The sequence below is a fragment of the Phasianus colchicus genome, chromosome 14 (assembly GCF_987193195.1).
Source record: "Phasianus colchicus chromosome 14, bPhaCol1.hap1.1, whole genome shotgun sequence".
NCBI classification, from domain to species: domain Eukaryota; kingdom Metazoa; phylum Chordata; class Aves; order Galliformes; family Phasianidae; genus Phasianus; species Phasianus colchicus.
This window is the reverse complement of record NC_143449.1, coordinates 14708528-14780616: the sequence shown is the minus strand read 5'-3', so window position 1 is coordinate 14780616 and position 72089 is coordinate 14708528. Positions and strand designations below refer to the sequence as shown.

Sequence of the window (72089 nt, the reverse complement as noted above, 5' to 3'; positions counted from 1 at the left end):
ACCATATAGCTCTTTCTTCTCTAATATACAAATCTGCATTTGTTTGACGCATGAAGATAGATGCATTGTTATAGGAGAGATGTACTGGAGAGTGCTGTTGATCAAACTAAGGCTAACCTGTTGAAAATTGTATTTCTGCTTTGTTAGCTCCAATCATTCATCAAGTTGCACAGAAATCCAATGAACATCTTTCTCAGAGGGTTGTTCAGGGAACAGAATACATAGCGTGTTTTAAAAACTGATATATTTTGTTTTAATAAAATGTTTTCCTTTGCATACATAGACTGATACATTCTGTCAAAATGTGTTAGATCCCTAGATAACTGCATAACACCAGAGTATTATTTGACACATTTTTGAAGTCTATTTTTACTTATTTTTGTCTATTATTTTATTTATGTTTGGCGCTAGGCTTTATTTTATTTATTCACATTTGTTACTTTCAAAGCTTAGTCCTTGCATTTCATCTGTACATACTGTCTGCTTTTGGCATGCTCAGAGGGAAACTGTTGGGACTGGTACATGTAAAACTTGTGCTAGCCTCAGCATCCCGCAGGACACAGATCTGAAGCAGTATAATAGAGTTAGGTTGAGACAGGGCCGGATTCAGCTGTGTGCTGACTTCCAAAGGATGGTAATTTTCCACTTTCGAGGAATGTCTTTATATTGTAGATGCAAAGTACTCATTTCCATTTCTTCTAGATCTGACTCAAACTCTAATTTAATTGTAAGGCCTGTTTTAAATCCTGCTTATGTCTAGTTTGTCGTGTGATACAACATCTAAATACTCTAATATGCAAAATAAGTATGAGCATCTCAGAAATGAGCTACAGAATGTCGAAACTAGAAGTGAAACAATGCAGAAAATAATATATCCAATAGTTCAAGTTATAAAAATTTAAAAAATTCTAATAAATTACTGATTAGTTACCATTCTTCGCATCTCTGTATTCAGTATAATGTTCTGTCAGACTGTTTGCCAAGGTAAAAATGCAGTTCAACTCTATTAATTATTTCCCAATTGATCTGAATCTACAGGAGCGCCTATATAAAGGCTGCAGGCAGCAAATCACAGAAGCATGGAACATCCCTCCCTTTTACCACCAGAGTAATTTTGTTTTGGTCTGTTTTGGCAGACAGATTCTGATTGTGACCACCATTTTCTAAATATCTTGCTTAATCCTCATTACAGTTCATATTTATATGTATCTTTTTCCCCTTTCATTTTTCTTTACTTTTTCTTTTTTTCCCTTCCCTTCCCTCTTCCCTCTTCCCTCTTTTCCTTTTTTAGAAAGATTTCTTACCCCAGCAGCGACACTTTACAAAGTTCAATAGGCACAATTTTGTATCATTTGGATACTGCTATGTCAGCTTAATGGACTACCAATGACCTGCCTGAAAACAGCAGCACAATGAGACTGTTACACGAAGTCCAAGTCAAGTGTAACAAACTCAGATGAGTCTCTAGGAGTGTTCAGATGCGTATACTAGTTATGCTAGTTTAGATGTCCAGCTAAATCCAAACAGGATACCATTTGCACATTTCTGTAGATCTCTTCAAAGAATATTCCAGTAATTTGCAGTGAGAAAAACCTATTTTTAACATCTAAACAAACAGAAGAATCTGAAGAAATTTTTTTCTAATATTCAGCTGCTGCTTCTTACTCGGAATTCATCCTCAATTCTTCAAAATCCTTTTGTTATAGGTGAACAATGATAGCTTGACAATGCAGTTATTTCTGTAATATATTACAATAACATCACATTTTCCTCATGAATGCATGTATATCCAAAAAGTCCTAAATGAAGTTTCTCTATGTGATGAAGGTGCACAGATTGAACTATACATCAGCTGCAAGTCTGCTCCTGACAAACACAAGACAAATGTTCTGGCTTCATAACATACAATAGCTGTCATAGATGTAATGTCTGCACGGAGTACTTGAGACATTTACACTACTATTCACTACTTGAGATGTGCTGTTTGTTTATTGTCACGTTTATGTGAAATAGAAGCTTTTGTAGGTAAAGAACTTCCTGCCATTTGGAAACCGTACGCTAGAGAACAGATGCGCAAGCCCATTCCCTGTGTGGATGCTTTTAAGTCTATCAAAAACTGTCTGCAAATTCAATTTTCTGAAAGATGGTGAAAGTATAATAGCACCAAAATATGATGAGGTCTCTGAAAACAATGACAATTTAATGGATTAAAATAAAGAGAAAGGAGCAAGGATGATATTTTCCTGTGATCTTTGTTTTCTTCCCTTGTTTTCCCATTCTGCTGTGCAGTCACAAGCACAAGTACATACAGTTCTAATTAGAGTTGGAAACCTTCATGGGGAAGAAAAGCTGTGCCAAATGACACCACAGAGCTCCAGATCTGTAAGGCTAAATGCCCCCATACAGTCATAGTTAGATATGTCTGCAGAGCCTTTGGAGAGGGATGCGAGCTCACTGCTTGTGAGCAGAGAAAAGCCACATAGCAGTGACATTAAGCTCAAGTTAATAAGACCTGCTGGGAGGTATTTGCTGCAAAGTAAAAGGCAGACAGGCTCGCTCTTCCTGGTTCCAGTCTGTTCTGTGTTGACTTTATGAGCATTTTCAAAGAAGCATAGAAATCTTGGTGGGCCACAAAAGGAAATCATACAGTAACCGAACACTGAGAGGCTGTAAGGAGCAGGACCAAAGTCCTAAATGAGTGACAAATAAGCACTGAGAATGAGTGGAAGGTTCTAAAATGTCAGGATGTTGAAAACTAAGTGGGTTACAGAACCCATCAGTTTTGATAAATAGCTCTGTTGAAATAAAGCAGTAATACCCTACTGGATAAAGCACCAGTTGCTCTTCAGCTGAACAAACAGGTCAAGCACATGTCCAGGCAAATATCTGCTCTTCAGCATTAAAGAGAGCATTGCAACTCCATTTCTCCTCTCTGTCAGTTTGCTTTTGGATCCACTCTGACTTGTGTTGTACTTATGAGGATTTAAATAGGATGTATCAGAGCTGGAAGGGCTGTTCACATTACTTTATCTCAGTAATGTGGGTATACCTCATTCACAGCTAGGCTGGGTAGGAGTCACTCCTGAAGGATATTTATCCCTTGCACAAGGAACACACAATCCTGATGCCATTAATAAAGCAATTATACCAGTTCATTAAATAATATAAATCCAGAGGAGGACTCACCACTTCTGTAAGTTAGCACTCGTGACCTATTTACCCTGCCAACATTTCTAATCCTTTTATGGCTGGCTAATGATCTTTGCTATTTGTCTGTGGTTTCTGCAAATAACACAGCTACAGTAAGTAAGATTTATAGGAGCACATAATATTTTGTATTTATAGCATAACTTCCATCCTGAGATATCTCAGAGTCTTGAAGTAAATTATAGACTGGAGAAAGATTATTCATTCTACCCCCATAGTCAACACTGTTCTATGTTGGGATGAACTAACCGTTATTTCAAAGATCACAGCACACCTGGTTTGCAGAAAAAGCTTCCTGATGTGACTGCTAACCTAACTGCAGGCTGATAGCAACACTCATGGTTTGGGCAGAGAGCTTTCTGGCAGGTCTAACTAAAAAAGTCCAAAATCATCTCTCACAGGCTGCTAAATGCCAGTTGGTAGGGGGCTTTTTGTTTATTTGTTTGCCTTTTGGGTGAGGAAAGACTTTCGCCTACTTGAGCTAGACGCAGAACTGTCAACAGCTCCACAATCCTGTGAAAACCACAGAGATGTCCAGATCCTGGGAAGTATTTAAAATTAATATTTGAAACCATCTGGTCAAGCAAAATATATTGAAAATTGACAAAACACAACAGGCAGGAGACAGAGGTGTAACTAATTTAATTTTAATGCGCACACAGAGGCATGGCTAGGAAAACCAGGAACTTAATTCCTTGGTTTCAAACTTTCCACCGCTCCGTGAGAATAACTACAAACACTGCTGTCTAAAAATGCTTTGAGCAAAAGCCTTAATGTTCCAAATGATCCTGCAAATCTCATTTCTGTATGCTTTTTAAGTTGTTTAGTTCTGAATCAGCAGTCTAAAAGTGTGTTTAAACTCTGCAGGTAACCATTTCCCATGGAACAAATAGGAAGGAAATCAGGTTATAGTGAGGGCACCCAGCAGGACTCTTCTACTGTCTACTCAGTGTCAATGTAAACTGATTCCTTTAAGAAAGACACTCAGGGAGAAGTGAACAGATTGTGGGAAACATGTTCTGCATGCAAGAAAGAGCAAAGAGAGAGAACAGGATACTATGAGATAATTATGCGCAGGAAGAAAAAGAAGAATCAGTCAGGATAGTAACAGAATAACAATATTTCAGGAGGTGAGAGCTGCACAAACTAGGTTGACTTGCAACAGCACAAAGCAGGTATTAGAAGACCTTGCTTCTGTTTCCACTAGTTCCTTCATACAAAATAACTGTCACACTTTAAGCTTCTGATGGTTTCTTTATCACTGTTCAGGTCAATAAGACCATGTTTCCCAACCATTCAGTTACGAACTTAATAAGAAACATATTATAGAGAATTATAAATGTTTATGTATTAAAATATATATATGCAAAAATCACAAAAAACACTTTTAGACTGACCAACAAATTGACTATGATAGCTGAAAAAATGAGAAAACTTGCAGCAATAAGCACAGAAAAACACCTAGAAAGAAGCTAAGTAGGCACAAATGCTAAATGTAGGCAGCCTAATAGTTTTCTGCATGTAACCTTTCCCGACTATCTGCTGGCCATCAAGAACAGCATCTCCCCAGGTACAGTGTTAATAACATATCATGTCACACACTATAAAAAGCGTGAGTGTAATCAAAGGAGAATGCTATTGGAGATGCTTCACTGATGCAATATCCAGCTGTTTAAATCAGATTCAAATAGTTCTAACAGTGATCTAGCTAAACAGAACACATTTTGGTTAACAAAAAAAAGTAGAGTCTACATTAGTGAGTTTCTTTTGACACCAAGTCTTATTATTTTGCATCCCTGTACTATAGACTTGTTAAAGAAACTTCCAAAGTGATGCACAGCTGAAAGACATAACCCATCAGAAATGCTCCTGCAGCAAACCAGCTTCCTTGAATGCTGCAGCAGCACCTGGAAGAGAGGGTTCTGCACTCATGAGGACCAAGATTTGAACCACCATCATCTCACCTGTACCAGTGAACTGAGATCAGCCTAAGGGTAAAGGAAAATTAATCTACACTTCTCTATTTTCAAATCTACTTGATTATTGTGGGTTTGAAATTTGAACTCCTGATATGTTTTACTTTTAGTAAAGACAATATAACTAAAGAAAAGAGGCTGAAAAGTATCTGAGGGAAAAACATGGTAAAAAATGGAGCAGAGAAACAAAAAATACTGATAAATAGAACAGGCATTACATATAGGTGTGTGTATATATAAAAATCACAGAACATTGCATTTATGAGGTGAATGACCTGGGCCAGTCGAGGATTCTGAATTTCATTTTTTCTTTCCTGCATCTGCATCTTTAAACTGATATATCCTTGAAACAAAAACAAGATTTCCATAATAGGCAAACATCTAGTTGGAGTAGCTCTTGAACCTTAAAACACATGACCTCTCCTTGTCCAGTTTAAATAATCAGTACTTCTGTGGCAAGGTCTGAGCTTTTGTTTATCTTCTGAATCTGCTACCTCCCTTCTAAAATGCCTATGAACACAGCAACAGCATAAAGCCAAATAATGGTTGGAGCTCTGTGCTGTGATACATATCAAGAAAACAAAACCTAATTTTAGACTGTGACAGAGTGAAAGCTGTGATTTTGCTAGTTTGAAGTTTTTGCTTTAGGAAAAGAGGACTGTGGCACAAAGTCTTCCTTGGACACAATTCTGAGATTCTGCCACCTAACTCATGAAGTCAAATACCTCAAGGTATTGTGAGGACAACATGAAATAGAAAAAGAATGTACTAAAAAAGTCAGTAAGGAGTGATGGCTGCACTGACTACAGACTCCCGTTAAGTCACACAAATTACAGAGGGTATGCAGGCTGCTGAAAAGCTGAGAGTGGATACAGTAAGCACGAATAGCCTTGATATAATATGAATTGGAGATTTCTAAATTGGAAAGTTGAGGAGCTAGTGAAGTCAGAGTAAACACGAGCACTCTGCATTGCTGAAAAAATGGTTGACAAAATTAGGGAGCAAATGAAACACTCTGAAGTAGCTAGTGATTACAGAAGTTTACAGGTGATAAGTATGAAGCTCAGTCATAAAAAGCCAGCAACAGAAGGATCTCCAGTACTGCAACTACAGGAAAATGTAATTGTGGAAGTGGTATGTATAACAAAGAAACAAAAAAACTGATAACTGTGACATGCAGAAAGGTTCTGTAATAGTAATACAGAAGAGGGAGTAATACAGAATAATTTCAAACAGCAATTTGCAGAAGCTCTGATGTGGGTGTGGGAAGGATTTTATAACATCTCTGATAGAGGTACATATTTTTGGTTTTAAAGACCAAGCTAATTAGACATTGAACTGTCATCTAGAAAAAAGGTTAAGTGTCAGCTGTTAAGAAAGAACAGGGCACTCAAGGTGAACATATCACAGGTCTGTGAGTTGCAATAAAAGATAAAAGGTAGATGATGGAAGACTGGCTTAAAATTTTAGGGACAGAAAGAGCATATGAAAATTTCTCCAATGTTCTTGTTCTTGCTGGAAACACGTGGTACTCATATCACTCACTGAGTGAATCTTATTGATGCACTTTTAAAAACAACATGGTACAATAGCTGACTTTTGATGGAAATATTTTCAAATGTATTCTATCATTGGAAAACATCCACATAAGTCAGAAGGATTTTATCTTGTAAAATGCAGTTGGTTTGCTTTCCTGCTTATTATGACATGATTCCCTGGAATAATGATTTCAATAAAATATTCATAAAGACCTTTGGAGCCTCAGTTCCAAAACAGAAAGGGATATGAATCCTACATAGAAGAGAATTATTCTGGGTAACACTCCATTCCACACATAATAATCACTTCTTTCTAAATAATTTTCACCAGCAAATTACTACTCTTATGGAAATGGAATTGGACATCTTTTTCTTTACAGTAAAAAAGAAGCATAAAGGCATATTAGTGGGGAGAGCCTCAGTGGAAACTCAGCACTGTACAAACATCAGAAATAAACACAGACATGAAACAGTTCTCTGCCTTGTGTTATCACTCAATTTACCCCAGCTACTGATCATGCTTCTGGGCAGCATCATTTTGTGAAGTGTCTTCATCATCTCCTACAAGCATGTTGCACTAGCTGCTGTAGGGTATACTTCAGCTCTTTGCTCGAGTCCAGAGGAGGGCTCTATTATTGCTGCTTTTACATCTTTCACTCAGATACTATGGTATTTCATACTAAGTGTATTTATTAGAAATATTGGCACTTCTAAAACCCTATAAAGATTTTCAAAATATCATAGTAAAATAAATAAATGTTTCAACAAGCTCAGTGAGATTGCCTGTATATGTAAAAAAAATGTTTCAACATCCTTTTCTAAAGCATCATTTTACTAAGTGTATGTATACATAACTCATTTCATCTAAACACATATTGGTCACTGAAATGCAATTTGACTTTATTTTGAGAGCTTAAGTGGACTTAGAAGTTCTCTTCTTATTATGTTGCTGCCAAAATTACAGACACTAAATTTCACTAAATATAAATACTTCTGTATTTTTTTTTTCCTAGGAATATTTAAATACTATTAACAATTTATTTTTAAGTGACAAATCCATTCTGTAGTGGAATATGAAAATCCAGGCTGTAAGGGAACTCAGGGTGTCCCCTAGCCCAAACTCCTGTCCAAAGGAGGGGCAGCTAATGAGATCATTCTAGATTGCTCAGCATCTAGATTACTCAGCCTCTCCAGGTGGAGCTCACACAATACCTCTGAATGTCCAGCTGTACTGACTGTCCCAGTGGTAAAAAAGATTTTCCTTACATCCAATCAGAGCCATTGTTCATTGTCTCCATATTCCAACCAGGCACCACCATGAAGAAATTCAAAGTGTTGGAAGGCTGCTTAGGTCCCATCTAGATCTTCCCTTCTGCAGGATCAACAAGCCAACTGCTCTTTGTCTCTGCACAGACATATGCTCCTGCCCCTGTACCAATGTGGCAGCCCTCTGATGAGTTCAATCAAGGTAATCAATGCTTTTTTTTGAACTGGCATGGGGAGCAAAACTGGACACATAATCTATATGTGGTCTACCAACTGCTGAATAAGAGGTGGATCAGTATTTTCCTCAGGGAATAATAGAATCATAGAATTATTAACGCTGGAAAAAATCCCCAAACCCTCTATGATCAGCTTGTCCAGCCATAAACCTACTCCCACCATGCCCACTAACCATGACCCTCAGTGCCACATTTCTATGTTTCTTGAACACCTCCAGGGATGGTGAATTTACCACTTCCTTGGGCAGTCTTTTTTGAATATTTGACCATTGTTTCAGAGAATAAATTTTTCCTAATATCCAACCCAAACCCCTTCAGGCACAACTTGAGTCCATTAGCTCTTCTCACATTGCTTGTTACCTGGGAAAAGATACTGTCCTCCACCTTGTGACAACCTCCATTCAGATAGAGAGAGACATGGTCTTCACTGAACCTGAAATTGTATTTTCAGTAAATGTCTGGTAACTTGAATTTCCCTATGAGAACATGGGCTAGCAATTGCGTGACTTCTGCCATCTGCTTATCTAATGCTTCATCTACCTCTTCATCCCTGTTGGGTGATCTATAACAGACTCCCACAAGGATGTCAGCCTTGTTGGCCTTTCCCCTAATCCTTACCCATAAGGAATCAACCTTATCGCTACCAGCATTGAGCTCTACAACACTGATGCACTCCCTGACACACAGTCTCATCTCATTGCCTCTCCTTCCTTGCCTATCCCTTCTGAAAAGCTTATAGCCATCAGTTGCAGCACTTCAGCTGTGAGGGTGAATCTACTATGTTTCATTTATGGCAATTATTTCATAGCTTTTCTGCTGCACAACAGCTTCTAGAGCCTCCTGTTTGTTGCCCATGCTGTACACACTGGTGTAGATGCACTTCAGCTGAGATATTGGTCTCACCCCCAAACCCAGCATACTGCCTCTAGGCTCATCTCTAGCAAGCATGGGAACTGGCCGTGCCCCTGTTCCCACAGCCCAGGTTGCTGCTGGCCATCTTTACAAATAGGATATGCTACTGGTTCATTTTCAACTTGCTGCCAGAAACAACTTCTCTTTCTTCTCAGCAGAGCTGTTTAACTACCATACACAAAGCTTTGCATCAGTCCTTCGTGGATTTTGTAAGGTTCCTGTCAGCCCATTCCTCAGTCTGTCAGGTATGCCTGAATAGCATTGTGTATTGACCAGTCCCTCAAAACTGGTGTCACTGAAAAGTTAATGAGAGGGAGGGCTCATAACATACAGATGGTTAAATTGCATATTAGACCCACGCAGAGCTCAAGTAAGAGTCTCACAGTATCTGAAGCAATGTGCAAAATCTTTCTAAATAGGGTAAAAGCAAGTGAAAATAGAAACCTAAAGACAAGTTAAATATTTTCCTATGAAAGTGTTAGAAATTACAATATGATTATAAAATGCAAAGTATACACATTTGGGGTGTGATATTCCTATGCAGTATTTCTAGAGCAACAAACTCGATGAAACCTGGAAAATGACTAGATGCATAAAATATCAAGCTGCAAAGTCAGTTAAGTGACAGGTAAATTAAAGCACAACAAAACAAGGACACTGATTTAGTTCAAAATTCTATGTCTACAGCAAGAATTATATAAATAAATTGGCAGGCAGGCACAGAGAATTCACAGAAAATAGCAAAAACAGCAAAGAATTATGAGATTGTGAGTTGTTATTACAATTCTCTGAGACATTTTTTGATCTTCCTCAGACTATTTATATTAGCAAAATCTCTGATATAAGCACCAGAACTCTGACCACGCGTAACTATTAACTATTTGGTTGTGCAATCTTTGGAAACAGAAGTCTGTAATGCAATGAACAGCAGACATTCTGACTTTGAAATGTGTTATCCAGTTTATGGCTCCATGGGTTATGCCTGACTTTCCAGGGCAGGTCTCTGACCCTGTGACATCCCTTTTCCTGAAGACTTCACAAACAGAGGCAGACAGCAAGGTGGTGATATGACTGATTTATTTTCATGGGTCAGAAGTTGCTCCCAACAACCTTCCTTCCTCCAGAACAGGCAGACATGATAGAAACTCTTGTATGAACCAAGCTGTGGGTAAAGCCACTGCAGTGCTATTACACTTGGGGAAAGGAACGTCATAGAAGACCCTTGGGGTGACTCCATACTAGGCTATTGCTCCTGCTTTAGTAAGAGAGACTGAAAGAACTAGCAGGACTCTTGGCTTAATAGCTAATGCCATGTTAGCTGACACCTGAACATAAATTAAAAAATAAAGGGGGAAAATGAAGAGGAAAAAAAGAAAAAAGGCCAAGCACCTGCAAGATCAAAATTATGATGAATGTAATATTGTTCCTAAAATTATAGAATTAAAGCTTTTTCTACAGAAGTAACCAGGTACACAAAAACACCAAGTCAGAGAATTAAAGAACATCTTGGCCGAAATTAATCCCATTCTCAGTGGAGGCAAAATAACATTGTGTTTATTCTCAGACCCAGGTGTGTAATGTTCATTACAAGTGGCTTAACCTACAAGGTATAATCTTACACTTCAATAAACTAGGAATTTCCTCACAATTGTCCCATAGCAGTCAAAGAGGGGAGAGTGAAATTCCTAGCTGAGCATCAGCAATTTCTTAAACAGTGAAAACTATGTTCCTTGTTATAGTCCAAACATCATTTAACTACCATAGCAGCACAGAACACGTGGCAGTTACTGACCAAAATCTCCAATTCAATTCCCTGCGGTGCTAAAATGCCAGGTAGAAACCCAGGGAGAATCTGACTTCTGACAGTACTAAATATGCAGCACTCCGCCCAGGATCCTAACGATTTTTGAGAGCTTCTGTGAGGAATGACTTGAATAAGAGTATGAGGAATTTGGTACCTTGAAGAAACAAGCCTACTTTAAAAGGTAAATTCTGTGCACTTTGCATACGCAGAACTCCCTCAGACAGGTTTCAAACAAGCCTTGCTGTTACTGCATTCACACTGCTCTATTCACAGTAAGAAAAAAAAGAAATGTAAACATGAAAGATCTTTAGAAAGTGTACTTCCTTAGAGATTTTTCCTCTTTATGTTTCAGCCTCTTGTTCCATTTCCACTAAGCTTGTTTTTTGTTTTCTTTGCTGGAAGAAGTTTAAGGCTGATTGCTTCAAAGAATGCCAATAATCACATATCACTATCCACAATATCTCACAGGAAGCCCCAATGTCTATGACTGCATTGCCTTTGTCAACATTTTAGATCAGAATAGCATGAAACTGCTGCTTCACAAGTTCACAGAGGTTAGTTCTCTTGTGAGTTTGTATGAAACAGCTAGTAAAAAGTAACTATTATCTGAATCCAAATACACAAAATAACCTTAAGTGGCTACCATTTTACTGGTAGTCTGCAAGCCTTGATTGTGTAATTTACTGAATCCAGCCACTAATGACAACATGAGCTGGAACTGTGAGAGTAGTCCTTTTCAGATCTGTGTGTCTACAAATTGTCTGAAAATTGCAAGCACAGTAGAGGGAGGAAAAATAAACAACCCCCCCCTTCCCAAAATAAACAGGCTGTAGTTCTAAGAAACCCGTTCAGAACAATGCTGTTCCACCCAACTGAATAGACTTCCATTCTTGTGTGTGAATCTACCAGGCAATGTTCCAGAGAAATTACAGATGTAGCCCCAGATAAAACAGAGAAAATAACAAAAAGTGGTGATATTTCTTTTGTGTGCTGTACATCACCGTTAATACGTATCAAAACTACAGGAAATGCTGTATATAAGTTACGGCACCAGCATACATGGAGAGGCCCAATCCTTCCATACCTGAAATATTCCAGAATACAGATATTATTTATATCAATTTGCAACATGAAATAAGTTGTTGTTTGCTGGTAGTGGGGATGGTTCTGTAGCTAGCAAAGCTGAATAAAAATGACCTAACAATTAGAGTTAATAATGCCTTGTGAGAACCAAACAAATGTAAGTCAAGCAAGTGCAACCAACATGAAGGATCATGCTGAATTTCTTATCAGGAAGTTGTACCTCAAAGTTATGCAGAAGGTGAACTACTGCAAAATTTGTGCATAGGGCTTCATTCACTCTTGCCACGAGATACCCCGATTTCAATGAAAAGTTGCCATGAAACAACAGAATTATGCTGGTTTTACTTGGATCTATGTAAACAAAAATAGTGACAACAACACAGGCAGACCTGACCTTTCACCAATGTAAAGCCGAAAACAAGATGAAAAGCTGCACATGCCATAACTGTCTTTCAAAGTCCTGCCAGATGACATTGAATCCAAAGACTTTAGTCTTAGAAGCTTGGCTGCTTTCTCTGGTTATTTCACCTGGCCTAATAGAATACACTACGTTTTTAAGATTGTGCTTTTCTCGTGTCCTTACACATCAATCATGCCAGTACTGCTATGGTCAAGCAACAATCAAAGCACACAATAAATCCCAATTTAACTTTTCTTGCCCTCAACTGCGCATCTGAAAAAAAAAAAAAACCAGCTATCTGGGCCTGGAGAAGAACTCTTCTTCCACCTAAAGAATCCTCTCAGCAAATTACATGGCTACAACTGTCACAGCAGAAAGAGCTGTTACCAACTGAAATCAGGTTGCAAGAGGTTGCAAGATCCTCCTACCTAATGTCAGCCACACATCATTTACAACTCTACTGCAACATAGAAAATCAAAACAAGATTTGGGATATGCTTTACAAGTCTCTACAGCAGGCAGGTAGTCATCAATTACACTAAACCATCATTTATATCATATCCTTTCTGTCAGTTAGGTTTATATTGCTGTTGATTCTGATCCACAGCAGTTACTCTTAGCTACGTACTTGCCTCACAACTCATTACTTCAAATTGTTAGATCACACTACGGCCAAAAGTAGGAAGAGAGCTTCATGCTGCTGAGTAATGAGGTCTGCATAGTCCAGGAACCCTTCTTGGGGCAAAGCCAGCAGAGCCCTGCTGGATCCTTCCCTACAGAGCATTGTTGGCTGCCTGATCCCCTCAGGTCACACACAGCCCAAAGCACTACAGCTCTGTCACCACTCAGCACTACTTCCTTTGGTGCTTTTAGATCTCAAATTTTCTTTGACTTACAACAAAGTTAAAGAACAACAAAAATGGTGCCACAGCTGTTTAAAATCTTACCCTCAACTTTTCCAAGTACAAAACATTCAGAGCTAGGGCTGTCTGTATGTGCTTTCAGTACATGCCAATTCCACTTTAAAACAATTCCACAATAAAACATTATATCAACTACTGTTTGGGACCACTAGTCTTTCAAACTGATCTCAGAACACTCCCACAGCATGGAACAGGGTCTTGGTTTACCTCATTCCAGTGTAAAAATCTGATAACAAAAATCACAGCATTGATTACCTGCCTCTTATTAGAGGGAGATTTTAAATAAGGTACTTAATTTATGACATTTCTTGATGGAAAGAAAACAATGGCAAACATCGAGCATGATTATTAGTTTGCACTGCATATACAATTATCCCTCCATGTTAACACAATCGTGACTATTTGAGAAAATGTATTGTTAAAATTCTACAGATGACGATACACAGGAAATATTTTAAATTCACTTTCCATGAGCTAATTTGAATTGAGTTGTTCAAATATTATTCATTTTAGACTCATCTTATTGGCAACAGAAACAATGCTATGTGACTTATTATTTTAGATTTCTGCATCTAATCAGTGCAGCTGGAAAAGTGAATATTGAACTAACAATTGATCATTAATTCATGACAAATGGTGCTGGATGAATCCACAGAGAAAAGGAATGTAATCACTCACTCTTCTGGCAAGTGAACATTCAGTCTTCCAACCAACAGCTGAGAGGGCCAAAATCTGCCTAATAAATTTCAGACTACATTCATCTCTAAATTTCAGATTAGTGCTGCCAAAGCAGACTTTCAATTTCAGCAAGATGGTCTGAAAAACCGTCTTATAGGTTCCAACACACAGTTCTGAAGAGTTCTTTGAAACATGAAGTACCTGATGCTACACAAGGGAGCAAAATTTCTTTCTGGTTCCTGTAATCCGTTGGCTTTGATCAACATTTCAGGATATTGCTCCTTCCTGTCTGAACACAACTTAGTACTACTGAGCTTGTGCAAAGCTGTCGTGCTGGAACCCGCTCCTTCTACCTGCCACTACAGTGCTGGAGATGGCAGCCACCTCTAAATACTCAGCCCTGCCCCTGTGAGTTAGTATTTTGCTTTCCATTCATAAGTTTTAGTTAAATTTTAAGTGCTTGTGTTAATCTCAGTTATTTTACTACACTACAGCTGCTTGCAAAACCATGTCACAAGCAGTACAGAAGATGCATCGGGGAGGTGAGGGTGTTATCTTCTTCAGCTAAAAAAGCTGCAACTGGGAGAAAACACTGAAGTGGACCCTTAATGTTATAGCTATAACACTTATTTTTGGTAAAAGATGGCCCTTTTCTATGTGCGTCACATTTATTCCTCATTAAGAGCATCCACATGGGAAATTACACATAGGATCACAGCAATGAAGGTGCACTGATACAACTATATCAGTAAATTGCTTCATTTAGACAAACTGTACATTTTTTTTCCTTAGTATATAATTCCCCTAAAATCACTGTATTATCAATTTTACTTCAGGGGAGAGGTAGCTAGAACAATTTGCAACTGAAGAGACTGTCTCAGCTAAAACACTGCAAGCATGGCACACTTTGCCAAAAAGGAGGTGTCTAGGGAACTTTTCCTCCAAAGTAGTTCTGAAACTGCACATCTTATTGCTATAGCGCAGAGAGAATTTCAGGAATGAAAAAAGAAGCGAACTCACAGTTGTACACACAGACACAAAAAGATATCTGGAATCCATCATTCTCCTCCTAATTGACAGCTAGTTAAAGCCAAATGCTCTCTGATCTAGTTACATTTGTAGTTTTTGGATGTCTTTATTGGCATAAGACCTACAAACACCAGCCGGTCATAATTAGAAGCACGTGAACTGGATGAGATTCAGTTTACCATTAACTTTCCGACACTTGTATTCAGCTGGCATAATAGCTTAGTGACTTAATCATGTATACCACAGCATGAAGCCATGGAATTACAACCCTTCTTAAACCAGCAAGGCATTCTGCACTAAAGGAGATGCAAGTGTCTGGGCTTTATTCTGGCCTCAAGGAAAGAAGCAAATGAAAGACACTGGAACTTTCTCATAGCTATACTAGGAAACCATAGAATCCTTAATGTGAGGAAAGTTGTTTTGTGTGGAATCTGTAACTCAGATGTCCAATAAACATTAGCCCAGAGCTAATATGACTTAGGTTATACAATGGCAGCAGTGACACCAAGCCAGTAGATCATGGGAGAGAACTGAGGGGTTGCAAGTGTCCCACTCAGTTTGTTCAGTATGGTTCTGCCTTAAGGTGCTCAGCATCACAGAAACCACTGCTCCTCTACCAACGTACTGCAACAAAGTGCAGTGATGCCCACACTTACTTTCCTGGTGCATTGCCCATGGGGACAAAAGCTATTTACCCATCTTCTGCCTCTCCCCGTTCAGACATTCTATAGCTCCTCCTGCACCTTGGGGAAATTGAGCTTCTCAGTTAGGAGGCTAAAGGAGAAAATCTTCAGCGTATAAAAGTTTTGCACTGTTACAAATTACAGCAGCTAACCTTGCTGGGCTTTTTTTTTTTTTTTTAAATGAGCAAAAAATTCCAAACTTAATCCATTGTTCATTAAAAAAACACAAGTTTCTAGACAAGCTGTACTTCAAGGGTCCTGGGCATAGGCTGCATCCCGTTGTTGTGGCATTGTCACCTCTCCCCTGGCAATGGCACGTCTGTTCTGTTGACCACAGCGTTCAAACAACTGATGCAAAGCTGACCCTTGCAGATTCTATCCTTGAGTTTATACATGAGCTGCTGGGAGCATTTTAATTCAAATAGTCTTATTTCCTTTCAGAAATGAAAAAGTGAAACATAATACAACTGCAGCTAAGCTGGCTGCACTCATCAAAGCCACCTACTATTTATTCTGAACAGAAAGGTATTCAGACCAAATCTTGCTCTCCTGTACACATTCTGAAAAAGCTTTACTGAAATGGTAAATGGGGGCACTGGTGCAAAACTCAGAAGGAAGTTCAAAACCATTGCTCATTTAGGCTAGAACTGCATAAGCAGATCTGGAAGGAACAGTCTAACCCTTAAGAAAACATTACAGTCCCTTAAAAAAGACATTGCATTTATTGGCAACCACTGTTTCCCTCACTGCTAAAAATCAGGACATCACATTGCCTTTGTGCATTCTCACTAACACATGCAAGCACACAAGCAGACTTAACGTGTCACTCACTTGCTAAGTAAAACATAAATTATTACTCATTATTTGTTTAATGTGGTTTTATGTTAATTGTTACTGCTGAGTAACAAATATTATTCTTATTACTCCATCTTGATAAAGCTGAAAACAAACCATGCAGACTTCAAAACTGGAATTTTACAACTTTAACTCAGTTAAAATACTTCAAAAAGAAAAAAAAAAAAAAAGAGAGACATTCCAGAATATGACTGTATTTCTCCAAGTAGGATTACCATTGTGCTCAGTCTATGGTAACAGTCTTACCGACTTCAGCTGGAAGATAACTGCACAAACATTGACTGCTTCTGAAAAGTCAATACTATTTATTTACAGGGTTTACTGCACTGGGTACCTGGGAGATTTGCACATGAAGGGAAGCAGCATCTGCCTACTTTTCTGTACTGTACTGGAAGAAAATATCTGAGTTCCCTCCTGTAAAATATGAAATAAGTGGGAAGAAATCAAATGAGACACAAAGCAAAATCAGTGACCTGGAAAAGCAGAGCCTGGTGAAGGGGTTAATGCATAGTACTGCTCTCACTACACGAGGTATGGCTGCGTGCAGCTGCTGGTGCCCTTGAAGCCAGTCTTGCACAATAGCAGTGGATCTGTAGAGTGAGGCAGCCAGTACTGAGCTGTTTCATCCCTTGGCCATATGCTAGTGGCTTATCTGCCCCCAGGTTCCAGAAAGCTGCCCAGAGGAACAGGGGTAGTTACCAATAACTGTGCTTAGATTTGTAGAAATATATAAATAGCATGTGTCTGCTTCCAGATAAACAACTCAAGTACCTTAAAAGAAGAACATTATTCATTAATCTTTTCAGGTAAAAGTTTATACTCCATTCAGTTTAGTGTACATGTTACAGAGAGGCTCAGATGAGTGAATGCTGTAAGGAGCCAGATAAATACCAGCAGCACTCTAATGAAGTTACCATTTCCTGACCTCAGGAACCAACCATATTTGCTTGTAGCAGCGCTAGGTAATAATCCTCCATAACTGGTGGAGAGGGACACATTTGATACTCTGCCTGTCTGATCCACAATGATATAGTTTGCTTTCAGTGAGAAGAGAGAGCCCATTATGATGAAAGTGAACTGATCCCACCACTGTATTTAGGAAAAAAAAAAATACTTTAAAGTAGCACGAAGCAACCGAGACAAATCACACGCGATCTAATGAGAAGGGCACTGGCATGTTCCCAGAGATCTGAATTCTTTTCTTGATTAAACAGTAGGAGTGGACTGTTTTGCAAATATTTAATTTCCAAGCTTCTAATTACAGTGGCTGAGTTTTCTCTCCTGAGAAAACAGGTGTTGACACAAGATCTGACAGATTCTAGCAACTGGCATTTGCTGGTCTCTATCTCAGCTTTACCGACACACCAAGAAAAAGGCATGATCCAACCTAAGAGACAAATATTTGGACTGCGCATCAGAAATTTTTCTGATCTGTGTTTACACGGCCAACTATTCACAATCTGCTCAGTTCTTGCAAGGATGGAAGTTTCAGCATTGAAATAGCATTCTTCTGTCAGAGAACAACTTCACACTCAGGTCAGTTAATAGGAAGTAATTAAACACATCCACAATTAAATCCATTCAGTGAGAGGGATTTCATCTTCTCACCTTCCCTGGGCACATCAAAAGGGGAAAATAAAATGCACAGAAGAAAAAATACATTAAAAAATATGCTGTATTAAGAAAAAATACAACAAAAGTCATCCGCCACAACATCTCTGAATTTATGATGTTTCCATTTCAGATGTAACCTACATATTTGAGTAAAGAAAAAAATATACAGTTAAGAGTATATCTCCATTCAATTGCATGCCCTAATACTGATAACATTCTCATGCATTTGATGGAAACAAGATGGAAAAACAAGGAAAAATGCTACCTATCAAATGTTTTGCTGCACTGCCTACACGTAGCTAATTACAGATTCCCTGCCTTCATTCTAAAATCTCCTACTTTGTGGGTTTTATTCATTGTCCTTAATGCTATTTAAATATAGAGCTTTGTCTGAATTACCATTTTATTGTAGTGTTAAACTTGTGTTGAGACACATTAATAGCACTGTGTTATCACATGTCAGTCAGTTCAGTCATTAATATATTTATCAACTATATTTAGTTTATTTCTATGTTATCTCTTTCCCTTTGTCTGCCCCCCCCTCCCCCCCTCCAACTACTCACTTATGCACTGGAGCTGTTGTAGTCTATCAGCAAAATACGTGCATTTTTGGTTTGAGTACTAATTTGGAAATGCACAGTATGTACCCATGTAATAGCCTATTGTTTATATCCCTACTGAGATGCTTCAGAAGTGCATTTTTGGTACAAAGCTCTGTTGGCTGGCCACTGTATATAAACAGTAAATCCATCCTTTGTTTATGCTTCTGCTGCAATGAAATACAAATCAGCTAAGTGTGCTTTACACTGCTAAAACACTCAATGTCTGGAGAACCTGCCTTCCCTCAATTTTCCTCTGATCTTGAAATGTTATTATGTATTGCCCCTCCACCCCCCTCATTAGATCAAGACAACTCTATTAATATAATCTAGAGCCTTTGATATCCTCAAATGAAAGATGATAGTTTTTGACATCAAAGCATTACATGTCTGCATCACACAACTCAATTCTAAACAGCAGCACCCCATCCAGCAAGTGCAGGCTGGAACTGAAAGTTGACCAGCTCAAACAGAGGCTGTGCTGTCCCAGCAATACAGCTTGAGGGGTCTGAGCTCACGTCCCTGTCGATATTTCTTGAAACCAGCTATTGCAGAGCTACCAGAAGGTATTTGAAATGGCACTGGGCCACATGGCAAGCATATTAAAGATTTCATCTTTTTCAAACTATTCACTTTTATATTTAATTCCGTGCTATGTAAATAAGAAATCAGTTCAATGTTTGTTGGTTTATTTGTTACTTCTACATCATTCAAAGGCATGCCAAATTCAGAAATGAATCCAGCCAGAAAGGACTTCTGAAAATATCTGGTGTGACCTTTCACGTAACATGGAATCCAAATACAAGGGCATAGGAGTTAATATATTTGCAACAGGGATGGATCCAGATGATTCAGTCTGAGCTGCACAGAACACATCCATTTTTAGTACTGTCAAGCAGTGTAAGTGGCACACAGCTATTCAGGTCCCTGTGGCGATTACCAGTGCTGATCTTTCTGGGTTTTACAAAATCTAAGCCTTTATGGCACCGTTCGTGTTATCTTTACTCTTCTGTGCATTTCAGGTTGTTAAATTCTGTTGATCCCATCACCTTCAGTAATGCAGAATACTTTGGTTCTACAATCACTAAAATGTGTGCAATAGGGAAGGGAGGGAGAAAGGCTTGAGCACATGAAGTAGGCATGGTCCCAACAGATGGGCTGTGCCCATGCTAAAGTAAAAGACAAAAATCCCCACAAGGTCAAAAACTCAGAAAACTGTGGAAGAAAATGCATTTCAATACAAATCTGGCAGTCAGTCTGCACTAACCAATTGAATTTGCTTGAACACAGACAATCTGCTCAGATGCATGGCTGTTACATCCAGGCATTGGTCCACCTTCCCATCTCCAGCTTCTTTCTTCCTTCCCCAGCTCTTTTTCTTACCTACTTCCACAAAAAGGTAATGCTATTTCTCTGATAAAATGAATATAAACTTCCCCTTCAATCCCAGGAACATTTCCAACCCATTTAAAAACTCTGCTCAATATATCCCAGGAAGTTCTGCCAACAGAACAAGCACAGAAATCTAGCAACCCTCTTGGTAACATTGTTCCCAGAAGCAAGATCACTTTCCCATTTACTTTTCCTCATTCATCCAAAAGATTATGTTTCCTTTCAGCCACAGTTCTGAATTGAGAGCTCATGTTTAGAGGCTTTCTTATGGCAGACCCAGGAACTTTGCCTGAGTTCTTACTTTTGAAAACCTCAGATCCGTGAAGTCTATGCTCATTGATCCCAGACAAGTCACCTGGTACTGGTTTTGTTAGACAGCCCTCTGCAATTGCGATCAGCTGAGTAACACACTTGGATAACTCAATAATAACTTGTCTGCTCTTTTCCTACTACTCCAACAATATTTTCAAAGCCCACAAACTCAGCAAAAGAATTCATGACATTCAATGACATTAAATGTTAGACCACAACTCAGTTTTCCTTACCCACCCTACAAAAAGAACTGTTTGATTTCTCTCTTTTCTCTCTTCTGCGATCAACCAATAGATCAATTTTTAAAAGACACCCAGCTAAATCCAAGCTTTCAAATCAAAATGTCATGCAGTATTATGTTCAGAAGAAGTTCAAGCACACAACACCAGTTAATTTGCCTTTATCAACCTGTGCATAATCCACTTAAAAATAAGAGAAATGAAATGTCTATACGACAAGGTCTGCATTCCAAATAACTATGTCAGCATGAATTAACTGTTAGTTTAATTGGTGATGAATCAAGTATCTTGTTATTTTATATATAGAATATCAGGCCAATTTCATAGAATCATAGAATGGCTTGGGTTGGAGGGGACCTCAAGGATCATGAAGCTCCAACCCCCACTGCTGCAGGCAGGGCCACCAAGCTCCCCATTTAATACCAGACCAACTTGCCCAGGGCCCCATCCAATCTGGCCTTGAACATCTCTAGGGATGGGGCATCCACAACCTCTCTGGGCAGCTGTTCCAGCACCTCACCACTCTCATAGTAAAGAGCTTTCCCTGACACCCAAGCTAAATCTTCCCTCCCTCAACTTAAAACCATTTGCCCTTGTCCTGCTTTTATTTACCCTTTCAAAGAGTTGAAATTTACCTATAGCTTCCTGGTCATCCCATCCTTCTTTACCAATGAAACCAATGGAATGGAATCATTTGACAAATTCTGTGTTGTTTCTTTACTTCCAACAGTTTTTAAACTATTAATTCAGAAAGCTATTCTTCTTTAAAAAAAAAAAAAAAGAAAAGAAAAACAACACCAGTGCAACGCAAAACACCTAGGACATTCCTCATTATGAAATGTATCACATTTTTACTGCATTCTCCTTTGTTACATGTGGCAAGCCTTCTATTTCAGCTACACCCACAATGGGTGGAGATATCCATCCTGTACAATTCATCCCAAACGCTTATCAGATGTGCTAAGAGAACATCTCACTCTTTCATCGTTTATGATGTTCTGACAATCCACCTTTATTTCAAACCCTGCCATCTAATGAAGGCCTGTCTAGCTATTTCATTACTTTCTAACACTGAGTATTTTCTCTTGATATTCCACTGAATCCTACAGTGAAATACCACAAAGATTAATTTGATTTTGGAGTCAGAAGACAGCAAGCACACTAGATTTCTGCTTTGAATGGAATCCCCTCTCTCAAGGAAGGAAGCTTATTGCCTTTAATGCTGCTTGAGTAGCAGACCTGCCAAGATCATCTCAGCTTACCTGAGAAAAAGTCAGGTCTCTGACAGGCAGGAGTGAGCAGATAATCAATAACAAAGCAGGCACTGCTCAGTGAGGGAGGGAGGGAGGCTCTTTACCTCGATAGCAGGCTGCAAAACTACTAGCATCCAGCAACAGAGAGAGCAAAAGGAGTGTACCTTTACTAACATGGGAATAATGAGTTTATATATAAAATAAGGCAATACAAACATCTCAGCCACATGAAACAACTAAAACCAGGAATATTTTCAAATCAGCACAGATAATACAGTGGGATAAAGAGTACCCTTTGTTACCAAGCTCTGCACCACTTGCAAATGCACAAACAACTTTATAGTATGAGGAGGAAACAAAAAGCTATTGCTCTCCAGAGAGAATATTCATATTCTGGCAGACACCTGAAAGGAAAGAGCAGCCCTCACAGTCACCTTGACACAGAATTTCTGCCTTTCAAGTTCATACTTCTGTCCCTTTTTCTAAGGGATCTCTTTGCAGAGTAGGAAAAATATCTGAGCTTTGCAGGTTGGTTTCTCTGGGAGAGGAAAGCTAATGGCACAGAGGCTGCTAATGCTCTTGTACTCAAAAATCCCCCAAACAATCCCATCTTCTGGGATTTTCAGCTTGCAGTTCTCAAGGAGCCACTCCAGACCCAGGACAGAGCTTAATATGTGGCAGAGCAAACGCTCTCTTACCTAACTCCTCCTATCCAGGTTCTTGCATAGCCAGAAGTTAATGGATTCTTATGGCAGGGCTAAACGTTTACCAGCACACCACTAAGAAGGACAGCACTTCCAGGATGACAACAGTGAGACTGTTGGCACTTGGCCTCACTGCCTCCTGGGTAGCTCATGGTGGCACAGGGCTGAGCTCTTACATCTTTCTGGGTTGAGGAAGGGGTTTGTCAGCAGGAGCTAAGTAGCAGCTGAACTTAATGGCTTTTTAGATAAAGTGAAAATAAAAATTTTCAACTGTTTTATCCTGTGTTGCAAGTTAATATATTTTCAATGACCATTTTGCTTCATAAAATTAACATATTAAAAAAAAAAAATAAGAGAAAGAAAAATTCCAGATGCAAAACTTTAAAGTTGGATAGCCAAAATCAAGCTAATTTTCATGCCAAGAATTAAAATCCGTGAGGAATTCCCACAATATATCCCACTGCTTGAAGATGGAAACGTTTCAGAACTATCAGAAAGGCCCACAATACACAAGTCCTGAATGCCAGCCAGCTTCAGTAAACAGTTTATCAACACTCATTACACACAGTCAGTGTACCACTGCACACAGCCTCAGCATATGCTGCCTGACACCCAGCCTCCCCGGAACGAGCGACTGCTCTGCAGATCTGCTTGCTTAAGCCTGAGAGCTAAGAGACATAAAGAGACAAATCTGTAATTATAGCCCGGTTACTATGCAAATACTTAAGCACACTATCTTGGTAAGAAATCTAGGTCTTCCCTTTCAGAATAGTTTCATTATTAGAAGCGATTATTGCCTTTATTCCGCCACTGTGATATTTCATGCATCTTATATAGCAACAGATAAGGAGCAAACAAGAACAAACAGCTTTTACCTCTGCAGTCCTCACTGGCAGCATCAAAAACACAGCCCTGAAAGGACCAGAGATGAGAAATACCCAGGGATTTTAAATCTGTGGTTAGCAGAAAGCCTGAATAATAAATCGCATCTCCTATCTTAAGACTGCAGATATTTTTAACGAGTTGGGGAGGCTGCGTGCAGCCGAACCCGCACAGGTCAGACACACTGTGATTCCTCATGGCATGCAGGTGGTGAGCCTGTAATGGGTCAGTAACATGTTGTCCTGGCTGTGAACCATTTTTTTGAGCATGTTTTCTCTCGCTGGTGATCTTGACTGGGCTTGTGCCACAGCGTGAAGAGGGACGCACAGAGGAGCACGCATGAGGAAGGCAGGCACTGCCAGCATACAGACCTGGCTGCTTGGCACTGCTCCTGCTGACAGTCACCAGGGCTGACATGGGGTGTGCTGGGACAAATGCTGTGCGGACACAACTGGGGTAAGCACACTGTGTTGGATAAGCGCATCAGACCTAGCTATGCAGAGCACGGTTTTATCTGTAGTGTAGGCAAGCTGCTTTAAAGCTGCTTGCCTGAAATATAATTCAGAAAGGAGAAAAATCCACAGGCAAAGGCTTGCCATTGAAAATGTCCTGCACCTTAGCCACAACTTCATTATCTCACATTCACTGGGCTACTTCAGAAATCCAACATGTTATTCACAGCCACACAGCTTTCACAGAATCAGCAGAGGAAGGGAAAAAGATGCTTAAAAAGAACTTTCTGCTCAAGGAAGTGAAAAAGCAAGCTGTCCTGAGCACTTCATCCCATCCCTTGCATTTACTGAGGGTAAAGTAATTTCTCTCTCCTCACAGGAATGGAGCAGGTACAGTATCCCTTCCCAGAGCACAAGAGGTCACAAAGGCAGGTGAGATGAAGAAATAGTTGCATGGGTCCTTGATGAAATGGTGACATAGCAGCACATGTTTTGCAAAATATTTTGTGTATACCGTCTCTCCTGCAAACAATCAAAAGCAGGAGCTGTGGGGAGGTTGTTTTGATTGCTCTGTGCTGCTGCTGCCTGCTCCTTAGCTGTAAGCACCATGTCAGGCAATCTGCAAACACCTCATCCTGCAAACAAACGTTGTACGTTAAAAGATTGCCAGGATATTTGCAAAAAGGATAACAGAGATCTGGACAAAACACACAAAATAGTATCTGATACATGGAAACAGATATGTTTGTGGAGTGCCAGATATATTCACTGTAATTTTTTTTGTATTTCCCTGCTTGCTATCTTTTCTCATTTGAAGGACAGATCTGTATTAGTTTCCAAACAGTGAGTGTATTGTTCCACATGTTCTACAGCTCCTGAATCACGCTAATTTGTATTACTACATTTTTAATTTAATGATTGATATGTTGGCTTTGCAAACTGACTGTCAGAATAATTCATATAGTATTAAAAAACCCAAGCGTACAGCAGTTTTATTAATGCACCCTTAAAGAATAATGAAACCTTCAGCCTCGCTCTAATGAATTCTGGTGAAACACTTATGAATGATACTATTCATATATGCCTGTCCCTCAGGTGGGGAGGAGAGTGAGAGAAGGGAAAGAAAAAGAGCAGAAAAAAAATAAAAAAATTCTAGTGATAAAATGGAAACATTTTCTAAAATAACCTTCCGATATTAAGTTCTGGTAGGAGAAATGGCAGCTTCAAACATCCACTTATTTATTCCCTGGCACCAAAAGGATTATGAGGGATTGTTTCTTGTTTTGCTTCACTGAAAACCACAGGCACAGCTGTTTCAGGCTGCCTACTGCCTCTGAAGCAAGATCTATATACCTAAGGTCAAGTCCTGAAACCCCAAATCAGTTTTTCAATTGTTGCTTTGCTTTAGGGGCAAATAGTGCTCCCAGCCCATACCTGTGTCTCTAGACACACAACAGCACACTATGAACATGATTCACAGAATATAGGAAAGTCTGAAGCCTGTGTACAAGTATACATAATGGACATGGAAGATTTCATTTGGCCCAGCTTCGTACGACCAAGAAAGGAAGAAATGAGACCACCTATCTGCCAGTGTGGGGCTCCATTTCATACTTCTGCCCAAGGATACTGTAGTACAACTTCTGATATTGCGCTGCAAAATGTCAGTACATTGGGACTGAAACAGTTTTATCTCAAAATCTAGTGTTTAATAACTTTCATTAGGTCCAAGACAGAGTTACAAGGCACACACTTAGATTCCTGCGTGTTGTTAATATGTTGGGAAATATTACACAGAAAGAGGAATGTGGTTTTAGTGTCCAGGCTAGCTGAAAGATGGACATGATCAATATATTTACAAGAATAGATGGATATCCTTTCCGAGTATACTTTGCTTCTGGCAACCTGTGTAGGACTTCAGAATAAAATCAAAACTCAACAGGAGACACTTAAATTGAGAAGTGTTGTGCTTAAAAAAAAACAAACAGAACACAGAACACACACAAAACAACAATGAAACCCAACCAAACAAAAATCTCAACTTCCAAGAAGTTAAACTGTCCTGGTTGAGAGAAGGCATCTGTAAATCTTGTTTAATGGTGCTAGGAGAGGAAGAACACCAGTCAGCCAGTAGCTTGAGAAGGAGTAGCTGTGTGATGATCCCCATCCTGGTCGTGACTGAGTGCAAGGGATAAGCATGACTTTAAAGCCAAAACCGTGGAACAAAACCTTCAGTACCATGGTCTCTTCTCTTTCTGTTGTAAAATTTTATCTTCCCCTCCGGAGGCAGAGAAACACAACATAAGAATGAGGAACTGGACCCCTGTTATCTATCACGTTCTAACCTCCAGAAACTCACTCCTCCAGTGACCTTCATATTTATGAGATGAATAGCACTTATAGCCCTAGAAATGAAAATGGCCTGGAGATTGCTGGTAACTGTGCCTAGAAAAACCTTCAAGTTCTCAGAAGCTGACAGTGCTGGAGGGGTGCAGTAATAAAGCTATGGGGCTCTGAGGAAATGTGCAAGCCAGGAGTGACAGAGAGCTGAGCTGAATAGCTGTACAGGGAGGATAAAATTCCCTCCACCCAAACTGTGCTCTGCAATCAGGGCAGAAGCACTGTGCTCTAACTTATATTATGTTTAATCTTCTCATATTTTCAGTATTTTGCAATTTACTTACTGACAAGAAGGTACCTCTGCAAAGTTGAGGGTCTCAGTCCACAAAGGACCAGACAATAAAGATAAAAATCTCTCTCAAGAATATCCTGAGATGGACCTTTTAAACCTGGCTCCAAATTTGATGTTTTGCTTCTCCAAAATAACCTAGTGATACAGTATTCAAAGTTATGCTGCAGGCCAGGGCTATCCAGCACAGAGGGAAGCTCACTGACTCTTCTGCAGTTTCCTCTGGATGTGCCACTGCCCTGATCAATGCAGGCTGTACCATCAGAGAGGAGAATGTGACCATTCAGCTTTGCTGAAGTTTACCCAGTTATGTTAAAAACCAGATAAAACTACCAAGATGCTCCAAATTTCTGAAATATGAGGAAAAGTCCATGCTAAACAGAAGAGAGAAACAGAAGAAAGGGTAAATCACATCCCTTCGGTGGCCAAGAGTTTAGTCCAGGCATGTTGAGAGGGATGGAAACTGGGATACTTTCTTTGTGTGGCCGATACATGAAGGATGGCAGCAAACACTTCTTAAATGAAAAGATCTTTGGTTTCGTTCATGAGCTGCAGTAGATACAACCAGAGTTTCCTGCTATGCAGAAATCTTGTTTACTGTCTGGCTCTAGTCAGTAAATCCTAGCTTCTGACTAATAAGCTGTAATGATGCCAGGCAGGTCATTTTACTTTCCTCCTTTATAATAGGCACAGAACTTATGCATCAAAATCTCAGGGGTATCTTACAACTTAATTACATAAGATGTATAAGGAACAGAACTAAGAAAACTGAATGCTAGTCCCATGAGAAATTCCAACATTTCAGTAGTTGACTGCTTTTTACTAGGGCTCTAAAACTGTATTTAGAAAATGTGAAATGTTAAAATGTCAATATTTTAGGTAAAAAATGGTGCATTCTTGAAGCAACATAGTCTGTTCTGTGTACTAAGTTTGTCCAGTCTTAAGCTGCCTTCCCCCTGCAGTACACTGCTTTGCATAAATTATTCATTGGGCTTTTTGATGTCCATAATCTCTATGATACCAGCTCACTGCCTAGATACCCCCCTCACATACTCCTTGCACCCAGCTCCTGGACAACATGGCATCAACACTGTGCTGCACCACAGGAGCCATGGGCAGGAAAAGCAGCTCCTGGCAGAGTATGGTCACAGCTCCATTGAATCAGCATGTCACAGCAAAGAAAATTAAATGGTGTATGACAGTTCTTTTCACAGAAATATTTCAGTTCAGGTCAAATTCCACGCAATTGAGACACAACAGGTCCAACAGGCAGATGTGTTGCTGCTGTTATCCTTTCAAAAAACACTTACCTGTGAAAACTCCATTTCTCTCTCTGAATTAATCACAGTGATGAAAACTCAAAACTTTCTGAATCCATTAATGACATGCAAAGACTGTTGTTTTCATTCTGCAGTTCCTGATGACCAGAGTGAAACCAAGTTGCGTTCAAATTTATGTTTGCACACAGTGGTAAATTGCTACTGACTCCAGCTCTCGGGCCTCAGGCAGGAAAAGTGCTTTCAAAGAAAGAACAGAATACATGGTGGGAGTTCATATTTACAGCAAAAATTTCACTGTGACTGACTGAAGTCTGTTGAAGTTTTCCCAAACATTAAGTAATTCTTTCAGTGTTTCAGCTGCAGATAAGGATCAAGGAAAACATCTCAGAAAAACAGGAGTTTCAAGGCTACTTAAAGCTTTTCTATTTTCAACCACACCCATGTGCCAAAATGGCTCCTCACTCAGTTTTCTCTGCTTTTTTTCCAATTGGTAACCACTCAGTTTCTCCCCAAAAAGGAGCATCTGCTACACTAATACTAAAGTTAGTGTTTCACCCTGGAAAAACTATGAGAGGGTCTGTTGGCCATTTTTTTTTTTTTTTTTTTTTTACTGCACCATAGTATAAAGTATTACCAGGAAGAAAATATTTCTCTGCTCTTTAGGAGCATGCAAATACAAAACAAGAAACAGATTATGAATGCTGGTATAAGGGTACGCCAGCCAAGACTACAGACCTGAAATGGGAACCAGAGCCAGCAAATCTTGATGCAGACCTTTTTTTTTTTTTTTTTCCAGAAACGTGAAGAAAAACCCTAGCAATTATAAAAAAAGATCACTGACTGCCTTTCAAAGAGAAGGGATTGGGGAGGAGAAAGGAATTGCTCATGCTTCCTCATAATTTTCCTGACACATCCCATCAATATAAAAACACCTGGGTCACGCATGACACAGTACTGCCATATAAGGGATGTGTTTACTGGATCTTACAAATTTTTTCTGACATGACTGGTAAGAATTATTCAGGACTGTAATCCTGATCTATAAGACAAAGCCCAGTGCAGTCAAAACAAAACAGCAACAAAAACCCCTCTGCAATGAAGTTGACAAGCCAACCGAAGCCAGTGATTCTGAAGTTCCCATACACAGCCCCCTTTTGTACATGATGGGAAGGGGATGATGGGAAGCCACAGAAAGTCCAAGGAGGTACCAGCCACTGCTCTTGTCTGCAAAGCATCTCATTAAGCACACCAAATCAACAGCTGGCAGTTCTATTCACGTCTCATGCATTTCCCTTCTGACTGCTATGCAATAGATGCTATTTTTGTATAATAAAGTAACAGGTTGACACCATACAAAAACTTGAGAATGGAGCCTTGGCAGGCTACAGATGCATATTTCTCAGACCTTGCTAACATATCTGATGAATTCTGTATACCCTAATGAAAATCAAGTGTTCCTTAGTTTTCTCAATCTTTCAGAGAGTATCTGCATCATGCCACAAAATTCCCAGCAGAAAAGAATTCTAAACTAGTAAAAAAAATAATAATTCAGTTTTTCTCAAAGAAAACAGCAGATATTGATAAGAACAAAGTAGGCAGTACAATCTTTGACCCTTCTCTATATTTACTAGTTCAGGAATGTGAAAAAAAACCTGAAAGGGATGTTCAGGTGTAACCATTAACAGGCACTAATAGTACAGCAGAACTCAGATTGGTTTTTTAGAAACTCAATCTCAGTTGTCCATCAGAGTACTTTCTAGTATTAAACCTTCTTAGTATATAAGAAAGAAATCCTTGCCCATGCTATCATTTCCTGATTGAGACAACCTAAAAAACATCTGTTGCTGATCCATGCCTTGGGTACAGAGCAGTGCAGGTAAAAGCTCCCCTGCTGACATGCCCAGCCTGGTTCATAAGGATATTCTTTGAAGGTGAGCAATGAATTTCTTCTTCATGCTCTGTGCAATTGCTTCTTTATCACTGTCAAATAGCCTTAGCCAATTTGTGGTTTTGTGGTAGGGGCACTTTTCTATTAAAAGGAATTAGATGAACCACAGCCTGCACCTCAGGCTGAATAATTGTAAAATAATTGCACTTTCTTTGAACATGGGGATGATTTAAAATGGTATTTTAGAGGTACCAATTTTTACCAGCAGTCTCTAGTGGACTACATATGATGTTTCCTTCCTCACCCCAAAAAAGCTTCATTTGGGTACAAAGCAGCAGCCCTGCACATTTAACTCGAACCCCTCTAAGGAGCAGCAGAGGTTCTCATCTGCTGTTTGTTGATAGCAGTTTTGTACTGTAAATTTATAACATAAGAGAAAGTAAATTCTGGCTATTCTGGTACATGCACTGTACTTCTTGGTTATTGAAAAGCTAGTCTCTACCTCTGACCTTTCAGAAAGTACATAGGTTGAACCTATTAAGAAATGCAGATCAGTTGCTACTCTATCAGAATTCTTTTCATTAAAGGAATGATCAGTCATCACCACTTGGTACTCCATGAGCAACAACAACAAAAAAAGCTAATTAACATTTCAAAAAAACTAACCAATGTGAAAAAAAGAGGAAAAACGTATTTATAGAAACTTTCATTATAACTCCACTTATCCATTTGTTGAAGAAGTGTCAAGTGTCACCACATCACTGTATCTATAGCGTGTATACGATATCTTTACACATCAACTTTTCTCTTTAACCAGAAAAATAGGAGAGGAAGAAAAAGAGAAATGTAATATTAGTGCTGGATTTATGTGCTGCAGAAGAAATAAGATGAATACACAACTATCGGGCTTGTCAAAGATATATTTGGGTAGCAGCAAACACTATCACTTCAGAAAACGGGCTACGTTCTCTTTTCTGTCAGATGCAGTGCAGATACAAGTTCAACATTAAAACAAAAAAACAGAAATCTAAGATGAAAGAAGAAACGTGAAAAAAAAAAAAAAATCTAAAACTCCAAACACTTTCAGAGAAATTCGTCGCTTTCTAAAAAGAACAATCAGCTCCAAGCTCCGGTGTCTATTTTGCAGCACATTCAGACAGAACTAGTCTAGCAATAACATGCTACAAATACTCCCAGAGGTTCATGAGCTCAGTGCTTGGTCTGTCTCAGTTTTATTTTTTCCTTTTTTGAGCATGCAAGTTTAAGGTTGCTTCAGTTGTCCTCTGCAAACCCCTTTATTTTCAAAGGTTGTATAGCTGGATTTACAGTGGCTGGTTATTGCAAGGAGAAGGAGAGGGAGGAGAGTGTAATCCTACAAGCCTAGGAAAATTGCAAGAATAAATCATGATGGAGACTTTTTCTTTTATTACATTTACTTTTGGAAAAACAGTATAAATAAAAGACTGCAAACAAGAATGAACCAGAATCAGAAAACACGAATAATCCTTTCTTCTATTTCTCTCTTAGTCCTGCTAAAGCTTTTCCTGTCTTTATTCTAGAGACACAGCAGTCTAAAAATCTATTAATATTCTTCATTTTCCCTAGCTAACTGTCATTATTACAGAAAGTGAGAAATGGCTGTCAAGCTCAAAAGCAAAACCAAGCATGTTCTAAATCCCCTACAGCCACACTTGTTCCATATAAGGACATTGCTGCTATTATAGCAGTGAGCAGAGTAAATAATTTAAAAAAATAATTAAAAATGTTAATAATTAACAATCCCAAAGCTCCTTATTTTTTTTTCACACAGTTTATTCTCTAAACAGAAGCAGGGCTCTCTTATTCCACATAGCACTTACCAATACCCAAACCACCAGAGACCAGGAAACACAGATCACATAGCATGTATATTAGTGGAAATACACATTTAAACAAGGCAGGCATCTATACCCCCACAGAAGGATCTGCATGGATTCATCAAAATGGAAAGTTGCACTCTGAAGGATATCTATGTGCATCCTTCCAAAGCACTCAGAGGACAAAGCACAGCCCATCAAGTCTCTTTAGCCTTCCTGGCTCCAGAGACCAACTGGGGGAGAAGAAATATGAACGTCTTCTCCTGAGAAGCAGGCTTAAATACAGTCTGGAATTAATTCATTAGTTCATATTCCAACAATAAGGTCAGATTGTAATGGCAAAGCCCAGTAACTTCCAGTCATAATCACAGACTCAGCGCCATGCAGACATGGCTAGAAATAAAACAGGCTGTTTCACTACTCTCAGCTTTCTGGGAAATGTACTTCTTAATCTGCCCAGCAGAAAGTCATTTCAAGCCACTTACGGCTGACAATTCTCAGTGTGGCTCAGATTTAGATCTGGCCAGACTTTAAAATGCTGCAAACACAAAATGGGTGATAGACCTCCAGCAATACTATTGTTTCACCTTCTTGATAGTTTTTCAGAATGGACAGATAAGCAAAATACAGAACACTTCTGAATATTCAGCCCTTCCTTGCCGCCCATCATGCTGAAGTTAAACCATCCCAGGCCAAGAACCTTGGAAGAAGATCCCTCATACTTCATCTTGCCCTGTGCTCTTATTCAAGGCAGGATCTCCTCTGCCTTTGCTGGGAAATGGCTTTACTAAACATCATGACTTTGGCTAGTCTGTTGAGTCATCCTGTAATAATTGTTTTAATGACAATTAAAAAGCCTTATTTCTGATCATTTAAAAGTACATTAAATTTCTGCCCTAAGGCAATGAACTACTGGCAAAAGAGGAGCAGTTTCAATGAATTCTAGGATTTCCTTCTCTCTCTCATTTTTGCCAGCTAACATCAGACAAACAGGGCTTGCAAGGAGAGGTAATATACTTCATTAAACCAAATGATGCTGCTAGGAGAAGCAGACAAGCTTTCAGACACATAGTTCCTTCAGGTCAAACATCAGGTCAATAATTTTGAAAATATTGCAAAAGCATACTTATCTCCAGTCATAGCAAATGCACTTTTGAGCTTTACCAATGCTTATTAAACCGTTAACATTTTGGTTTGGGAATGGATGCAAGCTCTGTGCAGCGCTGGAGCAGAAGACTTCTCCATTAGAGTTTACAGATGAAAGAAAGCAGAATCTAAAAAAAACTCCAGGGTCTGTGCAGCAAATGCTCATTCTGTACAGTGCAATGCAAATATTTTCCCTTCCAGGATTTCAAAATACTTTATTTGAAGTCACTGAATTACTCAAAGGATATTTTAATTTTAATTTTTCTTAATGCCTGAAGAAATGGTATGTGGAAACATCTCCCCCATGCTAATCCTTCACCTTTCCATTACTGTCACAGTCATTCCAGTCCATTTTCAAGACTGTTTGGAAAATCCTACATTGTACCTTACCTCTCTCATCTTTCTGGAGCTGCTTTATTATTCTCTGTCATAATGAAACATAGGTGGAGAAATTACAAGTCTTTGGTCTCTTTTTGGCACATTTATTTGAAAAAGGAGAAAGAAGTTCAGGTGTTCACTTCAAGGACAACATGAGGTCTGATCACACTCCCCTTCCTCCTGCCAGGTTTCATCACACTTTGAGAGTATTTTGGAAGGCAGAAAGTGTCTTACTGTGCTTTGTGACATTGGGTGCAGTATTTCAACAGCTGTTCCAGTTTGCTTTAGAGAGAACAAAGATGCTACTAAATTCTGATTTTCTCAACTCCCTGAGGCTCTGTTATGAAGTATTTAGTAAGTGACAACGATCCCATTTGTGACATTCTTATTTCTAAGTTAGTACTGATAATCCTACAGGGTTTTAAAAGGGACCCTGACATACCAAAGGCACTGTCTTTAGATGAAATATAGAAACCCAATCCTTCTGTTCTCAGCAATTGCAAGCTCCTACACAAACCAATTGTTAAGGTTGGTGTCCTGGCCAAATTCCAGCCTGTCATTCTGACTCCTCACTCCTCTCCCACCCTTCCTCCTTCTACCCGAGGGCAGATATGGCATGAAAAAAAAATGCACACTGTCTCAAAGGTGTGCAGTGCAGCACTGGGCTTGGAAAGCCCCACGGTATTTACACCATACTGAATGCAGGAAAATAAAAGGTGATTTACACTAGGCATTAAATCCTTATTTGGAAGCTTTATAGGACTAAAAATACCATATATATATACATTGTACAATGAAATATAAATACACAACACTGAACATAAACTGTATATAAACACTGTAGTTCACTATGAAAAAATACCTGTGAATTAAGCACCTGACTTCAAGTGCATCTGAATATACAACAACTGAACTGCTGCAGGCTGGCTCGACTTCCATAAGTGCAAATACTTTTTGTATATATGTTAATGTTCAAATAGCAAAGTAAAGTAATAAAAAAGACAAAATACTTTACAAAAAGTTATTTTTAACAGCAAAATGCAAAGAACTTAAAAATCGCTAGTACACAGATTTAAGGAATCATTACAAATTATTGTGAGAAACTTAGAAAAATAAACTGACCAACCATTTGAAACTGTACAGTTCTAACAGGTTATTTTGGGTCCCAGCATTTTAATATTAATGAGAGAATCAACATAAATGTAAAAATAGCACAAGCAGTAGCCTACTGACCTGGTAATGCACTGTAGCAAAGAACTGAGTGGAGAATCTTATTGCCATCAGCATAACTGCCCAAAGGATAGCAGCAATCAACCAACCATCACATCATGGGAATAATCATGAACATCTGAAATTTTCAGCATCTTCCACACTGGGATATGTTTTAATCTGTGAAGCACTGTAATCCTCTTCACATGTACACAAACAAACAAGTACCAAAACCCCAGACAAACTTGTCTGTCCCAAACCTTTGCATATTTGGGGTGCAGGGGAGGAAGAGGGAGTAGAGTGCAATTCCTACATATTCTGTATGAACTCCATTGAAACCCCAGGCGAGAAACATTTATATTCCTGCAGCAGAAACCTCGCAGCATAACCAAGTGAATCACAAATAGGTTTAAAGCCCATTTTGCTGACTTGCGGAGCCCTCTGAAGACAGGAGGCTGAAACTGTGCGTGTGCAATCAGTAACCTGGAACAGGAGTCGCTGTGTAGCAGTGGTTTCAGATGTGGAAGGTGACAGCGGTGTGACAGCATGCAGCAACATACTCATTTAATTAGCATTAGGCTTGGTGCTGCCCTCTGATAAATGTACAGCAGTTGATGAAAGGTCTTTGCTTGAACCCTCCTAACACAGTCACTTCAATCTAGCACAAACTTGTGGCAGCCAAAAGCAGCCACAATTGCTCAGCCCCACTGACTGTCTTTGGCCAGCAAGCGCATTTCTGCTCAGTGTGGGAACCTGAATCAGGTGACTGAACTAGTTGTTGAAAACAACTCTCCTGTTTCCTCTGTTGGGCCAGTTTTCAGAAGTATCTGAAGGCAGCTCAACCTGCAACATGCTCTATGTGATGGAAGCCAGTTTAGTGTCAGGACAAGGGAGGTGGCAGGAGTGAGAGGGCAGGGACACTGCCAAGCCTTGGGGAAGGTGCTCAGGATTCTGCCCAAGTGCTGAGTTAGAGACCTGAAGCATAGAAGAGCTTTGCTGACATCACGAGGTAAGTCACTTTGCATGTCCTTTTGCTTTTCTGCAAGCTTGTTACAGTCTGCCTTGCTTTCTCTCAATGAAGGTTTGCTGACTAGTCAAAAGAACCCACTGTTGGCTCACCCATGGGCACATTTATCACAGCAGTACAGCTAGCTTGTATTGCTTTGCCACGGAGACCTCAGTCTTAATTCAGGGAACTGATGAATGTCATCTTTACTAGAATTCTATTCCTTCTTCAGCACATGAACTTGTACAACAGAATTGTATCTTATTTTTATTACTCCACACCTCAAAGTCATTAAATTCACCTCCTATAACAATCTAATCTTAGTCTTTATTGACTATACCATCTAAAATTCTGTAAATGGCAAATTTCATTAGTAGACATAATTTTTCACAAAGTTGCACAGTTTAAATGCTAAATACGATCAGGCCTAAGTAGAAGCTGTTGGATACTCCAGATGCAATCTCTCCCATTATTTTGAATCTGAAACTTGAGACTAAACCAAATCTAATGTACTAAAACACAGGTAATCTACTCAAATAATCTATGAAATGTTCTTTTTACACAGAATCAAACTGTAAGGAAGGAAAAAGCAAATGTGAATTTGCTTCATGTTCCATTTTTTTTCCCCCAATAAATAAGTTTAGGCTCCCAGCAAGTTGATAGGCCTTTTCTCATATTTAGAGTGCTCATCTACAGGACATAGGTAATATCCATTGATTGTTCATACTTGGTTCTGGCTTGAACTGATCACCTCTTTAACTAACCACATCAACCTAGCTCCCTAAAGTTATGATGTTTTTCCCCTCACTTGTGGGGTTCCTCTTCAATGAGGAGTTAATCCATTAAGTCTATACTGAGAAGAAACCAATAGTGGAAATGATGAAGGATATCCCTGTGCTCCACTTGAAAGAACTGTTGCAAAAAACTTCACAACAAAAAAGATTTCAATAAAATAATATTTTTTTTCTTTGATGCCTAGGGAAAAGAAAACAGAATATATTTATTTTCACTATATTTAAAATGTCTTTTGTAATACAAAAATGAAAATTACAAGGCAATGGCACACTACCACAGAGGACATAGCGTATTCACCAGTAGTAATATTGTAGTCTTCTGATCTGCCGTATCCATGGTTTCATCTTTGAAAATGTGAACATAAATATCATGCGGATGGGAAAAAGTCAGAAACAAATAAAGGTTTACTTGGATTGTAGGTAGATGGGCTATATCCTTATAGAAACAGTGTAGATTTATTACCCAAAAAGACCTTCTGAGAAATCTCACCTATATATTAAGAATGCAGAGGCCACTGCGGAGATCTGCAAAGTTTTGTTAGATCAGTACTTGTGGCATCACCATTATCTCCTTTAATGAGTCCTGTAAATGATGAAGTGTCAAACAATTAACACATTTCCCCCCTAGTCTTGCACTTCGGATAACACATACTCCCCACAAGTGGGAAAGAATCTATTTGGCTTACTTTCAATTTATGCAACAAGGGCACAAATCCAGCCTCAAGAGCAGTAAGACTGATATATCATTACTGTTTTCTGCAGGTACACACATTTAAAAGACAGGCTTCAGTCTGAGCTCACAAAATTACTACTGATGAAACAAAAATTACTGTTGGCAAATAGGCACTTTGCACAATGAGTAAAATATTTTAGCACCTTTAAAAAGTCATGTCAAGTGATAGATAATATTCTTCCTCCTTGCCCTCATTTGAATAAAAACAAAAATGAGAAACCTTAATAGCACTAGAAGAATTTATGTATTCTTTAGAGTTTAACTTCAGATGCAGTCATCATCGTTTTTGGCTAACGGTACAGGACAAGCAATATACGGGTGATTTAAGAGCTGTAATGGATAGATATAAGCAAAGACCTCTAAAAATTCAATGCAACTGATCTGAAGCCACATTCTCATTCCGTGTGTACAACTCCTCTGGGTAACTCAGAAAGTAATATTCAGCTCCTTCTAATAAAGTTTCCTTTTGTGAAACACAACTTGAAGCAAGGCACAACATCCCAGTTTCTCTCATTGAAAAAGAAAGTTTGGCCTGCCAGCAAATGCAAACTCAAATGCAATGTGCCAGATCTGAACAGCTGTATGTATCCCACTTCTCCCGAGGCTCCATCACATGCCACATGCCAGTCACCATAATTAGTGAGAGTTAGAAGGAAAACTCACAGTACAGTTAGGAAATGTACAGCATTATACATAAATAAAAGATTAGTGCTCCCCAGTGCTCTTGTCTCTTCTCTTTCCTCCCCACAGACCAATAACAGTGTTGAATTCTGATGAAGCAAAATGTGGTTCAACCTCAGGCATTTTGTGAGGCAGAGAGCAATTAATCGGCATTAAAGTGATACATAACAACACACTTTTTTTTCTGGTGGAAAAATGGCCAACTAAATAGTTAACCTTGGTGCTATGAACACATTTTAACCAGAAATTTACATGCTTACTTCATTTATCATTCACCACTTTAAAGAAACTTCTACCCGATTCATCTAAGCATTTAAAAATGGTTTTAACTCTAACCTGCCTAGACAGTCTATGGAAGCTGAAGGATAAAAACAGGCCTAATATTAAATGCATGCTTAAGTGTTTGCTGAAATGAGCTTGGATTAAATTCCAATTGAGTGATAAATTGCAGTAAGAGAAAATACAGTAGATGTTTTCACCCATGATTCTCCAGTCAACAGCATGAAACAAAGAATATTACATTGCGCCTCCTGTAAGAACTAATGAACCCTAATTCAGTTGCTCATTTGTTTTTTGTTTGTTTGTTTCCTGGAAGCATAGACAGATGCAGGCAAGAAGAGAGATAAAGGGGAAATACTGATCCGAAATGCTATCCTTACAAGATGTTTTTGTTTCAGTTTTGTAAAATGTGTGCCTTCTGATGTAGATGGCAGGTTTGGACATACCTAGCAAGAAAATATCAAAGAAATTTAACAATTTTCTGGCTTGATTATCGAAAAGGCAGTGTTGAAAGAATCTATGAGGTGAGGCACAGCAAGATGGACAGCGTGCCTACATCTTTCAAGTTTAGAACTGTCAAATTTGTTAAACTATGCTATTTTTAGTGAAATTACAATTTGGAACTGGCACATTGATTCCACACAGTTGGAGCCTGCTTCAATGCCAGTGAGCATACTTTGATTTATTGCTCTTTTATTCAGGTCAGGAACCATAACCTCGAGTGCAGTCAACTCATTGGTCTCTGTGCTTGAGACAAGAGGTGAATATGGCCTTTAGAATTAAAACAGTTTATGCTATGAGGGAGAAGACGACCTGAAACAAATTTTCTGTAATTAGCCATAACTACTTTTGGCTGCATCCTAATGAAACAGACAACAGGGTAGAAAAAGAGAGTTGTTTATTATTAAGGAAAATGAAATCTGGAAATTGAGAATGAGCTTGAGTAAAAAAACAAAAGAAAAAAACATGCAAGAGAATCATTTTTTGGATAAATGAGGACTAGAAGAATTTTAAGGAGGTGTCACTAGAAACACCATAAGTATCTTGAAATAGAACCAGAGAACATTAAGCATCTGACAAAATTTAATTTCTCCCATCCATACAACCTCAGTTCAAATGTTACTTGTACATTCTCTATACTTTGATCAATAATGTACCAGTATGTGAAGAACAAGCAACATCATCTGTACTCAAACGAAGAAAAGAAAACACAAGTAAAGTTGAGGGAAGTACTAAGAAGTCAACTGGGGAAGAGAAATGGTCCTTGAAATGCCCTTTCTCAAAATTAGAGAAAGGAAGAGGGCAGTTACACAAGAGAAATTAGAAACATAAGCATCCATTGCTTCCTAAAAAAACAACACATTTCATTTGAATCTTCTGAAGACCTGTGCAATAGAAGGCATTTACTGCACTGTGCTGAACACAAGAATTCTCTCCATTAGTGCTACTAGGAGACAATGAAAGATTTGGCCTTTTTCACAGCCTGACAAATCACTAACAATCCCTCTCAGCCTGATGGTGGCTAAGTTTGAAAAGCCTAATGTTATGACAGATGTCAAGGAGAAGCATATAAAAAAAGGCTATCTTAAAACAAAATCCATGAAAATATATAACTTGTAAACCTGGCACTATTCCTTTAAAGTGAAAACAATTAAGCACCATTTTAAGCAAAGTAGCCAGGGGGAATGACAGAAATCAAACATTTTTATTTCCAGATTAAGTAACATTAAGAGAAGAAAAACAGAAAACACAAAGAATAAAAAGGATTGGTTCTGCATTGCTAAACCATAAGGGACAAAAAACAGTGTTGGCATAACATTTTTCATTAACTACAGTAAAAGCAAAATGTACATATCAGTGTTACACATCCTCTTCTTGCCTAAGGCTCTGATTAAGTTCCCCAAACTTTCTTTGCTCTACAGCTTTTAATGCACCACCACATATTTTTCTGCTATCATTGAACATGTCAGAGAAATATCTCTGCAGCACACTAAATCTAGGTTAAGAATCATGGAAACAACAATTTTTTTTCTTACTTGAGATATAAAAGCAGCCATGGAAAGGGATTTTTTCTAGTTAACTACATTCGTATCTGAGAAATAACAGCCTTGGTTTTGTTACAGCCACAAGTACTCAGGTCACCCAAAGTAATTGGTTAGTAATGGCCAATGGAGAATTTATTTTGCATAAGAAACGATCCTGATATGAATTGGTGCAAGTGGCATGGCCTCTTCACATATAAATTCCTTTCAATTTCTGGTATATGCTATATGCGCTTAAGGGAATACAGCAGAGGAATATGCAGTCTCTGGGAATTTACTGAACCACAGTAAGAAAGAATAGTTCCTTAATTTTTCACCTCACTGCATCTCTGAACCGTACAACACTTCCTTGACAGAATTCCCTTTCCTTTACAAAAGGCCATAACATTTACAGTCCACAATAACTGCTGGATTGTGACATCAGTCTTTCTGAAGGCAGGAAAACAGTACTCCTGACACAGGCATCCAGACTGAACAGATACTGGTACACCTATTTGGATAACAACATATATGCATACATTCAGATACTCATAACTTCTCCCTCCTCTTGTTTCTTAAAAAGGAATTTTTTCCTCTATGCTGTTTCGGATCCACAGAGGGGAAAGGAAAGCTGTATAATGACATGCAGTACAGTGCACATCGAAATAATATAGAGTATATAGAAATACAGGTGCAATAAGAGAATAAAAACTGCTAACAAACTTCCCTTTGCAAGCATGACTTTCACTGTGCAACGCACAAATAGAATGGTGCTTACTTCACTCTCTCCAGCCTCATGAGCTTTCGGGAAGTGGGATAATATTTCAGTATCAATAAAACAAGAGCAGCCTTTAAACTGATACAGAAATCATCTTTGGGCACTTGCAAGCCAAATTTTCCTTGCAGCACGAAGGAAGAAATCTTCATCAGTTCCAAAATGATGTTTTGAGTATTTGACTTGCACAGATACTCCCTTCACAAAGAAGCATGCTACCTAACAGAGGAGCAAACTGCATCTAAATTCTTCTCTTCCCCCACAGGACATTACAGAGCAGCTGCAAAATCTGGGTTTATCAAGTTCACATACAAATAGCCACCTTGGAGGGAAGATAGTACATGGATCTCCTCCTCAGCTGTGTATTCCCAGAGGTTGTCTGCAGTACTGGACAGCTGCTGATAGGTGGGCAGCTGATGAATGACACATACAGGGGAAATTCATGGAAAGACAGGAATGATCTGAATTTTTCACCAAATTAAAAGGGGAAAAAAAAGGCACATCAACTACCGAATGCTGAAATCTAACTGAATTGCTGAGTGTACCCTTTAAGTGATATTTCTACGTGCCAATAAGGCACGTGAAAAAATTTATTATTCTTTTAGACTTTTGCAGACAAACTTGTTCTAAAGGCACTACATTTATATAGGTGTGAAGATTGATATAAGAATACTGAGCCATGCACCTTGCTTTCTATTTCAAACCTTGACTGACTTTTTCAGGCATCATTAATAACCCATTTATGCACTGAGGTTTGCTGAAGCAAATGTACAATTTGTGTGCATTGTCAGACTTAAAACCATTGGGATAATGCCTTGGGAGAGAGGCCCACAAATAAGAGGTCTTGTCACTCCTACCAGCAGTAAGTTTTATGTTCAAGTGAGTTTCTTACACTGCACCCCTCCCTGCAGAAGTAGAGGACCAAACATAATTGTGCTTCGATCAAAAAGGATATCGGTATTTTCAGCATCATACAAGCAACCCATTTAGCACTTGAATGAACGAACCCAAGCAATTCATACGTGGTACAAGGAGCTCCATCCTTCGACACAACTGCATTGATATTTAGGTTAGAACTCCAGAACTAAATATTTGCATTGTATCTGTGATACCAGATCCCCATCAAGCCTCCTGGAAGCTGAAAATTATTACGTTGTTATATCTACTAATATCTCTACAATGCCAAAATCTGCCTGGAAACAATGCGGAGACCCAATATAACAAAAAAGTTCTGCAGTTCTAAAGTCAAAATAGTAATAATGGGTTTTTCCAAGAGGTTAACATCAGGGATTTTTTAATAAATGGAGTACTGAGGAGGTTCAGACTGCCTGAAAAGAGTAAGTCAAAGCAAAATACCAACATTTTTGTTGTACTACGTATCACAATTACTGTTAATATACTGCATTTGATTTAGTTCCAGTTTCACATTTCCACTGACAGTCTCCATAAAAATCAGTGAAAATTTAGTTACTGGATTTCTCATGCCAATCTCCTGAGTGTGGAAAAACTTTCAGACTATGTCTCAAAAAAGATCATTTAATATTGCCAGTAAAACATCTCATGCAGAGGCTAGTAAATAAAACGGTTTCTCTTATCTAATTCTAATGTAGTACATAATATGTGAAATCATTCCTTGGCAGAAAAGCTGAAGGAATTAGGGGGTTGTTTTCTGTCTTTCTTACTGTCTCCTTCCTTCAGCAGTTTCTCAATTCCGTATTTGCCAAAAAGCACAGAAATGACTCAACTGTTTCACCTGATAAAATCAGATTTTTAGCTATTTTAATCCAAAGAAATTCAAAACCAGTTGTTTCTTATAACATCACTTAAAGAATGATCTAGCTTGAACAACTATACTTCACAGAAACATTTTCAGTTATCTTCTATCAGTGAAAACAGATCATTATTTGCACTGTGAAGAATATTGTGGCAACCTTTAAGCTGGAAGTGCTGAGAAGGGTTAGGAACTCCATGGTGAGCTTCATCACAAGGCATTATGTGACACCATTGTGTGAGGGTGGAAACAGCAAATGTAACCTTCAGGAAATGTCCTCATTTGTAATATCTGGAAACTGAATGTAATTCTCATCACTTGTGTTTCAGAGAGATGAATTTGCTGTGGAACAGGCAAAGAGCAAACCTACTGGGATGGTGAGAATGGAGAGTCTGTCTGAGCCTGATTTGTTTAGCTTTCCAAAATGAAAGCTGCAAGTTCTTATGATTGCTATCCATAAATGCACCTGGAGAAAATATATTCAGTCTGAAAAATAACACTGAATTGGGAATAAGAGTACATGAAGTGGCCATGATTAAGTTGCAGCTGAAAAGTCGCAGGATGGAGTACTGCCTGTGGTGCATCAGGATTCTGAAACTCTCTCCCATTACCAATTGGACAAAATGTTTGACTCATTTGAGGAGAGAGCTTTATTAAATCATCTAGTCACTTGTACAATACAGAAGTCTGGATTCATTAACCTTGAAGTGGCATCTTCTGTCTGGTCCAACACACATCTGTTTGTGCAGCATGTGCCAGACCGAGCATTTCATGTTCTCAGTTTGAGAATGATTTTTACTTACAAGCCACACATTTTTCTTTTTAACTGAATTAAGGCACTACGGGGACACACAGGTTTAATATTACAGGGAACAATGAATGGTGAATTATACTTCAGGCTGCCAATACAAAACCACTGGAAGAAAACTGCTTTCCAATCTGAAGCCTTGCAGAATGTCCCAAGTTTTTCCCCCTTCAATTTCCTTGAGTCTCCTTTCCATCTTGATTCCCTTTTAACTAGCTCTAATGTACCAGTCACAGACAGTCCACGTGTCTACAACTCGCTGGTAGACATTATATTCTCAATATTTTATTGCAGCTATTAAAAGCCATCACAGGATTGGTTTGTTTCTAAGTTTCCATCATTTCCTATTTTAATTATGGATTGTTTAGCTGAACAAAGCCATATTAAATGAAAAGCACGGTGCAGGAGTAGAGGAAGAACTTTACAATCACAGCTGACAGCTTAGCTATTTATGCTGTAAATGCATCATAAATAATTTCTGAGGACTTCATACATTTCTGTACATGGTCTGTAGCAGGCTCATAAATAGATTGATAAACGTATATTAACCAGTGATATCCAAACCTCAAAGTAAAGCACTGGCACAGCCTTCTCTCAAAAGCATCATGCTTGTTACAACCTCCATAGACTCGCTTTTTGTAAGCAGACATAATGAATATAGGAAACATCTTCAAAATGAGAATTATCAGATCAACTTCTCTTACTAAGGATCTCAAACACCTGAGAAGAATCAAATTTCCAGAGACCCTCAGCTCAGCCAAAAGTACACACTGTGCCAGCTTTCATGATAAATCTAAAAGCAGAGTACAGCATGTGTGTCAGCAACTTAACAGCACCCTCTCCCTACATTAAAAAGAAATTTGCAAGAACTAATAAATTCTGTTTTCCAAAATGATATTTTGCTGAACAAATCTCAATTTGCCCCATGTAAATACATTCACTATTTTAGTTTCTATATTCTAAAACTTATCTTATTCAGTAAATTCCTCATGCCCCACGACCTCCTGATCTGCCTTGTGTCCGCAATAGGACATGATTAATTTCTCTACAGACATGACATGCACTATGTATAAAGGAATAATAAAAAGTTAGAATTTATAAACTTAGGTATTTTTCCAGAAATAGTGTCAGTGACATAACACAACAATGCACAAGGATTAAAAGAGACCAGGCATTTATAGAAGAAAAAACTGTCTTGAATTAGCTCTGTCCCTTTACCCACTTTGCCTTTCCCCCTGCACCTTCCTCTTCCTCACCTTCTTGTTCCCCAACCCAGCCTCCTAGAGAAAGGAAATGCAAACCAGCACAGCAGATGACATAGATTCCTTGAGGTTTGATCAGTATGTTGTTTTTTTTTGTTGTTGTTTGTTTGTTTAATTGCTCTTGAGGATGGCCCAGCCTAAAGAGGAATCTGGACAGCTCGCCGTAGCCTAACAAGAACGAGAACCAAAACACGAAAGGTAAAAGTAAAAGCACTTATTACAAAATTCTCCAAGTATTTAGTACTTTCCAGGCCCAGATTTTATTCAGCTGCTCAGAAATGATAATTTAAGTGTGCTGAATCCTCACTGCCCCCCTCTGTACACACGCTGCCTAACTGAACTGCTTAGCAACACGCTGAATGCTGCCAGATTGGGCTGGGAGCTGGAACACAGCTCTCCAGCAGAGAAGCGACAATCAGTTCATGTAGTGTGGGGTTTCTCTGCTATGTCCCCTCTGCAAAAAGATGGAGACAAGTCCCTCTAAAACTCCATGATGTTTACCTCATAGCTTATGGCTGAAGCAAGGGAGAGTGGCAACAGATTCAGCAATACAGTCGTCCTCAGCTAAAACGTTTCTGAGGATGCAAATTTCTTAGGGCAAATTAGTAAATCATCCATCCAGATGTCTTCAGTGCCATCCAAAATAAACTTTGAAAGGTGAAATATGCAAAACAAATGACCAAATAACATCATTACCATATACAATATCTAATTTTCTTCTGGCCCCTGAGGAGTTAAGGAACTATAAAATATACAGCTCCTACTTCTGTCTGGCAGAATCCACGCAAGAAAAAAACAAGCAAAATTTATACACACAGTTTCCTAAATTCTTCAACAAACACTCACCAACTAGCACCTTGATAGTGAAACTGTAGGAAAAAAAAAAAACAAAAATAAGGAGAGCTGTGAAAAAGAAAAAGACGTGTCCTGTTTTTCACTTCTTTAAAGGTTACAGAGGGATAGAAGGTGCCAAAAAGTGGAGGAACACTGGAAAAGACAGGAAGAAATCCAGAGATGATAACAATGATTTAGTCTGATGTGCTGCAGGACCTGAGTGCTGTTAAATGGAAAAAAAATCTGTATTAATAAAAGTCTTGGGGGATTAAAATGAGTACAGCTTCATACAGAATGCAATTCAGAGATAATCACAATATGAAGGAATGAAAAATGTAAGTGTATCACGTATATTAAAAGACACAATGATAGCAGGGTAGCATGGTATGGTAAGACTGTGAAAGAAAGTAGGGAAAGAGCAGGAATGACAGTGCAAAATCTTCTGTGATCGAGCCATTTTAGCAAAATATGGTAAAAGACTATTAAATTCCATTAAATATCTCCACAACTGAACTTGGATTAAGCCAAAGGTCTTAACATTAGAGAAATTCTGTCAAAAATGTTTTCAACTTCCTGAAGGAAAGGAAAAAAATGGAGGGAGGCAGATGTCACGTGGCAGCAATTATTGCATTTCAGGGATTCAGAATAAACAAAAGCAGGATTCTCCCACTTCAGTCATCCTCCCAGTACAATCTCATCACAGAACATCTCTGTGAGATATTCTTTTTGACAGCTGTATTACTAAGATAATGCTATAGGAGACCTGCAATAACATCTAATTATGTAGAAACATAGAGGAAAAGATCTGGATCAAATGTCCAACCACAGAAGGATTACAAGCCTGCAGTACCCTACAGCTGTGAAAAATTAAACTAGCAAAGGTATTTGAACAGTACTAGTGAGGCCTCATCTGGATAACATATGCAGTTCCACCCAAGGAAAACAAATTCTATCTGCATTTGTAGTACGTTTGAGGGAATTACTCAAACAGTATGTTTATTTTAAAAGGAGATTCTTAATTTCTATAACCTCACAAAATGAAAGTTGAGAAGGTTTTTATCTATTTTCCACTCTTTCTCATCATAGAGCTAACCAGCAGCAAGGAAGAACTGCAGCTAAAGGTTGATGTTGGCACTAGAACAAATTATTCAAATTGGCCATAAACACACTTGGGTGAGAAATTACAGTGTTTCTAACTACCTAGTAAGCAAAGGGGAAAAAAAAGGAATAGAAACAACAGACTCAAAAACCAAAACTAGTTTGGATAATCAATATACAAAAATGATAATGTAAAAGTGGCTGCATGAAAAGGATTTCATCAACTAAGAGGTTCTTCTGTTTGCCTATGTTCTTGTTTTCTAATTCCATTAGTCAGACCTTCTCCAGCTCAGTCCATACTTCAGTGGATGAGTCCATCTGCCATGTGCCCACAGTGCTGGGAAGCCAAAGAAGCACACAGCTACCCTGACACCAAGCCTTGCTTATTGACACTGTCAGTAGGATCCCTTGTGAGTTATTGAGTCATGTGAATTAAGGAGAGAAAAACCCCCACAAAACCAGGCTTGCCAGATGTGCTTTTTTCACATGTTTTGACAATTATAGTTGGGCTTAATCATTTATGATAATACTTCATAATGCTCTAGCAAATGCTCTGGAGTATACTCTGTAAAAAATAATGAAGTCTTAAGTAACATGGCAACTCACTCAGCTTTTAAATTTTTGCTCAGAAGCAAAAGGAAACAGCTTGTGTTTTCTGCAGATTATGGAGAACTACCACAGGAAAATTAGGAACATTTCCATTATTGCTTCTCTATCTCTTTCTTAAGCATTAACTGCCATTAACTACTATAACATTACCATTGTTATGCAGCAACAAGACACCCACAAATAATATCTTCACAGCATTAAAGGAAGAAATGCTATCAAATAGTAATATGGGGTTATACAAAAGAAACCATAGGAGAAGAAAGGACTAATAATTTGTGTCTAAATAAAAGTCAGCACTCTCATTCTTACTGAAAGCCAGCTGTCAAGTCCTGCATAACTTAACCATCTACTCCCTTGCTTGTTGTGGGTTTGCTCAGCAATTCAACTGGCTGCAAGCTATCACAAAAAAGGCTTCCTTCACTTAAAAAAAAAAAACAAAAACCAACCACGTCATTCCGATAGAAATTTTCCATCTGACTCCTTTATCACAACTTCTGGACAGGGTTGGATAAGCACCAAGCACAGCCACGTGATCTGGCAGAGCTCATTTATGAAGCGTGCAATGTTGATATGTAAGCAGTTAAACATCTTGTGTCAGTAACACTGACACTATCTCAGCTTTGAAAAATGTCATCAATTGAACAGTGCCTGCACTTAATTTCAAGGAAATTAAGGAAGTTTGTGGCGTTCAAATACATTTTCTATTTCCATACTTCCTTGTTTTGCTGATTGGCAGCAGTTGCCACTGTAACATAAGGTGGAAAATAGGAACAACTTGCACAGATCTATCATATGTTTCACATTCTGCAAGTGTTTAGGTGGGAAGGAGTTATTGTTCCAAAGCTCAAAAAGAGGTAACAGAGTATTCACTGCAGATGCAAGTCTGAGGCACTCACCATTTCATAAAAGCAGAATCCTTCCAAATGTTGTGCCAATGGAGACAGTAAACTGACAAGAAATGTAGATCAATGTTCTTTAAACATTTCAGCTTTTCTGATAAGCAAACATTTCAGTCTGTGTAATATTGTCAAACTACAGCTGCAGAGAATTTTGAAGAGGCTCCTATGCATGCTTTAAATATTCCTATTCCTTTCTACCAGAAAATGTTCTCAAGAGAGCATAACGCCAACACAATTCTGTTCATATTGCAGTCAGCTTCCTGTATCAACTCTGGGAGAGAGAACGGGCAAAAGCTCAATGAAAACTTGGAATTTGATGTCATTGCCTGACTGAGGTACTTCACATGTTGCACCAGAGGAAATAGGAAGATAATTTGCCACTGGATTTGTGCATTAAAAACATAACTGATGTTGCGGAGAGAAAGGATTTGGCAAAGCAGGCAGAAGGCTACAGGCACTGCACTGCCGTTAAATTAGCATTTAATCTTTCCTTTACAAGACGCAGCATTTTCCTGAGAAAAAGTGATCTTTGCAAGATAGCAGACTCTGAGATCTGTCAAATAATCAAAAAGCTGATTTCTTGGCACGGAAAAATCTTCCCAAGAAATAAGACTTTTTGAATGACATGTATAGAAATGACAGGAAGGAAGGGAGAACTTCTTGGTTCACAGGAAGAAATTTTTATGAGCTCATGCCAGGAAGCAAAAATAATCTTTAATATTTAAGAGATTTTATAGATATGTGGAAGGATCTATATAAGATTTAGATTCCGTCATTAAAACTGAGTCTAAAATGTGCAAGGGAATAAACAGAGTAATGCACCTAAGGCAACAAATAGCCTCTGGAGCCTTAGGCCTGTGTCAAGATTGAGGAACACTTTGTGTACTTAGATCTGTATAAAGGTCTATATAGACCTGTACACAAAAATTTGAAAGGCAGGGAAGAACTGTTGTCTTTGTGAATGATTTGTATTTTTTTTTTTCCTGCATGAATCAGTAAAGATTTCAAATTGCTGTCCTTCCATTGCTCACCATTGGGAAAAACAGAAAATATTCTGTAGAAATACATGATAATTCAATATCCACTTAAATTATTTTCTTTATGACTTTACTTCTTTTTATATTTTAAGAGCCCATAGCAAGAGGTAAAAATAATATTTAACCATCTAAGGCCAGTATGAAAACAAATCAAGCTGACAGTTTTGAATGCACTAGCAATGACTATTTACTTTCCAATATACACTATTTAATAGATTGGTTATGATGATAGAAGTCATACCCTATGCTTGCGAAACATCAAGTAGAGATGTTTTCCAGATGACAAGAACCTCCTATATCTAGGTGATAAAACACAGAAGACGTGTAATAATACTATTAAACTTGCCAGAAGCAAGAAAACAAGCTGGCTTGCAGATCATTTTACAATGCTTATCAATATCTTGGCTTTCCCAATTAAAAAGTTTACCCTGATAGTTCCTTCTTACTATTTACAATAGCCAAGATCCACCACTAAAAGTGAAAACAGGAATAGCAGTAACATCTAGAAAACTCAACTCTCACGGCATATATTAAAGAGATTGAGATTTTCAGGTTTCATGAGGACTTCAAGGGAATTTGTGTTACAGTATTTGAGCTCATTACAACAGCTCAAAATCGAAGATCAGAAATGCCAAAAGAAAACAAAAGATGTGCCTAGCATTTTCCTCAAAATCAACTTGTGCCTATGATTTTACATCAACATAGAAAATGGTAGTAACAACAGAGTCAAACACCTTTGCATCAAGTTGGTTCTAAAAAATGACATTAAAGATTATGCCTGTGCAGCTTTATGAATAGTAAAGCCTCCATATTAATAAAAAGGCTCAGCTATGCATCCTCCCAGCCTTACGGAAAAACAAATTCAATTAAATTGCTTTAAAGAAACCTGATGTCCATAAATTTTAATGACATTTTAATGTCCCTATTTTAATGACTTTTCACCTGACCATCTCATCCCTTTTTATATACTGCACAACTTTTTTGAACTTCTCGTGTTGACTCCTCTCTGACAGCTGGTTTTAAAGGAAACCCAAGTTTCGCCCTCATTATTCAGCTGATTTGTGCCAGAGGAGCATCAAGAATGAGTGGGTACTCTTACAAATTTCGAGTTTCAATTTTACAGTGAAAAGTATGTATCCCTATAGATGAGCTGTAACAAACCTAATTGCAGAAATCAACCTCCTGGCACTTCATGCACATGCCTACTTAATGTTATTCACACCTGAAAAGTAACATTTCAGAGATACGTGCAACGAACATCAGTGTACAACTAAATCAACACTGAAACCCATTAATAAAAAGGACCATTTAGTAAGTTGATAATTATTGTCAATTCACTTTGTTGTGTATGTAACCAGAGTTTCTTGGAAGTCTTAATACTCAAGTAAAGCTCCAGGTTGCCATGGAAAGCAGCAGGAGGAGGCAGCGTGGATACCAAGGTGTAAAGTGATATAGGGTTATCCAATAGTTCAACATAAGAAAAAAAGAGGCCTCTGTGGTCTTATCTGGTATTGATTCACCTCTTCATACATCACCTCTCTCACTTTCTGGACAAAAATAAAATAAAGTCATGCAATTTACAGCATAGAAATGTTTTTTTTTTTTTTTGTGCAAGACAATGTTTACTTCTCTCTATAGGATTATGCAGGCACTTACTTGTGGGGAACAGAGAATAACCTGGATTAAGTTTCTTGCTTCTCCTAGGGAGAAATAACTCATTTGCAAAACAGTTTTGAAGCAACTGAGCCATCCAGAAAGATTACATGAATTTGGAAAGAAGAGAAAAATGGTAGTAAAGGAAAATACTGAGAAAACAAAAATATAATCAAGAAGAATAACGTTCTGAAATGAACATATGGCAAGTACTTATTGGCATATACCTGTTAAACTTCCCCTGGAGAAACATACCACATAACCAGAAGGTAAAACAAGATGTGACAGAACAATAAGAGATATTGAAAGTAGAATATATAATAAAAACAGTTATAAACACTTAGTAAACTAGTGACAACTGTTTTCATGAAATGTAGCTCCTAGATCAGCAATAGGAAACATTCCAATCAATGTGAAATCTATAAAATATTTATCCATGAGCTACAATTCCTTGATTTTATCCTAGGATGCTCATTAAATGTTTGAGTATCTTCCATGTACAGAGACAACAACAAGAAAGCAACAACATAATAACTCCTCTAACTGGGAACAGAAGGTCTTTACACATCTTGAGCTAGTAAAGTAAGAAACGAAGACACACGCCCTTCAGATATTGTGGTGACAACACTGAGATGGAACAAATGTTTTCAGAAGGCCATTGCAGGATGGACAAGCTGTAAGCTTGTTATGGAACCCCTCAAGGTAACACAGAATAAAGAAGTCAAGTCCTTTAGAAAGCATTTATGGTCACTGGAAGAACCAAAGGATCTGTGTGCTGTGCAGGTAGCATCAGAAACTTGCTAAAAAGACATAGATGCAGCCCATTACTTGTTCAGTACACATCTTGTTGTTCAGAAAAATATTACTTTATGAGAATACCTTATGAGAATAATGGGACACACATTGAGATCTTTTAGGATGAAATGGCTGCTGAAGATGCTTTCCTGGAGAACAGGACACACCTCCCATTCACTGTCAGATGCCTGCAAACCTATAGCAACGTGTCCTTCTCATTGATTCACAAAAGGGTGAGCATTATAAATAATGAAATATCATCTTGCACTTCTTCTAGGATGAAAAGATGAAAATAACCATTAAGCCTATACATAGAAAGTCACAACAATTGTTCTTCTCTCGTCTGTAGTGGTCAGAAAGATTAGAGTTGTATTTGAATCAAGACAGCACTTTAGTAATGGGACGTACTTGAAAGTAATAAAAACTGACCCTCTTCCTTCCAGCAGATGGACAAATGTACTACCAGAACATCTTTGTTATTCCAATAGATAAGCAAACTAAACACAGCAGCAGAAAGCACAGCAATCGCATAAGCAACACTCTCTAACTTCCTCACTGCTGAGCATCCTTGAGAAACTATTAATTAGTTAGAAAGTTTAAATAGGCACCTTCCACTGGTTTCTTTATGAAACCATGTTATTCATCTCACTTAAGTGGAACTCCAAAAAATGACTGTGTAGAGTTCAGAATAACACCTTTTTTCAGAAGGATTTTTTTCATTTCACTGTTTTCTTTTTTTAATTGCCTAGATCCACCATTTTCTTGACTGAACACCCCTTGGGAGGTGAAGACCACTTAGCTATTTATTCACACAAGCAAAGTGGCTTTGAAAAAAAATTGTGTTTTCATTTTCAGAGATCTGACAAATGAGACTGACTCATTAGTAATTAAAAAGTACAGTTCTTTACAGTACAGCTCATCCTACAGGCATACTGAAAGGCAGAGGGAAGGAAACAAAATAGCTCTGGAGAATGAGTTTGTCAAATGTGTGTATTTTCTGACATGAGAAAGGTGAAGTTCTCACATAGTTTATTTTTCCCAATTCTCTGTTCTGCCATCTTCATCTGTAATGATTGATTAAATATCTCAAAGCACTCTCATGGGACTAGCAGTTCATGTTTCATGACAGAAGAATAATTCTGGATCTGCTACCACTTCTGGAAAGCCATAGCACCTAGGAGTTTGTCATCTAAACATTACCCTTGTGACTATAAAAAGAGATGTAGGTGCAGGTTACATTGTCAGTATAAGTTTTTGGATAGAAAACAAGCACTTTCTTGTTTTAATACAGTACTCGCATTCTAAATTTAAAGAACTATCTCAAAACTACACTGAAACAAGAAAAAACTGTTACAAGATACCCTACCCTATTCATTTACACTAACATCTTCTGCTACTGCCTCTGAAATAATACTCTTCATTTCCATTATTTCCTGTCAAGAAGAAATACATTCACATTTGTTTAGTGACATTGCAGAATTTCATAACCTTAGTGCAGTACTGTCAGCAGTTAGCAATACTTTTAAAGCTCCAGCTGCTTTAGGTCTATCCCTTTTTAATAATCACTTCTTTCACATCTGCAAAACAAGGTTCATGAGATTTTAACTCTAACAACACCTACAAATTTGAAACAGAAACAAAACATTTATCTTTTTATTCGCATTTGACAATTCTGCATCTAATTTGATTTGGATTCAAAATAGTTGATTGCACCTCTAGCCCTTCTCATACTCAGCCTTGTTTTCCTACGTCTGTATGTTTTACATTGTTGTTTAATTTTCAGCGCTGAATTTCTATTCTCACTATTATTCTTTAAATTTCCTAATTTAATGTAACACTTGTGTGTTTACTGACTGTAGCGAGAATTAAAATATATCAGTTTTCCATGGAAGAAAAGAACAATTAGAAAAGCTTCATTTTTAACTGGAAACAAAGATATTCTACTGGGCCGCAGTCAAAATAATTCCTTTCTCAAACCACTATTTAAAATTTATCAAAAGAAAGTATTTTGAAATAAATAAATCTTCAACCTTTGGAGTATAAGACTCAGAAATCCTTGCTTAAATAACAATCTAAGTTAGCTAAGCTAAGCATTTACAATAACCAAATTCCAGTTTATTAGCCTTCCAAAAATTCAGGATTCTGTATTCACAGTTACATTTCTTTCACCTCCTGAAGTTCTCTCAGCTGTTCTCAGCTAATAAATACCACCTCCAAATATTTAAATAAATAATGTGTAGTTTACTTTAGCCTGCATATTTTCAGAGCTGGACAGGCGCCCAAATGACAGAGAGGCACCTAGCCAGCCCAGCAGTATCTATGGCCTTTTATCTCTTATGCATTGCTCGTCTCTCTTAGAGCTACCCTGGGACCTTGCTGACCACAATAGCTTTGGGTTCTCTCACCCAGAGACTTATTCCATCACTCATCCATCAATGCACCTGATTAACAGCAATGGTCTTTTAATAATGTTCTACTACACAAATTCATACCCTCGCATTATAGGCCAGAACAAAAGGTATTTCATCAACTTCAAAATTATAAGTCAGGTTGAAGTTCATTAAAAATATATATTCTGCTGTGCTTTGTGTTTGAAACTGCTGTCTCTAAAGTGTGTCAACAAGTGAAAGCCAACAAAAATTGTACAGCTGAGCTGGTTGTGATTCCCACGTTTAGGATTGACTTCACTGGACATAAATGCTTAACAATATATTTTGTAATGTTTTAATGTTTTCTGATATTCCTTATTAAGAAAAATGGGACATAAAAAGTCTTTAAGAAATACTATAGCTGATGTTGTAAATAATAGCATAATTGAGTCAGTCTCAGTTGGCACTCTGTGTTTCTGTTGGAGGATTCATCCATCATCAAAACCTTTCCTCTCCATATCCCACTAAAAGCTCCTAAGAACTGCTTGGGCCTCACACAATTATTACATTTTATAGCTTATAAAACCCTAGTCTGCTTAGGCAGGACTAATTACCCTCATTTCATTAAAATTGTATGCAGACCTGACTATACTCAAACTTGGTGAGCACCCTGATGGCTATTCAGCTGCAGGTCACCACACTGAAACCTAATTATCTAAAAAAATGTAGATATGCCACTCTGTGAGATACATGTTCAAACTTGAATGCTTTTTGTGAGATCAGGTCTCAAAAACGGTTAAATATATTCATGTCATTACAGTGTCCAAGTTCAACCACAAGCAATATAAGTTCCAGCAATAATTTAGAAAGGACCTATCGAACAGAAATGAGTAATGTAAAAAGGATAAGGAAATGTTTATATTTAATCACAAGCAGCAACTAGAAGGAGACCTACATCATAATGTTAACTCTGGCTGGGATTACTGTTGAAAATTTTGCCAGTAACACACAAACAGAACACATGTTGATTATGGTGTTAAATTTGTTATTAAGCACTTGAATCTAAACTGAACAACACACTGTTTTTTAAATGATTAATTAGTATGGTCTGATCCAAAAATAATATCTTCTATTTTATTATGTTGGCCCACGACATCAGAGGCAGATGTTGGTGGTACAGCAGTAAAGGATGAACCTTCCCACCAATACTTAAATTTTGTTGCTGTGAGATAGATGGCAGCAGAGGGGCAGTCTGACAAAATGGCATCTGACATGGAAGCACAGATGAATCAAAGGTGTAGGACTGAATTCCTCTATGCAGAAAAAATGGCACCCATTGACATTCATTGACAGTTGTCAAACATTTACGGAAACTAATGATTGGATGTCAGCACAGTGAGGTGAGGAGTGATGCGTATCATCAGTGGCTGAAGTGTCCTGAAATTGACTTAATTTCTCAAGGAGATAGAAAGAATGAAGTCAGTTGGTTCCACTTATTTGTGTGCTTAAAGATTGTGTATTGAGAACACTATCAAAATGCAACTAATCAGTTTGCAATAAACTGCTGTGTTACTGGCCTTGGAGACTTGAAAATTTCAGAGAAATGGTGATGACACTGCATATTGAACAGCAATCACATTCACCAAGAAACAATCGCCTAAAAATACTGTGTAAGCACAGAATTATTAAAAAACACTTTATTAAAAACAGCATTGGTTTGGCTGCTCTGAGTCAGGGTTATGACCTGTGTGTCAGGACAAGTTGAGAGGAATTTATGTTGTAAAATCACTTCCTTCAACAAGATCTGGGACATCTTAGAAGAAAATCGTTTTCTAATTCAGAAGAAACCCTACATACATCTGGATAAAGTATCCATCCCTCTGTTGCCATATTTGCCCAGAAAAGCAAAACCATGTCAATAACATGGGAGATGTCTCACAGGTGCAAAATGGAGACATGATTACAAAATAGTAACCAGGCTATGTCAGCTATTGCAATCTTTATGAAAATAAAATGAGCAGGGAAGACACTGTGGAAAAAGTGATGGAACTCTGTAGAAGAGTCAGAGAATAAAATCAGAATTCAAATGCAATTTCCTCAACCTACCCTGAAATTATTTAAAATGTCTCATTCCTCCTATTCTGAATTCCAACAAAGATAATTAAAAACTTCTAAACACCTTCTCCAGATTCCAAAGGAGTCAGGAAAACAATTCCAAAGGAATTGTTAATAGAAGGAAGACATTTTGCATTGTAATAATAGCATAAAGAAAATAATTCAAGTCATAAATGGCAACCAGGATCTTCCTGGGGAAAAGTACTCCAAAGGTACAAACACTTCCCTTCAGAACAACAAAAGCCTAGATATGGCACCTTCAGATACAATGCATAATCTCAGGGCAATGGCAAATTTACTCATTATTTTCTAGTTTTTTTTGTTACCTGTACACAAAAACATTTCTCCACTTTCACCTCAAATTTCTTGTGCTTACTGCATATTCTTCTGGCTGATGTTTTGAGTACTTTTATTCTGAGTAATTGTATGCTGACAGTTTTCATAATCACTAATTGCACTAGATGACTCCTGTGATCAGAAACAAAGCATTTGAGAAGGATTAAGTGAATGAAACCATCCTCAGAATCAATATTTTTGCTGAAGTCCTCTTACGTACAGATACATTTTTCTTCTGCACAGAATGATTTATCCAAAACTCTTTACTTTCATTGCTAATGCAAAAGCTTTGTTAAATATGAAAATGTTGCATTTTTTGTCTTTTCTGTAATAGAGCATTGTTTCAGATTTCTTAAATGTTTCAATTAGTATTGATTGCAAGGTTGTTGATTTGCTAAAGAGCACTCTCCAAGCCACATAAATGTTTATAAAATGATTGGGACAGCAAATGAAATTCACAGAAAAAAAAATCATTTAAAACTGAAATATTATTAGCTTTCAATGTATAAATTGGAAACATCAGGAGAATCCCGTAAAGAGCTATTTCCAGCAGAACAAAAAAAAAAATACAATCCGAATCAGCCTGAGCCCTCCTTCATTATAATGTCCCAATTCCAAGCTATTATTCTCATGTATTATTGCTTACACACACTACAGTTCTGCTTTAAAAGTCCCAACTCCTACCGCTCTTAATTCAGTTCCTTGACTCAGGTACCTGGGCATTCATGGTCACAGACCCCTGTTGAAATTTTTGTTTTGGTATTCCCCAGCTTCTAGTACAGGGGTTCAAGATTAATCTTGTCACTGCTGTTCCACTAACAGAACAGTGTAAATGAAAGAACTATTAGAAATACAGATATTTTATCACATATTGACTATTCTTTCAGATTTAACTGGCTATACATTGACAGACAGATGCTCCTGAACATGACCTAGAGTCACTAATGACAGCAAAGGAATATGGACTTTTTGTCTCATGCTTAACATGGGCTCCTACAATCTTTGTAGACAATGTCCTGTATAGAACAATAATTAGTACTTTGCTTCAGACGAGTTGCTTTGTTTAATAGTGGTCACAAACCACGAAGAGAAACCTGAAGAGGTGGGAACTTTCAGAGAACCTGTAGCAAAGGAGTATGAAAAATTTTTTGATAAATCATGAGAATCCACCTTAAAGGAAAAAGAAATACAAACTAATTACTTAAATTGCACATGCTACAGACTGAACAATGGGGAAATCCAAGTAGAACAGAAAAACACCACTGAGACCAAATTCCATGAGCAGTACAGCACAACTGCTGTCAAAGCCAACGTCTTGGGGAGCAGTAATCTCCAGTAACTGCAACAACTCAATTTCCTTTGCTTAAAAGGAAAAAATATCCACTGGCATTTGATCTGTACAACCTAATGAGAGCTAAGAAGTGAATGCTGGCACACAATGTTGAAAGTTTTATTAAATTACAAACAGAACTATTTCTTAAGAAAGAAATGTGACCTCAATTTGTCTTTCAAAGTAGTGTTCTAGTCCTTGTACATGACTTATATCCTCTTACACTTTTATTAAATGTAAAAATCAACAGTCTTGCTAACAAATCATAAGGAATCGTTATTTAACAAAATCTTATTTCTAAGTTGCCAGTGTCATTACCTCACTCAACAGTAGCTATAAAACAAACTTTGCAGCACAGCAAAATAGAGGTAGATCTACTGAGTGACAAAGTTAGTACTGATGGCCCAATGGTCACAATAATTATATGGGTGGAAACAGAGCTATTCAGTACTAGGAGCAGCCTGTTTCCTGGGACAGCACCAGAACAGTACTGGCACCAGTACGTGCTCTCCTGGAAAGCATTTACTCAGCTGGCATGTTCAAAGATTGCTCCATGAGGCATAAGAAAATGTAATTACCTGGAGGCAACCAGGACAATTACTTCACATACACACTCCTGATCCAAATCAAAATGCTAATCTAAACTCACTCACTGTAACATGCAGAACTAGAGACATCCACACATTTCAGTAGCTGTAGTATTAATGCAAAAAAGAGAGCTAATTGTAAATAACTTTCTCCTATCTAATCATTAGCGAGTTTCATATCCTTAAGATCTACATACTTAATTCTTCAAGTGTCACTAAACATAATAAATGCAAGCAATATATTTATTATAAAAAAATAAGATTTAAATATATATATGTAATGAAATTGCTTCTCCTATATATAAAAAAAAATACTGACAAGTTTCCACATATATTCAACAGCTAACAGGTTCTATTTGGGCACCATACCTACTGCAAATAAATAAGTGAACGATTTCCAAAGAGTTTCTGTTATACAGAGCTCTTCTAGAGATCTGGCCATGACTGTAGTTACCATGTTCTTCTGATGTGTTTAGCATCAGCCATCCAACCTAACAATTTCTTCCATAGAAGTATAGGAATTACACCACATATAGAAGGAGATAATGAAAACAAAAATTAAGTCAAAACCTTTCAGAGAATTTAGTTGAGAAGACAAGAATTTATAAGCAAATCACTAGAAATGATTAAATGATGGAGCTTGACTTTAAATGCTGTGAAATTACTTAAGTACTGGGGGAACTTCACTACTTTTTCTGCTTGCATATAATGGATTTTTTGGAGTATAATTTTCTCTCCTGAAAAGCTTTGAGATATTAAAATATGTTTGATTAACTAGTCAAGAAGCAAAGTAAACAACAGTAATTTTGGTATACTAGTATCCAAATAACTCAGGAGAATATCTGTGAGCACAGTGAAAACTAAACAGAGCCAGAAATGCCTTGTAAATATTACAGTAGTTGCTTCTGCCAAAATACTGTCAGCCAGCACAGATTACAGTGCCATAATTACAGTAGATGACCTAAAATGATTATAAATTAACAGTCTGTAGTACAAAGTTAAACATTATATATTTTTACTAGGTAGCTGCACAAAATACGAACAAAGGACTCTGAAATATTGTAAAAGAGAAATCACCAGGAAACCTTTTTCTGTTTGAGTTAAAACTCAATATTTTTCCATGAAGGTGCTCACATTTTTCTAGATTCTTTTCTCAGTCAAGTAATGACTTAAAATTGTTTCAAAAAAATACCTAGATCTCTTAATTTTTGCCCTAAAGTTCCACAAAATAGGAAGGCAATACATACAATGTACTCAACTCTCTGTGATTTAGTCCTTTGCTACCAAAAGGTACTCATGCTGACACGACAGGAATTCTTAATAAATGAGGAAATATGGAATCTGGTTTCTATGCTACCTATTCAAAAAACACCTCAGTTTCTGTGTTGTGATTGCTCACCTTCAGATCCTTCTCATCTCCAGTTCTGGGAAAACTAGAGAGTGTCTCATTTTCCTTGGGATGAAGTTTTCTAGGAAAAGTTTTAGGACCAAACCTAAGATTTAGATGATTTTACTCTGCCCACACTGCTCTGTAATTTCGAAACCGGCACCATTATTACTTGTCATTTAACTTCCCTGAACCAAATCAGAAACTTTACATCTACAAAATGTCAAGAAGAAAGGGGAAGGAGAACCAATCCACACTAAATCAGTGGTGGTTTCTGTGTGATAGTTCTGCGATGGCAGGTGAGGTACAGGAAACAATCCTATGCAATGATCACCAAAAGCATGAGAAGTTGACGTGATGCTAAGTTCTATGGATGAAAAAAAATGTTACTACTTTCTTTTAATGAGATTTTTCTTAATATTTGATTTATTTTCTGATGACAGTATAAAGCACACTGACACCTTTTCGTTTCCACATCATCACAAGTCCTCTGAAGGCTTACATTTAAATCTCTCTGCTATAATCACAGTGGTTTCAAATTAGCATCTTAATGAATTCTCCACAGACTTGTGTCCTTATGCGTTTTCCCTTTTCTAATCTCATATCATAATGGTGCCATAACTGGGTCCCTTCTGATTCCAGCTGAAATCAGTATGGAAAAGTTAACAGCAAAGATACACTTGATTAAAGAGAAGAAAGATTCAGTAGCATTGTAAAAGAACAGATTATGATTTCTGACTTCTTTTTTTAGCATTCTCAAAGAAGTCAGTCTCTGTGCATAAGAGGTACCTAGCAGTCTGAAAAATTCTTAATATGAGAAATATTCAGCTACAAATTTTTGAATTCATTTGGTACAAAACTACACTAACTGTTAACAAAACCACCCTTTAGAAGTCAAATAAGTGAAAAACTGCAACTTAGAGCCCAACCTGGTGATACACACTATCATATCATGGAAGTTTAGACGAGAATGACAAGAGGAAACAACAAAACATTAAATGATCAGAGTTGCTGAACACTATTACTTATTTATTTCCTTGAAAGGTAGCTGTAAGTAGCAGAACTCTCAAAAAGCTCATCCTTCTTTAGGGGGTCAGCTCTACACTGGCCTTAATTCAAGCCTAAATGAACACATCTGCTTCTCCAATTATAGAGAATATTTGGAATGAATGGAAAAAAACTGATTCACTTAAAATATATTGAATGGGGAAAAGACACTCAGAATTGTACATCTTTTCTGAGGATCATGATGACTAAATCATTGATGTCAGTAATATGCTAGACCATAAAATGTTGTGCTAAATAAGATGCAGGTAAAGCTCTGTAATGGTAAGAAACTGTCAGCTCCTAAAACTCCATCTTACTGCAGAATATTTTTTAGCATTGGTAACTATTTGCAGATACCAGAGTGAACTGTATTCTAAGGACAAACCAGCTAGAAAGGTCTGCCCAAAATAACATACCAACTGAACACCAAGTGCAGGTATGGAATTGTAGAGGTTGTAACTTCCAATAAGGAGCGCACAAATGTCAAATGCAAATTGCTGGAGATAAGATTCATTCTGTCTCTGGGGAGAAAATAGGCTTCAGTTTTGTTTCCCATTTGAAATATTTGTTCATTTTCCTTCCCAGTAGACATATGTCACAGAGAGAACTGGAGAGAAGCTGTACATTTTCCCAATAACATAGCAAAATATGGATAGGAATTCTAGGAGAACTGATCAAGTCATTTGCATGGAAAGTAGGAAGAGCAGTAAGTTGCAGTTCCGTAACCTCTAATGAAAATCATACCTCTCCATCTGAATTGACAGTGCTTTAATTGCTTAAGTCTACCATTTTTTTAACAATCTGAAGGAAAAAAAAAAGACAAAGCTTTGATGCTACTTTTAGTAGGAAGAGAACAGAGGATAATTAAAAACAAATGGCAAACTTGATCATGGCAGAATATTATTCAAGGAAACACTGAGTCATTAAAATGTAGGTTATTACATTTCTCAAATACCACATGAATTACAGTAGTAATGGATAGAACTAGTGACAGGTTGCCATTAGGAAGAAAAGTATTTTTACAATCAAGACTCATTGCAAATGTATTTTGCAAATACTTTTTAAACACATATTGACACCGAGGGCTTAGCTAGCAAGCTAAGAATTGACAGAAAAGGAAGAGATATACTGCTTAAATCTAGAGAATGTACTCCTAAAGCAGTTAGTACTGGAAGGATGAAAGGATGAAATAAGTTCAGGCAGATAATAGTGTTCCACCCTCGTTTTGCAAAACACTCGGGCCATTCTGCAAGATCACTCTTCACATAATCAGGAAGCAAACTGCTCTTAAAGGTCAGAAGAACAATCATGTTCACAGTAATGATGCAAAATCAAAACTGTTGCCTGCACTCTCTTGAAACATCTTTAGACATCTTCAAAAAAAGGGATATTGAGCTTCCTCAAACCTTCTGATCTTACTGCTTTCACATGGCTGTTGTAGAACGAATTTTGTGATCTGTATGCTTATGCTTGTTATAATCTACATTGCCTTGAAAGAGTCAGTAAAAATTAAGGCATCTATATACTGATCATTTCTAGTACTTCTCTTTGCTAAAAATACAACAATATCTTTCTAGTTTCTTCAGTATGAAATACAACAGACCAAACTTCCTAAGCTGTTGCATTTTGAAAATAAAATAAGGTAGATATTTCAAAGATTTCTGGCTGAACACACAATTGATCTACAGCGATTTCTGCCCAGTTTGCCATGAGACATCACTTAAGATTCTCTATGGTGAAAATACTTCACAAATAACAGCAGCATTGTTATACAAGAAATCTTGAAGTAGTATGACTTCTAAGTGCAACAAAACCTTTTGATACATTCACTTTTTCCTCCAAAAGCATCTAACTGACAGAAAAAAATACTTTGATACAGATGTCGTCAAGTTATAAATTTAAAGCAATCTTCATAAATGGGTTAATAGCTTAGTTTTAGTTTTGTAAAAAGAAAAAGCTAAAACACATGAATGTGAGTTTATATTTCTGATTTATTTATTTTTATATTCAGGCTCCAACTTGATATTTGCACAGTCTCACAGTAACGATTTTAATCTTAGCCTTACTACGACAAGAACAAAACATAAAAGGAAACATGTCATAACGACAGAGGAGGATATGTAAGGACTATGAACCATAGTTAGAAACCCAATTGACAACTCAATTAACATTAGCAGTAAACTGAACTGAAATAGTTTTGCTGTTTGTTTCATACCATGGAATACATTAACTGATGGGAGAAAACCTACAAATGTTATCAGCATCGAAAACCCGATTTTTTTATAAGTAATCTATTAAAGATATTAAACAATAATGATTTAAAAAATAATAAAAAACTGCTGGTCTTACCAGCAGTGTCCCCCTTTAAGGCGGAGATTACTACTGCGTTCTTATATTGCTCGGTGAAAGTACTTCTAAAAGTACGTGACAATTATTTGTTACAGAACTTTATCTACTTCAGTTCTACTCTAAGACGTGGCTTACTTAGCCCCCACATCACAAGTACTCATATAGAAAACATTTCATGTAAAAACAAACAAACTGGTCCCTCAAAAACAGTGCAAGGATGTAAACGTGTAAGCACCAGCTTACAAAAAAGGCAGTACTACACTACTCATGCAGATTTTTACCAGTGCACAGCACTGGAGCTGAATGCACTTTTTCTGGAGCTATTATCTTACCCATGGGCTTTGCTCTCACAAGCAACACATGGAAGAAAGTCAGCAACGTTTGTGTTTGCTAACAAATCTGAACAGGAAGAAACTGCATAGCTTTGACATTCCTTCATGATATACTATCTGGAATGCAAACTCAGTTAATTTTTCACTAAGTTCAGTAGATTCAGGATTGGAAAGAACACTGGGATCAAGATGTTCTACAATCTTCTTTGTCTACCAACAACTAAATGGGCTGTAGAGACATTTCAAAATAACATACAGGGTAGCTCTGAGAAGAGCCTACTTCAGTGTTATCAGGAAGCTGTAAAACATTTTGCAAATATTTCTTATAAATTTAAACATTTATATACAGCTCCCACTACTGCCTTCTAAGTATTCGTCTTAAATTCTCTCATGTAAAAAATTGTGAAACTGGGAATACATTTTAAGAAAATATAGTAGCACGTACCTAAGCAGGCAAGGAGAAAAACACACCACCAAACCATTTGTGAATACAGACTTACTGAATGGAGCTTTATGTCCTGAAACACGAAGACCTGTTATCTTTTAACACCTCTGAAATATGGAAATATTTAAAGTGCTGTGAAGATGTGCATGTGAATAAGAAATAGCCCCTCTTCTTTGATAAGCATTCCTCCACAAGAGCTCACAAATGCTTCCCTCATATATATCCAGGAATCATTATTTAAGAAAATAATAAAAATTGGCTCTGTCCCCTCTAAACAGTTTTTCAAGGAAAGGAGATATATAAAGCAGTCCACTTGCAGACCACAGCAGTTCTACAGCATGGCAAACACTCATTATTATGCACTGATATGCAGAAGATCTTACTGACAATTCCCAGAGTGCTCCCCTTTTCATAAACAGATTGTTGATGGCTGATGCATAATCCATCTGAGCAATGCAATAAAAGGAAAAATGTAATAAGATGTACAGAGGGCAGTCAAATAACTATATGCCAAAACTGCAAGATAGTAGACAGTACAATATATTTTTTTACTACATTCTGTTTTCATAGTCAGTGGTATTAATGATGAAGAAATGTAAGTTCATATATTTTGCCACTAGATGTATATCCACAGACACTTGCTAAGCATCAGTGTAAACAGTATTTCACTTAATACAATATTAAAACTACAACAACAATACTAATATGATACTGTGACCCTAAATTCTCACATTCAAATTTGCTGAGGTGCAAGAATGCTGAAAAAATATTTCCTTGTATTATAAATCTATGGAACCCTCCTTACTATACAGTCCAAGTACGCCAAATCCGATGGAACAATAATGCAAGAGCAAATCATAACGTGGGATAATGCCTTTTGGCCCCAACAATTATTTGTAGAGAAATTCTTCATATAAATATTTTATTTTATTATCTATGCAAACAGCTTCTAGCATACTGGTTGTCCTAATGTCAGCAGAGGCCTCTAGGTGCTTTTGTAATACAAACCACGGATATAATGAGAGATGGAAAACTATATATTATGAATAATTCGCGGCAAGTTTCAGGATTTGTTTTGAAACCAACTGTTCACAGACAAAGACTCGCTATTCCGAACAATTTCACAAACAGCTAAATAATATCCACGAATAAATCACTAAGCATAATCGTGGTGTTCGCCAGCAGCCAGAGTTCTCCCCAAGCACCCTGTGGTCAATGAGGCTGGCTACACTAGTTGGAAAGCTGGAGCAGTGGGCTGAAGCCCAGGCAAACCCCAGTAGCTTTTTGAGGCCTTTTTCCCACCTCGTTCTCTTTCACAGCAGACTTTTGGGCACCAAAAGGCCCAGTTCTGACAAGGACTCCAGGTGAGTATCATGGCTTTACATTTTCTCTACAAAGACTGAAAACATTTCCAGGGATGCTGAGAGCAAGGGTCTGGCAAGGCAAAGCAGAGACAGAGCAGAACTGCAGTCAGTGAGCTGGCCAACAGAGCTGAGCAGCTGGCAGTGCCACACAGGCAGCCTGGCGAGAGCACAGCAAGCAAGAACCACTGATGCTGAACCCAGTTAGGAAGTGGTTGGCACAAACAGCTAACACTGAACAGATCCAGTAGGAGCAGCTGGTAACACGCACAGCAGGGACACCTGCTTCTGGCCACCAAAGCTAACGTAGAGTACAGTCTCCAGCAAGATTTTATTTTCTAGCAGAGGAGCAGTGACTACAGGGGTATTGCTCAGAGCTCAGGAAACTCAGCAATAACCCATGCAATTGTGCAGCCTTTGGCTGACTCAGCAACGGCCTTTCTCTAACAGCTCTTGTGTTTTCCCAGATGTTTAGAGGGAGAAGGCATGGAGACTGAGATGATGGACTGTTGAAAGACAGGGATATCTACCTCAAGATCCTCAACTCTTCACAGTTCCCAAATTCACCTTCAGTAATAGTAATAGATGCAACAGAAACCTATGCTTGCAGGAAGGCTTTGGGCTCTCATTGTTCTGCTGCACCAGGAGATGTGACAGCCTTGAACCCTGCTCTGTGACACTGACATATATTTAACTGCTTCACTTGGAGCTGATGTTAGTTTGTGTCCTTTAATCATAAATGACAAATTGTAGGTGGGATCTGGTAAATGAGCACAGGAGTTAGCTCAACTCAGTTATTCCATTCTCAATGTCAGGAAGAGCATATAATTGGGATGACAGCCAACTTGGAGAGTGGTGGGACAGAAGACAGGTGGGGAAACCAATTCTGCCTGCTGCTGGTGCCATAGATCTCTCAACATGACCTGCATGTTTACTTTCTCCTTTTCTTTTCACCTTTGTTTCCTTAAAAAAAAAAATAACAAAATCTTTTATTGGTCTCTTCCACCATGTCTTTATAATGTAAGCACAACCCTTTAAATCTCTCATATCGAAGCCAATGCAAGAGTTAAAAAGAGCCAAGAGTTCATTCACCTTTAACTTCACAAATTAAGAGATCTTGTTGCAACAGATAACAATGCTTGATCTCAAACTTATATTTCCTTTATTATAAAGGACTTGTACTGAAAATAAAGTAATATTCAAATATCTAGACACCTTTTGCTCCTCAAATACAAATTCTAAATCTTGTTTGTGACACACCAACTAGTGTTGTGCAGCCACAATAGTATGAGTGGGAGGTGATTAGGATGTCACTAAGACAATTTTACTGTTGAGGTGAAGGATAAACAAAGATAATGATAGAATACAGATAGGAAGCTCTGCTATAATGTTATCATTTTACAAAATTTTCATTTTATATTTATTTTTTTTAAAGAAGTTTGAGAGCATTATGATCCACAGGCTTACTGATATGCAAAACTTCCCTTTTTAATATTTCTTGTCCTACCATAGTAAATGAGCTATGTCAAAAAATATACAACGTATTGTCATTACTGATAAAACATCTGAATCGAATCAGAAGATGTGCAACTGGAAAAGAGAGAACATGTTTCAAGACTGTGAATACATTTGCTATGCAATCACTACTGATAATGCTGCCCATATCCTCTTTATAAAGTAAAAATGTGTCTCTTCTTTTTAGAGAAGGTATGAAAATTCAATTGTAACAAGTTGGTACACAAATAAATAAAATACACAATGTATTAAATATGTAGCATAGAGCATATTCAATTTTAGCCTTTAAAGTTCTGCATACAATACACCAGATAAATTTGTATCCCATCTCTAAAATCAGACATATGCATCGCAATTTATTCTAATCAAGATACATAAAGGTTACAACCATCTGTTTCCCAGACTCTTATCCTAAGTTACAAGAAAGCTGAAGTTTTGAATTTTCATTGAATGTAAGAGGATGTTTTATTGATATTTGAACAACAATGACAAAAAACACATATTCCTCAGAAACAAAGGTCAACTCAATAATTAAGAACAGTTTTAACAGTACTTTGTGCTGGGTGGCCATTGTAAGTGAAATACATGACTAATACATTACAAAGTTTAGTACTTGAATATGCTTGTTTCACCTATATTTTTGTAAAGGCCATAATCTTTATCATACTATGTAAATGACACAGCTATTGATATTCACAGTTCTTGAACTTCCTGGGGAATACAGGAAATCAAAGTAAAGTAAAGAAAGAAACCTTTAGCAGAAGTGAAAAGATTAAAATACTAGCTCTTCTCTGAAAGAAGTACAAATGGATGTAAATAGAAAAACAAAGGTCATTCAGCACCAGCTTTCTTAATAAAAAGTAATTAAGAAAGACTATGTCACAAGAATGCCTACCTGCATTTTTCCCTTTGAAATGTTTCCATTATATATATTTTTAAGAATAATGACTGTACAATCAATAGGTGTACAATTGTACCATCAATAGTTGTACAGTTGTATAATCAATAGGTGTACAATCAAAAGGTTAGGCTTAGTAAGATTATCATGGTGGAAAGATAATCAAAATAAATGGAAACACTCACCAGTATCAGGCTCACAATAAACTCCACCAGGAGCAACCTCCAGAGAAAGATCCTTCCCTGGTGGCAGTCAGCACTTAAACGGGATGTAGGAAAGGTGCAGGCAGGCTCCACCCCTTCTGGTAGCACAGATGAATTGTCTTCACCTGTGCTCCCGCAGCTGACTCATTGCTTGCCTCAGGTGGTCAAACAGAGGTTCAGGCCGTGATCAACAGTTCCCATACAATGACATAACTAGATCATAAGCTGTATGGAATGCACTTGGATCTTGTACATGCTTTGGGTTCCTGACTGCTAGCATAGTTAACAGTGGTAGCCTCAGTGATTAAAATATTCTTGACTCAGACATACATGCAAATGCATATCTTTTATTTATTTATTACCAACACATTTAGTTTCTAATTATTTGCCTTATGTCAGTTGATAACTTAGAATTTACACGGGACACATTTCCCAACTAATCCCTCAGAACCCTAAAGCAAGATCTTCTTTTTCAAAAAATGCATGACCTACATCAGGTTTCTCAGAGCCTGGTCCAGCCTGGCCTTGAAAGTCTTCACAGGTGGGGCATCCATCAAATCTCTGGGCAATGTGTGCCTCACCACCCTCACTTGACCACATCCCACTGGTAAACTTCTAATAAGAAAATGAGACACTCATGCTGAAGATACAACAGGCATACTTACTGCTTGTGTGCTAACAATGCTGTTGTTTTCTCTTTTTGGCAGGTGAAAAAATAATTGTGGAAAAAACCTCTGCACAGACAGTTTCAAAAGACAATATTTTCTGCCTTAATTTACACCATAGACTCGAAATTTGGGGCTTGAAGTACCTTTAGCAACTTCTAATGCAGATTCATTCCTAGATTTCAGGAGACAGAAAATGATGTTTTATCACAGATTAGTTGCTAGTTTCCCATCTCCTGTTTTAAATCTGTCAATCTGACTGTTTTTTTATTAATTTATTCTGTAGCTATGGTGACAGTTCATCTCTGTCAATCAGCAGCAAAAGTCTAAGGCACACCTCTCTGAAAACAATTCCAGAAATGTAATATTCTGTAGATACAACAATTATGAGACTGGATTAATGTTAACAAAATTAATATATATTCTCGCAGTGAGATTATGCTCATCTCCCTATGACATTTATTTTTGCCATCGCACAAGTGCACAAAAGAAAATGAAATGCACTGAGCCTCAGGATCACGCTATCCAAACCTGGGGAGAGTAGACTGATGCAGTGAAAACAGGACAAAACAGATGAAATTTTAAATGATTTTTTTCTCCACTAATATTTCATGTTAGTAAGTACATAATAGTGGAATGCCTGTAACGTTTACAAAAGAGTGGGATAGGATTACAAAACTAGATTAGTGTAAATTCTAGTTAAAAATCTTTTCGTGTCATGTTCTAGAAGTCTCCATTTGTAAAGCAGTTTCAGGGCAAGCCTGAACTGATGGTTCTATGCTTATCTCCAGAGAAACAAGTGCAGTGGCAGCCCCACTAAAGGCAGAGCTGAAAGTTACATTCTCATGGTGTGAATTCAAAACTCTCTCTTCTTCCTGACACCTTACGTAAATAGAATACTATCCATTCTTCATACTCCATTATTTTAGATTGGGACAAGGTACATACATTTAAGTCTGCCAGAAGCTTTCAGTGCTTTAGAACTCCCCCCCCCCACACACTTCTCTTTGGTACAATTCAGAGTACTTTTGTTAGTTTACTGATTTATTTATTGGTAGCTGTGGTTGTGTGTGTGCATTTCAGCAGTCTGGAGTTTTGCACTTTGCTCATGATCTGAAGTTCAACAAGTTTTTCTTTCTTTGTTTTACCACGCTTATTCTTGAAAGCGCTTTGTGCTATTCTTTACTCATCAGCTATCCATTCATTTCATTAATTCAAATTAATTAAATGGAATTACAATTTTTTAAATATTTCAGATTTCTCTATTAAATGGTTCACTATATGTTACACAGATACTTAAATTTGCTAGAACATTTTAATATTCTCTCAACATAAGCTCCTTCACAAGCGAACTTTTATTTCTTTACTCATTCTGAAAGTGTATGTTCAGATAATACTGGGATCATTAGTTCCTACATGGTTTTTTTGTTGTTTGTTTGCTTTAATTAGGCTGGTCTCCTTCACAGGATTAGCTCTCTGACTACATGAATTGCTCCACAAATTGTCACACAGAGCTATACAGTGTTATCATAAAAAAAATATATATTTAATAATGCAGTTATCACAATCAAAATCTCAAGAATTAAAACCCTCCATGATCAAAGTTCTGTCTCTCTTGAAGACCTTTTTTCTTTTAAATCAGCAATACATGTTGTTATCTGCTTTTCCTAACAGCCCTCAAGGGTTACAATAACTGGATTATTTTATTGTTCTTATCTATTAAAGCTTTACAGTGTACCAGACAAAATACTTAACTAGTTCTCTGTTGGCAACCCAATACCATCTCACATTGATTGAACCAAAAGATTCCTTTGCCTTTTCTTGTTCAGTGTAGACTAGATTTCCTGCTGCTCACTGCTAAAAATATTTAGTGATTTTACTTTTCAAGGAAGCTCTGAATTCTGTTCAGGAGACTACACTAGGTATGGTCTAGGGAAATACTTCTTTCTATTTGTTTGTTGTTTTTATCCTTTGTCTTCCAATTCCCATTAACTCTGACAAGTTAAGTATTATTTGGGGCCTACAGTTGGACTGTATCTTCATTCACCTCCTCTTTCTTTTCTTATCTAGCCTAGATGTGTTTGCTGCCTATTTTAAATAAATAGTTAATGTACATTCTCCTCTCAGGTCTCCTAAGCATCTTTGAACAGCAGTTCTACCAATGTCACTGTTCCACATGCATGCAAAATCACTCAGAAATCTGACTGTAAACCTGTATTAGCAGCAGTTCCTATCACAGCAGGAACATTTTCACGCTGTGTTACCAGAGAAAGAACTAAGGATAAAGACAGATACGAAAATAATATGCCTGAGAAGGTGATAAAGCACTGCCAGGCAACTCTATTAGTAACTGCATATATCTGAGTCAGATGGAGGGAAATAAGAGGGCCACAACTGTTAACAGGATACATCCAACTTTTTTCCCCCTACATAACAAATAAAGGAATTACTGTGCCATGAACTGACACAATATGAATGGAAGTATTTCCTACTGATACTTCAGTTGAGAACAGTTTTCCTTATCACCAACAACTTTAACATACCAGCAAAAGGTCAACTCGCTTTAAGTATAATTCTGAATACTTTGGGTCATTATAAAGAGTATACTGTTGCAATATACTTCAACGGTAGGGACAAAAAACCTACATCTAAAGTGCAACATATTCTAAAAAAGATATCATTTAGCTGATGAGATTTAGGCTTGTTCTGAAAAAAATGCTGTGCTGGAAAATCCAAGACTAAAAGCTGATAATGAATTTGTAAAGCACTCAAAATCACCTACACAACACTGGAAGAAGTCGAGAAAAGACAGATAACAGAGCAATTCTCAACTGACAGTTCGAAGAATCAACTTTTGTTTTTGTCTTACTTGCTAGGAAATTAATGAGATTTTCATATTATAGTAGTGCAAAGACCTACCATCTGCGTAAATTCCTGAACTCACTGAATTTTCTTTTGTCTGGCACCTTCTGTACTGCCCAGCAGTACTCCCACTTTGTTTATAGGTTTGACAGTATAAGCGTATTTTCTTTTTCAAGGCAGGCAGCCCTCAGCTGTAGCTGTCTACACTGTGAAGCTGACTCCAGACAAATCAACACGTGCCTTAAAGTTGTCCTTATAGCGTCTCCGTTGTGAACTGATGTCTCATCTATTCACCACAATTTATAACAAAATAAAGGGGTGTGGGGAGGAACAACAGGAGCCATAGACTCTAGCACCTTGCAGTATACACATTCTATAACAACCAAAACAGATGACTTTACAGGGCTACCACTACAGCACTATTTAACCACACCCTTAGAATTCAGCTTTTGAAATCAACTTCTGCAAATATATAAATATTTAAGGCTAGGAGATATGGAAATGGATGTAATAATACTCCAGTCAAAATGCTGCAACTACACAGAGAAACTGTAACAACAGATTGTTTTGTAGAAATTTACTTCTGTTTGAAGTTCATTGATTTTCATTCCAGCCATTTATTTTGCTAAGCAGTAGTTTTGAACATCTATTGATCATCATGTCCTGATGTGGCAGGCTTCTGAGAAAAAAAGTTAAACTAACTAGAACTAATGAGCAATTAAACTTGCTCACACAGGTACAGTTGTGGTTTAA

General features: G+C 37.7%; 1 long non-coding RNA gene across 1 annotated transcript; it reads right to left on the bottom strand.

The window, feature by feature from the left end:
• Positions 1-24199: 24199 nt before the first annotated feature.
• LOC149916034 (uncharacterized) lies at positions 24200-67835 on the bottom strand. The gene is made up of 3 exons (XR_016471230.1): positions 67792-67835; positions 28037-28243; positions 24200-24672 (listed from the first exon to the last, which is right to left on the bottom strand). It is a non-coding gene; the product is annotated as an uncharacterized LOC149916034 (long non-coding RNA).
• Between the last annotated feature and the right edge of the window lie 4254 nt (positions 67836-72089).